The sequence below is a fragment of the Malania oleifera genome, chromosome 8 (genome assembly GCF_029873635.1).
Source record: "Malania oleifera isolate guangnan ecotype guangnan chromosome 8, ASM2987363v1, whole genome shotgun sequence".
Taxonomy (NCBI): domain Eukaryota; kingdom Viridiplantae; phylum Streptophyta; class Magnoliopsida; order Santalales; family Ximeniaceae; genus Malania; species Malania oleifera.
The window spans coordinates 108,619,221-108,691,309 of record NC_080424.1 but is presented as its reverse complement, the minus strand read 5'-3'; the positions used below and the strand labels follow the sequence as shown (position 1 = coordinate 108,691,309).

At 36.4% G+C, this 72,089-nt stretch overlaps 2 protein-coding genes across 2 annotated transcripts; one reads left to right on the top strand and one right to left on the bottom strand.

Moving 5' to 3' along the window:
• The first annotated feature begins 23,875 nt into the window (after positions 1–23,875).
• Positions 23,876–52,601, top strand: LOC131162966 (AT-rich interactive domain-containing protein 6). The gene is made up of 14 exons (XM_058119610.1): positions 23,876–24,188; positions 24,590–24,976; positions 25,058–25,191; positions 25,306–25,345; positions 28,732–28,784; positions 29,016–29,061; positions 29,722–29,814; positions 49,369–49,491; positions 49,658–49,709; positions 49,794–49,860; positions 50,408–50,474; positions 50,596–50,646; positions 51,273–51,365; positions 52,083–52,601. Exons 2-14 carry the CDS (start codon positions 24,605–24,607, stop codon positions 52,185–52,187), a joined length of 1,296 nt encoding a protein of 431 aa, XP_057975593.1. The 5' UTR covers positions 23,876–24,188; positions 24,590–24,604; the 3' UTR covers positions 52,188–52,601.
• Positions 52,602–57,846: 5,245 nt separating this feature from the next.
• Positions 57,847–59,735, bottom strand: LOC131162965 (AT-hook motif nuclear-localized protein 25-like). Its single transcript, XM_058119609.1, has one exon. The coding sequence runs from the start codon at positions 59,231–59,233 to the stop codon at positions 58,328–58,330; it is 906 nt and encodes a 301-aa protein (XP_057975592.1). The 5' UTR covers positions 59,234–59,735; the 3' UTR covers positions 57,847–58,327.
• Between the last annotated feature and the right edge of the window lie 12,354 nt (positions 59,736–72,089).

Below are 72,089 nucleotides of genomic sequence, written 5' to 3'. Positions count from 1 at the left end.
AGTCATGGCATATAGCCATGCAGAGGGAAGTTTATAGATATATGGTTATGTATAGTACACACAAAAAGCAAAGATTACGTATTATAGATAGAAGTACTTTTGAATAGATAACTCGAAAATTTTCATATTCTATATGACATAAGCATGTGTTATTATACAAATGTTTTTCTCAATGTATATTGTATACAGTATTGATTAAATGATATGTTGCCAACTAACTTATATGCCACACATTGGTAATAACATGTTTCTCCTTACTGAGAGGTGTCTCACCCCAACATTATTAAACATTTCAAGTAATCCAAAGAGGTGAGTAGGGTCGGCTTAGAGATAGAAGTGGTGTAGAGTCGGCATAGTTTTTGGGGTCAGTTTTGGGCTAGTCTGTGGAGCCCACAATATTTTTGGGACTTTTTAGGAAGTGTTATGTATAAATGTGTGTATGTGTATAGTTAGGTATATAGTACTTTGGTATTGTATTTTGGAATATGTTGGATATGTATGTACTTCTGCTGCCTAAGTTTTATATGAAATGTACAGGATACTACAGTCCCACTAGGGTCGTGATGATGCCAGCTATGCTCATGCAAGGTATCAGAAATTATATATTAATATAGAGAGAAAAAAATGGATAAAAATTTCAGGTCGTTACACAAACACTCTCAAACTATAGTAGTCTATTGCACTGCCTATCCACGCCTCCTTTGCTACTTTCCCATCTAATTCTGCCCTTGGTGACCTATTGATCAAGAAACATACCATACTCATTGATTTGGCCCAGAAATTATTTCCAAGCCCTGCATTCAACGTGAGACACCGAGCTATTTCAGCTATTGTTCTGTTTATCCTTTCCACCACACCATTATGTTGTGGTATCATGCGTACTATGAAGTGTCTCTTAATCCCATGTTGCTCGCACAACTCCATGAACTTTAAATATGTGTACTCAAGACCATTGTCGGACTTGATGCATTTGATATTCCTCCTTGTTTGGTTTTCCACTTCAGTTTCCCACAACTTGAACTTGGAAAATATTTCTGACTTGTGCTGCATAAAGTATACCTAGACCTTTAGTGAGTAATTACCAATAAAACTCATGAAAGACATATATCCTCCTCGTGATGCTACCCTTACCGACTCCCAAACATTTGTATGAACATAGTCAATAATTCCTTCCATCTTGTATGTGGCTGTTCCGCATTCTATTCTATTTTCCAAGAACACAATACCTGTAGAAATTTAGCTTGCATTTTTTGACACCCTTTAATAGATTTCTCTTATGAAGCTCCATCATCCCACGCTCACCCATATGACCCAACTGCATATGCCACAAGACTGTACTATCTGACTTAGACTCTACAACTACAGCTTCACCTACAACTGCGATACCTAGTAGTGTATAGATATTTCCTGCTAATTTCTACCCCTTCATCACTATTAAGACACCTTTACTCACCTTCATTACTCTACTTGCATACTGGCAATTAAACTCATTACATTCTAAAGTGCCTAATGAAATCAGATTCTTCCTTAAATCCGGTATATGCCTAACATTACACAATGTTCTAACAACACCATCAAATATTTTAATTGTGATATTCCCTATTCCAATAACTTTGCATGATGCATCATTACCCATTAGAATAAAACCATAATTTACTAACTTGTAGGTGTTAAACCAATCTTTATTGGGTGTCATATGATAGGAGCATGTCGAATCCAGAATCCAAGAATTTGTGAGACGTTCTAAACCAGATGAAACAGAAAGCATATCTCCGTCACCGCACTTTGAGCCTTCTTCTTCCACTACATTCACAAACTTTGATGAACGCTCTTTATTCTATGTATTCCCCTTCTTTCTCTCTAAACAATTTTGGTTTATGTGCTCCTTTTTCCCACGCTTAAAACATGATGTATCTAGTATTAGGCCGAGATTGATGTACCTAGTAAAATTGTAGACATTTTTTCTTTAGACCAGCTTCCTTATCTTTTTCAGCCTGCTTTCTCTGCACATATGTTTCACTCAATATAAGTCACATACTACAAAATAATTTATAGGGAAAACTTCCTAAACCTTGTGGCATTTTACTAGTACCTTCTTTAACTTTTAAAAGTGACACTAAAACTCCTTTCACTATCTATTTTAGTTACAAAAGGCCTCTTTTGTTAATGAAATTCATTAAACATCTGTGCATGACTCATGTATAATTAATAATTTTTTTTGGATAAAATTACCTAAGAAACATATACTTATCTACAAATTAATTCGATTAAAAGAATGTATAGGATACATGGAACTGTTTTGAAATTTGTGAGAATTGGTCTTATTTTTTAATCTCATATGTTTTGATGCTTTTTATGAATCCAGCTGATGAGGAAATTATTGCTTGTTAAATTTTTTTATTTTATTTTTAATACTAATTGAATTTAATGTACTTTATTTACTTCTATTATATGTTGAAAATTAAGGGAATTGATTTTTCTCTTTTGTATTTAAATTTTTATATAACAAGTTGATAAGTAATTTTTTAATTGCTTTAATTTGTTTTTTTTTTATGGATGAATAGTTTTATAAATTTCATAGAAAAGAAAAATAAAGAACAAACAGTTGCAAGAGATTTTACAAATAGACCTTTCTACCATGCTCATCAAATAAAATTTATTAATGATATTATTCCTTCAGCTGTTAAGACAATTTTGCCTCAGAAAATTATTATTCATCATAAACATGGTGTTAATGCCTTATTGTTAATATTTTTTTTTTGGTTAATAGGGACATCGCATGCATGTCTAGCCATGTCATCAAGAAAATCAATGTGTCTGTTACTTGGATTCGATTTAAAATGAATATTTATTTATATAAATTGCCTTTAACATAAAAAATATTTTTTAAAATTTTATGAACTGCCTCTTACCAAATACACACACACACACACACACATATATATATATATATATATATATATATATATTATCTATATATCCTCAGTTAATGTCATTATCACAAAACTCATTTATATTAAGGATGACAATAAGTTAATACGGCATTGTCATTATCTTAATCATCAAAGCAAATTGTATTTAACTTGAAATGAAATTTTTATTTGTTAAATTAATTTTGCGAGTGAGTTGAAATTAATATAGGATAGACGTTGGACACATTAGAGGTAAGACCCATTTTCATGAAGTGCTTAATTGTCTTATTACTAATAACATTTGGTAGTGTTTTGAATTGATGCATTGTCTCAAGCACAAGAAAAAGGAAAATTGATTCATGTAATGCAACGTGGACATGATTTAAAAATAGTTGTGTTCCACTAGTTTATTTTGCAATATGTTTTACTTATGTACTACACGTGATAGATTATGTTATTCTTTAGTAAGAACTAAGTCGAGTAACTACCCAATCACCTTATTTGTTTATATCAGGCATAAAGGAAATGCCTCAAGTAATATGCTATGAGGAGATATGTATTTATAGACATAGTATCAATTACAAATATGGAACAAATATACAAAGAAGGTAAATATCTACAATTATGGAGAATTACTACAATTATGAAGATCACTACAACTATGGAGAAACACTAAGACCTTCGTCATAATCTGAGGAATCAGATTGTTCTCTAATATCCCCCCTCAAAGCTGGCATGGTGGAAAGAGGAAAAATGCACAACTTACCACAATCCAATAAAAATTGTAATTTGGCCACCCCTTTCGTGAAAACATCAGCCAGCTAAAGGTGTGAGGGGACAAAACCGAGACTAATAACCTTTTGAGCAACAAGTTCACGATCAAAATGATTGTCAATATCAATATGTTTGGAGCAAGATTGGTGACCAGGTTGGAAGCAATGAAAATAGCACTGTTGTTATCATATAGGAGTATCGGAGGGGAGGGGAGGATGATTTTGAGTTCTCAAAGAAGTTGAAGTGTCCAAGAGAGTTCCGCAGCAACAGAGGCAAAAGCATGATACTCGACCTTCGTACTAGAGCCGGCAACAGTAGTTTGCTTTTTAGAGCACCATGAAATTAAGTTGCCAAGATAAACAACAAATTCGGTTATTGAACGACGAGTGTTGGGACAACCTGCTTAATCGGCATCATAGTAGCTGAGCAAAGTCTAAGAGGAATCCTATAAGAGTTGAAGGCCATAAAGATAGGTTTTTTCGACATAACGTAAAATACACTTCAAGGCCCTAAAATGATCAACGGTGGGAGCATGCATATATTGACATATCGAGTTAACACTGTAGGATAAATCCGGTCTCATAAAAGTCAAATATTACAAGGCACCTACTAGAGAACAAAACTGTGTAGCATCTGAATAGAAAGTACCAGAATCAATGAGATAAGATCCTACCAAAAAAGGAGTTGAGATTGGCTTGTAATCCACCATACCTAATCGAGTCAACAAATCAAGCGCATATTTAGCTTGGTTGAGAAAAAATCCTTGTCATTTTTAACATCCTCAATCCCCCAACAAATAATGTAAATCACCAAGGTCCTTCATGGAAAATTCTCTGGCCAGTCGATCGGTGAGAGAACTCAACATAGAAGAATTGCTTCCTGTTATAACCATATTATCGACATATATTAGAAGATAAATAGCGCCATGAGGACTATGATAAACAAAGAGAGAGAAATTTGCATGACTAGCAATAAACCCAATACTAATTAAATATTAGTTGAAACACTGAAACTATGCACGAAGAGCCTGTGTAAGGCCATAAAGAGCACGTTGTAAGCGACAGACATGAGTTGGGAATTGCGGATCAATGTAGCCCGGGGGTTGCTCCATATAAACTTCCTCAGAGAGAAACCCATGAAGGAAGGCATTTTTTACGTCAAGTTGATGTAATGGCCAATTATTCATAGTAGCGAAAGACAAAATAGTTCAAATAGAAGCAAGTCGAACAATGGGACTAAAGGTTTTGTCAAAATCAATGCCATGCTTTTGAGAAAATCCTTGCGCCACTAGACGAGCTTTGTGACGCTCAATGGAACCATTGACATGTAGCTTGGTCTTAAAAATCCATCTACAACCTACAACATTATGATTAGTTGAACAAGGAACTAATCGCCATGTGTTATTGTGCTTGAGCTGCAATTTCTTCATCCATTGTCGAAAGCTATGCTGGATGCTTTACAGCTAACTTAAAGCCACAAGGCTCTTTAACTGCAAGATGATCCTAAACCCATGCAGGAGTAGTGAAAGCACATAATGAATGAATATTGCGAGTTTTAACAATATCATCTCGAGCATGAGTGATCATTGGGTGAGTGGAGGTAGACGGTTGGACAACAAAAGAAGATGCAGGTGGAGGAACTTCCAAGGCTAGTTCAGGCTAAGAAAGCTGAGACGGTATAATAGGAGGCATGAGAAGGGGACTTTAATCAGCACAAAGATGATCAAAACAAGATACACAAGATAGATTGATTCCAACAATGCTTTCAAGATTCAGCACTTTAATAACTCAAAGTAAAGATTGAGAATGTATGCTTACTGATAAAATGCCCTGAATTTATAGATTTGATTTCTCAATATGATGTGTAATATGAAATCCAACACTTTTTCCAAAAACTAGACTTTAAATAAACTTTTAGTTAATGAGTCTTGGGTGTTAACCAATCAACATACTTCTTACGGTTTTCGCAATTTGTATTGATCAACCAACGTACTTCCTTTCGGTTTCCACAAATCCCATAATCAAATTAATCTTTAGTTTATTTAATATCCAATCCAAGTAGTGTCTATGATCAAAAAATTAAATTCAACCACGCAGTTAATATATGTTGGAATTTAAAGAGAGTAAGGAAAGAGAGTGACACCACGTTTTTTACGAGGTTCAGTTTATTCCTAGCCTACGTCCTCGCCTTAGGCCAATACCACCTAAGGATTCCACTATAGTACTCCTTTTCGAGCAGAGCAAACCGGTATAATCCCTCCTTTAGTTAGGCTAGAGTGTGTTTCTCTAAACGATACCCCATGCTTAGTCCAACAATGATTCAAGAACCTGAACCATTTACAAAAACAAAGAACAAGATTTTGTGTACAAAGACACTCTTGAACAGAGCTAATTAATACAACAATTCATAACCAACAATATACTTCAATTCAAAGTAATAATTGAAAGAATTTGAAGCTTTAAGAAGTATATCACCATAAGCCTTCTTTCTAGGTTGAAAGAATTAGGAGTAGGCTTAGAATTGTTCAAGAAATTCGTAGCAAAACCTCAGTAGAAAATTTCAGAACTTGTTCGCACAAGAGAGCTTTAGAGAGTATTGAAAACTTTGAGAGCAAGAGAGCTAGATTGTTGTAATTGCTTGGTGTGTTTAATCCTTAGACTTGAGGGGTTATTTATAGATTGAAAATCAAGTCTATTTCATATTCCTCAAGTGACTTTGAGTGTTTCCCAAGTTTTCATAACGGTTGGAATTTAAAAAATAAAATTTGGAAAGTGCCCATTATGATTAATTTTCAAAAACTCGAAAAGTCAGTCGATTGGAAATTTAAAGTTAGTTGCCTAGATCCATTTAAAATAGAGATTTTCAAAGGTAGAACCGAGTCAGTTGACTAGAAAGTCAGGAGTCAGTCGCCTGGGTCCTCTTGGGTTAGTTCAAAAATAGTTCAAAAAATGATTCAGTCGCCTAGGAAAACCTTCCCAATCGCCTGGAAAGACCAGAAAACTGTTTTTTGAGTTTTTGCTTCCAAATTCATTTTGATATTTGCTTTCCCCAAAATAAGTTAAGGCTTTTGAAAAATATTTTATGGGGTTTCTCAAAACATGGTCCCTAAGTCTTTTTGATTCCTAATGAGCTTCAAATCCAAACAATTTGTCATTTTGAATGAAGCACTTATGTTGACTCTTTTATGACATAAAGACATTCTAAGCTTTGGAGTCTTCAAGATTGTTCATTGTTGAGTCATTTTTGTCTTTGAGCTTCAAATCTCTACGCTTTCATCAATTCTTCTTCTTTAAGCTTTCACATTCCTTTCACTTTGAAATCTTGCAATGAACTTTAAATGCCTGTTACCTGAAGATTATTACTCAAAACAAAAACATGTTAAATAACCTTTTATTTGTTATCATCAAAATAAGATTGGTAAGTCATGCTATGCCAACATATTGGTTGAAGTTCATATCTACAAAAAGAGAGAGGAAAAGGTAAGGAAACCAAGTACAACAAAAATATGCGGACATACACCATAAAATCATGAAAGGTAGAGGCTTGGAGAGACGAGACTAAGTCGGTACTGCACAATGACTCGTTCCTTGAGCAGCTTTGTAACACCATGACCCTTAATACGGCCCTAGAGTGCTACTATACATACATATCCTGTACAAATCTTGATAGCATACATAACTACCCGCCCTAAACAGGGACATACAGGTATTTCATAATGATCCGTACTCACATATATTGCGAAAAACATAAATATTCATATGAATTCTAATAGACATACCAGAGTATCTAAATGTTCCCTACATATATTTAACCGTACGTAAAACATAAACTGTATTACATTCCCAAAACAAACCAGGCTAACAATCCAATACTCATACAAAAACTTACACTAACTAACAAGTCCCTATGCTCCACAGCCTCTCTAGACGACTAGGACCGATTTCCTGTAGCTCATGAAAACAAGGTTGTAAGATTAGGGTGAGACACTTCTCAGTAAGGAGGAAGATATTACATCAATGTGTGACTGTACAGTTATATCCTTGTTTGAAAACAGTTATATAGATTGCACAATCCCTCCGCCCGGTACTCAGACTTGTGACTCTGCCCAGTAAAGCTTTTAAATCATGTATATGCATATTTAGAATACCTTCCAACTCGAAACTATCATAATTATGCCAATAACTCCCCCTAGCAAGGGTTGTGCAATAAGAAAGCATTAATCGAACCCTGTTCGTGCAGGCACTGTCAAGCATCATAACATATTACAGTCCGACTTGGCCATCACCACCCTAATCCCTTTTGACCAGTGGCCTTTCTTACCAAGCCTACTACTAGGTACCCACACTCAATAATAACTACATATGGTTGCACTGTACCTCTATTTTGGCAACGTTACCGAGCCTACATAATATTAGCTTTTTAAGGCTTCATATACTATTGAGACAAGTTGCGGTCCCAATATCATATATATAATTTACATTAAAGCATAATAACCTATGCAATTTCAGTATTTTCACAATCTCATTCATGCATACTTTCATTCATACTGTGGTAAAAATCAGCTCGTAATTTCTCGGTTTTACTCTTTTCTCATACTTGGCACGATATCTAACCGGCACCTGTTTTTCTGCATTTTCTAATAATCACTTGGAACCTTAGTCCCCATAGTTCATATACATACATCTCAAATCAGTATAAATTCAATTCATATCATACGTCACACTTATTTGATCATATATATACATTTCATATAAACTGGTTCGTAAAATATCATTTCTGCTGCTATTAAGAGTTTGAAGCATCTCCTACTTTAGTTTTAGTGCAAATAAAGTAGTTAAAGAAATTTGGAGATCATATGCCAAAAACCTCATTTTTGCCAAAATCGTAAAATCGTGAAAACCGGAAGAATCGACATTTATACTCAGTAAAACTTTGCAAATAAGCAATTAATAAGTACATATAAACATAAGCTATATATTTTGTGGTTTTTTTTTTCTAAAAATACTGATGTAAACAAATCCCTTTACCTTTATCCCGAAAACTACGACACGAGCTTATTGATCCAAAACTATGACACGGGATCCTCAAAACCTAAAAACCAAAGAACAATACTTCAGTATTATTCAATCTATTACAAATCTACCGAAACAAAAACAAATTCAGATCCTTACCTCAATTTTAGGGAAAAGCCCAAAAATCTTCAAAATGATGATCTAATCCACTAAAACTGAAGAGATTCTCTTTCTGATCCACGCAGAAACTTCCGATCGTCGAAACGAAAGATGAACGATGAAGAATCATAAAGAGAGAGAAAGAGAGAGAGAGAGAGAGAGAGAGAAAGAACTCGCCGGTTTTAGAGAGAAAGAGAGAGCTTTTGGGTTTTCTTACACCTTAAGCAACCAAAAACGATATTTATAGAGCCTTTGACCGAGTAAAATTCGTCGACGAAGCAGTGCCTTCGTCGACGAACCATATCCGGATATTTTCTGTGTTTGCTCAGTATTTCTTTGTCGATGACTCTTTGAATTTCGGCAACAAAGATCTGAAGGAACTTCGTCGACGAATATACTAGCTTCATTGACGAACCCTACTAAAATTCCCTTTTTACCTTTTTCTTATTTATTTTCCTTCTTTATGGGTTTGGGTCTCTACAATCTCCCCTCCTTATAAAAACTTCGTCCTTGAAATTTACTAATTGATACTACGCATATTCTACACTTACGGCTTAGTCCTACCGAAGAGTCGGCAGCCACCCACATAGTAGCTCTGGCCCAAGTTTATTACATACCCTCGCTTATGGCGGAAGAATACCGTGGTTACAACATGATGGTTCGGAAAATTACATACATATACAAAACTCTCCCAAAGACCATACTATTTAATTTGAACCACCTACACTACTATACATACTTACATACCATAAAATAACTGCGGGTACTTCTGGCGTGTTTCTGACTCTAGTTCCCATGAAACTTCCTCCACTGCATGGTTACGCCATAATACCTTCACTAGCGGTATGTCCTTAGTTCGTAACTACTGAACTTTCTGATCTATTATCTGTACTGGTAACTCCTCATACGATAAAGCATCACTGATCTCTAGAGGTTCATAACTCAACACGTGTGATGGATCTGACACGTACTTCCTCAACACTGACATGTGGAATATGTCATGGACTATGGATAGTGTTGGGGGTAAAGTCACTCAATAAGCAACCAAACCTATTCTTTCCAGGATCTTGAAAGGCCTAATATACCGACAATTTAGCTTCCCCTTATTCTCGAACCTCATCACCCCTTTCATCGAAGCGATCCTCAAGAATACCATACTTCCTACCTTGAGTTCCAGCTTTCGTTGGCGAGTATCAGCATAACTCTTCTGCCGACTCTGAGCTGCCTTAATTCTCTCTCTGATCAACTCGACCTTTACAGAGGCCTGCTGAATCAGTTCTGGACCCTGTATCTGCCGCTCACCAACCTAATACCAATACAACAGAGATCGACACCGATGACCATACAATGCCTTGTAAGGCGCCATCTCTATGCTAGCCAGGTAATTGTTGTTTTATGCAAACTCAACAAGCGGTAAATATCGTATCCAACTATCATCAAAGTCCAGTACACAAGCCCACAACATATCCTCTAACGTCTGAATAGTCCTCTCAGATTGCCCATCTGTTTGCGAGTGAAAAGACGTACTGAACGTCAGTTGTGATCCCGAGGCATCCTGTAGACTCTTCTAGAAACGAGACGAAAAACGTGGATCTCGATTTGAAACAATAGAAATATGGACACTATGGAATCGTACAATCTCCTACACATATAACTTAACTAGCCGATTCAGAGAATAACTGACTCTGATTGGAATGAAATGTGCAGTCTTTGTCAGCCGATCAACTCCAACCCATATGGCATTCTGCCCATGCACCGCCGCAGGTAACCCCATCACAAAATCCATCGAGATGTGCTCTCACTTCCACTTGGGGATGTCAAGCGACTGAAGTGGTCCCGCTGGCCTCTAGTGCTTTGCCTTAACTTGTTGACATGTCAACCACTGCTCTATGAATCGGGTGATCTCTTTTTTCATGTTCGACAACCAAAAAAATTCCCTCAGATTTTGGTACATCTTCGTATTGTCAGGATGTACGGTGTAGAGCAAATGGTGTGCCTTTTCTAGAATGACCCGTTTAATCCCAGTGTCATCTGGTACACATACCTTGCTATGGAATCTCAAAATCCCATCACCGGAAATACTGAAATTCAGCTTTAACCCACTCTGGACTCCTTCCATAACTTCAACTAGCTCTGGATCTTCCTTCTGAGCTGTTCAGATCTTCTTCTGTAAGGTCGGTTGTACCACCAAGCTAGCAAGAACAACCTGATGATTTCCTTCCACTACCTCCAAGCCTAACCTTTCCAGGTCCATACAGATATGATGCTAAACTCCCACTGTAGAGACTGACGCATCAACTAACTTCCGACTCAGAGCATTAGCTATCACATTTGCTTTGTGGTAGCTAATAGTACAGTTGTAGTCCTTTATCAATTCAAGCCACCTACGCTACCTCATGTTCAACTCCTTCTGAGTGAAAATGTACTTAAGACTTTTGTGATCAGTAAAAATCTCTCACCTTTCACCATACTGGTAGTGCCTCAAAATTTTTAATGCAAACACTACAGCTGTCAATTCCATGTCATTTGTCAGGTTGTTCTTATCGTACTCTTTGAGTTGACGAGAAGCGTAAGCAACCACCCTGCCCTGCTGCATTAGCACACAACCAAGACCTTTCTTAAAGGCGTCACTATAGATAAAAAATCCATCATCCCAAGATGGAATGGTCAAAACTGGAGCAGTAACCAGTTATCATTTTAGCTCCTGAAAACTCAATTCGCACTCATTAGTCCAATCATACCTCACGTTCTTCCTTGTGAGTCGCGTCAATGGACTTGCTAAACTGGAGAACCCTTCTACAAAACGACAATAGTAACCTGCAAGACCTAGAAAACTTTTGACCTCCTAAACATTCTTCGGTCTCGCCCAGTTCACTACTGCTTCTATCTTACTCGGATCCACTGATACTCCTTCTTTGGACACTACATACCCTAGAAATGAAATCTGTTCTAGCTAGAACTCGCATTTCTTCAGTTTAGCAAATAACTTCTTCTCCCTAAGCATTTGCAGTACCAGTCTCAGATGAATTTCATGTTCAGCAGCACTCTTAGAATACACTAGGATGTCATCAATAAATACCACAACGAACTGGTCTAAGCATTCATGAAAGACCCTATTCATTAGATATATAAATGCTGCAAGTGCATTAGTCAAGCCGGATGGAATAACCATAAATTCGTAATGGTCGTACCGAGTTCGGAAAGCTATTTTCAGAACATCCTCCATTTTCACCTTCAACTGGTAAAACCTAGACCGTAAATCAATCTTAGAGAAAATTTGTGTGCCCTATAGCTGGTCATCGATCCTGGGTAATGGGTATTTATTCTTTATAATTATCTTATTAAGTGCTCTGTAGTTGATGCACATCCTCATCGACCCGTACTTCTTCTTTACAAATAGCACAGGTGCTCCCCAAGGAGAAACATTTGGTCGAATGTACCCCTTATCTAGCAGCTCCTAAAGTTGTTCTTTCAACTCTCTCAGTTCAGCTGGAGTCATACGATATGGAGCTTTTGATATCGGCACCATACCTGGAGCTAACTCTATACCAAACTCCACCTCACGATCTGAAGGTAATCCCGGCAAGTCCTCTGGGCATCTGGAAACTTGCACACAACAGGAATCTCCTCTAGTTCACGTTCCTCTGCCGGCGTGTCTTTCACAAATACCAGATACCCTTGGCATCCTTCTAAAAGAAATCTCCTAACCTGCAAAGCTGATAGGATCCATAGCGCAGAGCGCACACACGACCCTAAGAATTTGAATTCCTGCTTCCCCGAAGGTCTAAACACCATTTCTCTCTTATGGCAATCGATACTGGCATAACTGGTAGACAACCAGTCCATACCTAGAATGATATCGAAGTCATGCATATCAAACATAATAAGACTAACTGGTAGTACTCTCTCCTGAATTTCTACTGGAAAGTCACGGATTACCCTACTATAGACGACTACCGACCCTGAAGGCATAGTCACTACCAATTCATAATCTAATTATTGAGTCTCAATTCCACACATTTTAACAAATCCCTTGGAGATAAAGGAATGTGTTGCTCTTGAGTCAAATAATATAATAGTTTTATTGGAAAGCACGTATATGGTACCTATGATGACATCTCCTGCATTCTCTACGTCACCAGAAGTTAGGGAGTACACCCTAGCCTGGGTAGTAAAGACCTCAAATTCCTTAACATAAAATGAAATATAATCAATGGAAAAGTCGACCCGAACCCGTGGGTAATGGGGACACCTGTCAATTACAACGGAAACCTAAGTAGCAGCAAGCATAAAATCTAAATCATCCATCCACAAAGCATAATAGCAGAGTTTGCTACAACATCATAAAATTGTATTTATATACATCCTCATAAACATCAAAATAACTCTAGGATCAAACACAAAATAATTATGACCCTCGTACAAAATCTTACCCTCCTAACGGGGTAATATCTCTAACTCAACGGCGACTACGACCCGCCGGTCACTCAGGGTCTCTTGAAAAATTAATTAATGTTGGAGGTGAGACACACCTTAGTAAGGGAAAATAAACTAAATACAGTTGTGTGGAAACATGAACATTTAATGCAATTATACATATACAGTAAATTTCATATATCGGTAAACATTCATCATAACATACTAAATTCTCATGTACTTTCATATTTATTAATAAATTATAACGTACATAAAAAAAATCTGTTATAACTGATAATACTGAAAACATACCCAGGATGAATAGCTAACTAATGTCATGTATTACTCCCCACGACAGGTTGTGCAGCCCGAAGGCGGGACCCGACAATGGTTGGCCGACCACTGCCGAGTCAAAAATGTCGATAAGTACGATGGGCCCACCACACCCTGGTCCGGACTGGCAGGTGGACATCCACACTCTACTAAAAGCCACATCGACCATCCATCTCCCACCCCCTCTTGGGGTGGTTAGCACTAATCTAAACATAGATATCTGATCTATATAGCTACGGTACCGAGTTCCTGAACTAAACTGAACTAAACTAACATCTTGGTTCTGATAACATATAGTACATGATAATATATAACATCTTTCATAATTTCATAAATACGGCTTCGTGCCAAACATTTCATAATTACGGCCTCGTGCCAAACATTACATAATTACAGTCTCGTGCCAAACATTTCATACTCACGGCCTCGTGCCGAACATATCATAATTACGGCCTTGTGCCGAACATATCATACATATCATTCTGAAAATAAATCATTTATCATGTAATTCAACATTGTAATGTACTATACTCTTTCATAATTTCTCAAAACATATTTCATTCATATCATCATCGTATCATGATATTCTTTCATGGAAAATAACATTCATGCCACACATTTGTTGTATAAAACGATATATTATATTCTAAAAATCTTAATTTCTGGCATCTCATACATATATATACATTTCATCACATTAGCAGTACTTTTCTCAAACGTACATTTATTCCATAATATTCAAATACCATAAATACTTTCAGGAAATCAAGTCACTTATAAATAATAATAGTTTGTGTGAAAAGTAATTGTTTTAGTTTATTCCTTTACCAAGCTACTGAGAAAAGCCCCTATAAACTCTAGTCTCACACCCGTAGGACTTCCTGATCAATACCCAGAAAATGAAAACTCACGGTACTAAACTTCAGTATTTCTACGTGTACATCATTTCCTATAACTACCGTAAGATCAAATTTGGCTTAAAAAGCCTTACCTCAACTTAGGGATGATTTCCAACTTGCTTTCACCAGCGATCTACTCCGGCAGATTTGGAGAGAACTTCCCTAGGAGTGTCGTGGTGACTTCGGATTGTCGATCCGACGTAAATCTGGTCGAAAATCGATGAAAGAGAGAAAGAGGACCGAAGGGGAGAGAGAGAAAATGAAGGATAGCTTAACTGTGAAGTAAAATCCGAATTTTTCTATATTTATAGAACTAGATTCATCGACGAATTTGTCGACGAGTCACGTCATTTGTTGACGAATCCTTTAATAATTTCGTCGATGAAATTCAGTCCTCGTTGATGAAATTCAGTCGGTTCAAAACCTCTTTCGGTATTTTCTCATCTATGAATCCATTCTTCGTCGACGAATTCTCTTATATCCTCGTCGACGAATCCCCTGTATTCGTCGACGAAGCCCTGAGGATTCCCCCTTGGTTATTCCTTCCAAAGTGCAATGTCGCATTCGTCGACGAAGTTGACCTCCTCCTTTTGTTACTGTTTCCATTTCCCCTCCTCTCTATTATTTAAATTCCATTTTTATTCGGGTTGTCACATGGGCTGTCCCCCCTTGCTAACCACCCTGCGGCGCCTGAGCACCTCCTCCATATGGCTATTATGGAGCTCCACTGTTCATCGGCATGCAACAATATTTCTTGTGATGTCACATCCTACTACAACGAAAACAAACTCCAGAACTTGACAAACACTTCCTTGAGGTCTCCCGCACTTGGAACAAGCCGGAGTAGTTACGGCACTTTGAGAAGCACCACCACTGTTCTTCTTCTAATGGCCCTGCTTTGCCCCTCCATAAGAACTGAAAGGTGCATGTCTCTTCTTCAGAACTTGAACCTCAAGGTCCTCCTGCAGACTCTCTTCTACTACAGTGGTTTTGTCAACCAAAGTAACAAAGTCCTGCATCTGCCAGATCGTTGTCTGCTTCCTGATCTCCTTCTTCAGGCCCCTGAAACTTCCAGGCCTTCATTGCCTCGTTCGGAATCATGAATGGAGCAAAGCGAGATTGCTCCTAAAATTTGGCAGCATATTGCTGAACTGACAACTACCCTTGCTCTTAACTCATGAATTCCTCCATCTTGGAATTTCTGATTGTGGCTGGAAAATACAGTTCAAAGAATAAATCTTTGAACCAGGCCCATGTCATAACTACAGGAATAGGTTGATGCTTTTCAGGCATCTTAACTAACTTCCACCACCTCTCTGCTTTGCTCGTCAGCTTGAACGTCGCAAAGGCTACCTTCTGCTTCTTAGTGCAACTAAGAACGTTCAGGATTTTCTCAATCTCCCCAATCCAATTCTCAGCTCAAATCAGATCTGCACTCCCTATGAAGATGGGAGGTTTAAATTGTGTGAACTAGTCAATGGAGCATCCCAACTCAGCAGGGGGACGATCTTGACCCTTATTTGTTCGGATAACCTCAACCATAAGCTGCTGAGCGAAATCCCATAGAACACTCGTGGAGTCGTTGCTAGCCTCATGGCCAACTCCTTCACTAGTACTACCTCCAACGTTAGTGGTAATATCCCTGGATTCCATCCTAAAGAAGCAATTGAGGAAACCAATTAGAAGTTTAATCAACTAATACTGCAATACTATAAACTCATTTCCCATAATAACATTCATAGTACTAACGTACTCTAATGACTCACATTATCATTCTAACTCGAGTTCCACCCTTCCACTTGGAAACAAAATAACCAATAGATTGCCATGATTTTCTGAATCTTTCAAATGATCCAGAAAAGCATAGAAGTTTGTCAATGAATTTTTGTCTCTAGGTATACAAAGCTACACTCAATAATCATATTCACATCTTAAACTCTGGTATAGTCTAATCTACAGAACCTAGCAACCTAAGTTCTGAGCATATCCATAACCAGGTAGTGTAATTCACATCACACTTCCGGTTGGCTGCGGGCTTTGATACCAAATTGTAACACCCTGACCCTTAATACGACCCCAGAGTGCTACTATACATACATATCCTGTACAAATCCTGATAACATACATAACTACTCACCCTAAATAAAGACATACAGGTATTTCATAATGATTTGTACTCACATATATTGCAGAAAACATAAACATTCATATGGATTCTAATAGACATACCAGAGTATCTAAATGTTCCTTACATATATTCAACCGTATGTAAAACATAAGTTGTATTACATTCCCAAAACCAACCAGGCTAGCAATCCAGTACTCATACAAAAAGTTAAGCTAACTAACAGGACCCTATGCTCCACAACCTCTTTAGACAACGAGGACCAATTTCCTGTAGCTTCTGAAAACAAGGTTGTAAGATTGGGGTGAAACACTTCTCAGTAAGGAGGAAGATATTACATCAGTGTGCGACTATACAGTTATATCCTTATTTGAAAACAATTAGATAGATTGCACATTCTCAATATATATATATATATATATATATATATATATATTCTTGATAATAGATAACTCAACATCATTACAAGTGAGAGTTCCCGAGGTTAGGGTAGGGTATAGGCCCATACACTGTACAATCCCTCCGCCCGGTACTCAGACCTGTGACTCTGCCCAGTAAAGCTTTTAAATCATGTATATGCATATTTAGAACACCGTCCAGCTCGAAACTATCATAAATATGCCAGTAACTCCCCTTGGTAAGGGTTGTGCGATAAGAAAGCACTGATCGAGCCCTATTCATGCAGGAACTGTCAAGCATCATAACATGCTACAGTCCGACTTGGCCATCACCACCCTGATCCCTTGACCAACGACCCTTCTTACCAAACCTACGACTAGGTACCCACACTGAACAATAACTATGTGTGATTGCAATGCACCTCTGTTTTGGCAATTGTACCGAGCCTACATAAGCTTTTTAAGGCTTCATATACTATTGAGACAAGTTGCGGTCCCAATATCATATATACAATTTACATTAAAACATAATAACCTGTGCAATTCCAATATTTTCATAATCTCATTCATGCATACTTTCATTCATACTGTGGTAAAAATCGGCTCGTGACCTCTTGGTTTTACCCTTTTCTCATACTTGGCACAGTATATAACTGATACCTGTTTTTCTGCATTTTATGATAATCACTTGGAACCTTAGTCCCCATAGTTCATATACATACATCTCAAATCAGTTTAAATTCAATTCATATCATACGTCACACTTATTTGATCATATATATACATTTCATATAAACTGGTTCGTAAAATATCATTTATGCTGCTATTAAGAGTTTCAAGCAACTCCTACTTTAGTTTTAGTGCAAATAAAGTAGTTAAAGAAATTTGGAGATCATATGCCAAAAACTCCATTTTTGCCAAAATCGTAAAATCGTGAAAACTGTAAAAATCAACATTTATATCTGGCAAAACTTCACAAATAAGCAGTTAATAAGTACATATAAACATAAGCTATATATTTTGAGGTTTCTTTTTTTTTTTTTTCTAAAAATACCGATGTAAACTAATCCCTTTACCTTTATCTCGAAAACTGGAACACGAGCTTATTGATCCAAAACTACGACATAGGATCCTCAAAACCTAAAAATCGAAGAATAATACTTCATTATTATGCAATCTACTGCAGATCTACCGAAACGAAAACAAATTAAGATCCTTACCTTGATTTTAGTGAAAAACCCAAAAATCTTCAAAATGATGATCTGATCCGCTAAAACTGAAGAGATTCTCTTTCTGATCCATGCAGAAACTTCCGATCGTCGAAATGGATGATGAACGATGAAGAATCGTAGAGAGAAAGAGAGAGAGAGAGAGAGAGAGAGAGAGAGAGAGAGAGAGAGAGAGAGAGATTTTGGATTTTCTTACCCCTTAAGCAACTGAAAACGATATTTATAGAGCCTTTGACCGAGTCAAATTCATCGATGAAGCGGTGCCTTCGTCGATGAACCAGCCACTCAGTTCGTGGAAGAAGCTCTACCTTCGTCGACAAACCCCATCCGGATATTTTCTTAGTTTGCTCGGTATTTTTTTGTCGACAACTCTTTGAAATTCGGTGACGAAGATCTGAAGGGACTTCGTTGACAAATATACTGGCTTCGTCGATGAACCCTACTAAAATTCCCTTTTTACCCTTTTCTTATTTATTTTCCTTCTTTACAGGTTCGGGTCTCTACAAGCTCGTCATGTGGGACAATCCCCTGCTGATTACTAGCTCACAGGTCTTTAAGAATGGCCTGCTCTGATGGGGATAGAGTAGGAGCCAAGTGCCACAACTGGGCTAAAGCAAAGATAAAGGATTAGATAAAAATATATATACATACACATAACCCATGCACATGTTGAGAAAGTAAAAGATGAAGGAAGGAACATTACCATCAAGAGGAGTATACCAGATGCGGGGCTCGTGATAGTTTAGTTGTAGTAACCCGAACCAATAAAATAAGAGAAATAAAGAAAAAGAAAGAAAAAAGGGAAAGAAAAAAGGAAATGGGTTTGGCGCAGGACCAAACCGTCGACGGTTTGAGGGAGGCTCAGGAAAACCGTCAACGGTTACAACTTCAGAAAGCGGTTTTAGTGCCAAACCATCGACGATTTTGTCAAACTCAGAAAAATCGTCGACGATTTTCCTGCGGGTTGAGTTACTTAAGTGTGAAGTAACATGAAATTTTTATAAAAAAAAAATCATAACTCTCTCTCTTTCTCTCTTTAAAAATTAGGGTTTTGGTTCCCTCTCTCTCTAGCCCCGGGAACTCTCCGCAAGTGCTCTTCGATCCTCTCTCCCTCCTCCTGGCACGTAGATCGTCATTTATCGGTAGATTCAAGCGGCTAGGCCTTCGTGGTTTTGAAAGTTTTAGGTAGTTTCTTCAGGAACCGGTACGGGGAATACATTATATCAGTTTTCTAAAAATTTTAAATCAATTAAAATTAAGTATATTATACGTATATGCCATATTTGAATTTCTATATGATTTGGGCATAAGGATTGGCCATTTTGAGTGTTTTACATGTTTGGGGATAACTAGGAGAGTGGTTTGCGTGCCTCTATGTTAGGAAGATGGCATGACTAATCAAATAAAATTTTGGGGAGGAAACAAATAGATTAGACCTAAATGAACATTTGGATAAAAATAATCGTGTGGCACGAGATCAATTAACAGATAACCTTATATGAGATTACTATAAATTTTATGGTATGTTATTGTGAGTAAATGGTGAGTATTAACTGTGGATATTTGTGGAATATTGAAATATTGCAATATAGGTGAGAAACTATAATCATGGTGATAAATGTGAAATACTGGAATTGTGGGGTAATTGTGCAATGGCAGGTGGGATCTATTTATATTGGGTGCTCTGTATAGAAACGCTATGTGAAGTCTATACAAATGCAGACTAGCCTGTGTGGCCTATATGTATGTATATTAGGTTCTCTATATAGAAACACTGTGTGAGGTCTATATAGATGCGGAGTAGCCTATGTGGCCAATATGTATTTATATTGGGTGCTCTGTATAGAAACACTGTGTGAATTCTATGCATATGCGGACTAGCCTGTGTGGCCTATATGTATTTATATGGGGGTGCTCTATATGGAAATGCTATGTGAAGTCTATACAAATGCGGACTAGCTTGTGTGGTCTAACTATTATTGGGGTGTGTGTGCCTATATTGATGCTGAGGCAGATGGAATGACTATAAATAGTGGCTTTGTGGTACTCACTTTATCAACTGTTTGTAATTAGTGCCTTATCAATTGTCTTAATTTGCTATTTTATATACTGTTTATATTTCCTATTCTACCAACTACTTATTATTATCTGTTTATGTCATAAAACTTACGTTAATAGAATATTTGGAGCTGCGCCATATTGTAAAAAAAAATGGATAACATAACTCCCCTGCCACACCCTGACAATAATGTTTTCCGTCTTACTGAGAGGTGTCTCACCCCATTACAAATGCGAACTTTTCAGGACCCTCAGGGAGTCAAGCCTAGGAGCTCCAGTGCAAGAAAGTAGACGATCTCGCTAAGGGTGAGTGCGAGTGGGATGTTATTTCATTATTTGTTTTTTTTTTTTTTTTTTTTGTGTTGGTCGGGTTTTGTTGGGGTGGATATATGTATATATTCTGGAAACTCTAGTTCCCACACTGGGATAGTACTCTGGTAGTGTTAGTGCTGAAAATGTTTTTGCTTTTGCTGTGAATTTGTTCATTTATGAACATTGATGTATAGACCGCATGGGGTTTTGATGTTATGCATGTGTGGTATTTCTTTTGGAAATATGGTATTAGAGATGTACAGTTAATAGGTAATGGTGATGTGTGATGTCATTATTTATTTCTGTTTTATTTATATTCAGCAGCACTTCGAGCCCACCAGGTCTGGGGTGTTACATTAGCTCCTAGAGGCAAAAAAGAAATGGAACTTTCACTCGTGAATGGAAGAGCTACCAAGAGTAAATAACTTATACTTGGGAAGATAATTGAAATAGTATAGTTTCTTTTCTACGAAGTGCATCCTCATCTAAAATTAGCTCCGAAACAGAGGCTCTGTGGGTTGATGGCCTCGTTTTAGGAGGAGGACAGCAAAGGACACCAACGACCAGTAAGAATTGGGGACAAGCTGCGAGGGAGCTACGTTATAAAAATGGAACACATTGGAGAAGAAAGGATGAAAGGGCAACATGAGACCTAGATCAAGGAAGTCGATGTACAAGCAGATCTCATTGGGCCTAGGTTATAGAGCAGACTCGAAACTGGTAGGCAACCTAATGTAAATGTTATTAGGAATAGCAAATAAGCGATTTCCATTACGCATATCTTCCGGGGAAAGGTAATATCGGGCAGTCCGTACGGTAACCAGAGACGTCGATTAAACCTCTGAGGGCTTCATAAGAATCAAGCTTAAAAGGCAAAGCAAGAAAAACAACTTACACCACTCAACGATTTGGATCAACAATGCCTATTTTCTACAGCTTTTCTATAAACACAATCGAAAGAAATGAAGAACACGAAGAACAATGCGAAGAACATCAAGAACAAGCGAAGAACAAAGTAAAAATTAACATACAAATGCCAAACAAAAGCAACAAAAAGACACAAAGAGAAAAGCATACCTAGCAGAGAACCTCTTGATCGGGACAAGGAACAAAGGGGCAAATGAACGCCTTTTATAGAGGAAAGCTTGCTCAAATCCCAAGAAAACGTGCATCTAGAGAAGGCGGGAAAATATTAATTAGTTAGCATCTCAAATGAAAAACACAAGTCCCCATACAAGCACACTGCCCAAGAAAGATACATATCCTACCAGACACAGAAGTTGACCAAACACACACCAACAAAGCCCCGCGTGAGCACGCATCCCAACTAGAGGGGACACCCAATAGATGTGACCACGAGTCACAAGAAATATCAAAATCCCCAGGTATGACACAAGTAACAAGAAATTTTGATTCTCTGCAGGTGCAATCAATATATAATGGGAGGACCTCGAAACTCTACAACAACAACCCAACTGACGAGCAAAGCTTGTGAGGCCAGAAGGGTGCCCAAAAAGTGAGTAGGGCTCATTAGGCAAAATCGGCCCAACTGATGAGCAAAACTCGTGAGGCCAAAAGGCTGCCCAACAAATGAGCACAACTCATTAGGCAAAATCGACCCAACTGACGAGCAAAGCTCGTGAGGCCAGAAGAATGCCCATGAAGAGCAGCTCGACAAGAGTGCCTATGAAGAGCAGCTTAGTAGAATTCCCACGTAAAGCAGTTTGGCAGCTCGGCAAGAATGCCCATGAAGAGCAACTCGACAACTTAGCTGAATTCCCACAAAGAGCAGTTCGGTAGGTCGAAAAGAATGCCCCATGAAAAGCAGCTTGGCAGCTTGGCAAAATGCCAATGAAAAGCAGTTCAGTAGCTTAGCAAAATTCCCACAAAGAGCAGCTCGGCATCTCGGCAAAAATGCCCCATGAAGAGTAGCTCGGTAACTCGGCAGAATTCCCACAAAAAGTAGCTCCACAGCTCGGTAAGAATGCTTAGGAAGAGCAGCTCGGCAAGAATTCCAAATGAAGAGCAACTCGGCAGCTCAGCAAGAATGCCTCATAAAGAGCAGCTCGATAGCTCGGCAAGAATTCCAAATGAAGAGCAGCTCGACAACTCGACAAGAATTCTCGTGATAAGCAGCTTGGTCACTCGGCAAGAATGCCCTTATGAAAAGGGTAGCTCGACACACTAATATTGCAAAGAGCTGCTCGGCATTATCGGCTTGGGCCAGCCGACCCCCATGACGTCGGCTTGGCAAAGTTGAACTAGCCCCTAGACTGGCTCAGCAAAGCCAAACGGGCTCCCTTATTGGCTTAGACCAGCTGTCTCCCATGACATCGGCTCGGTAAAGCCGAATGGCTCCTGAACCGGCTCGGCAAAGCCGATCAAGCTCCCTTATTGGCTCAAAATAGCCGTCTCCTGTGACATCGGCTTGGCAAAACTGAATTGGCCCTTAAACCAGCTCGGCAAAGCCGAACGGGCTCCCTTATCGGCTCGAATCAGCCGACCCCCCTACATAGTGCTAAAAAAAGAAAGGGGAGAAGAAGAAGAAGAAAAAGAAGAAGAGATAGGGCAACTTTTGAAATTTCAATAACAAGTTCTGAAAATTCGAAACTAGGGGGGCAACTAATATGCCGTAAATATATTAGCACCAAAGTAAAAGGAGACAAAAACTCAGCATTGATGAGGGCAATCATTGCCCAAGTCAAATGCTCTGGCAGGAGCATTTAATTCCAATCCAATAATGATTGGAGAGATCCACGCTGGTGCAATAATAGCTAGAGTGATCCACGCCGGACATCATAATGACGGGTCGCCCCAAGAGTCAAACCTCGCCACTATAAAAGGAGATAACGTAGAGAAACAAATGTATCCCATTCTAAACCATACTTTTCATACCTTGCAAAGCCAATCCCCGACTTAGACACCGGAGAGATCTTTTGGAGTACACCTCGGGTCCTTCAAACCAATCTTCTCTTCATCCTTTTCAGGTGATCGAGATCGGAAAGTTCGTCGGAGGTCGTCGACATTTTTATTCAGTAACAACAATTAAATGAGTGTAAATGATTTTCTTTTTTGTGTTCAATTATGAAGGAAATAAAAAAATATTATATAATAAATAACAAAAATTTAATTTTATACATAATTAATATTTAAATTTCGATAATTGAAAAATATTTTTTTAGTAATATTTAATACAAAAAATATATTAAAAAAATCTTATTAGGGTTTGAATTTCTTCAATATTTATGATTCTAAAAATGGGACCTCCCAAGTAGAAGCCGCGCCAGGGTGGGTTTGATATGGTTAGGCTTCATCAGCGTCAAGGGCGCCTCTCCGCTCCCGGCGTTTCATTTAAGCCCCCATTTGTGCTTCTTCGTAAACGTTAAAATTCTCTTTCAAGCCATTACTCCTCTCTCTCTCTGGCTCTCACTCTCTCACTTTTTCTCTCTACTGTCGTCTGAACTCTCAGACTAAAAACCCTAGGCTGGTGCCATTGGAGTTCCTTCGAAGCCGCTGATCCTGAAGGTCTTTTCAGTATTGTTCTTCAAGTCCGCCACACAGGCAAGCTTAATCGTTTTATAAAGTCTTATTTCTTTGAATTTTGTTCGGGCGGGAATAATCATTTTTCTCTAGCTAGAGCGGTTTTCCACATTTTTCTTTGATGATTTTGAAAAGGTAGTGCTGGAGACTGATTGTCTCTGAGCCTGTAAATGCATGTCGTTCTCGAGGAAACTAGGGTTAGGTTTCTCAGGAGAAGTTGTGATCTATGACTAAATATATATATGTTTCTAAAGAGGACATAAGACATGAGCCGCCTCTGGTGAATGTCGTTTTCATAGATTACAAGGTTCTTATTTTTTATTTTTTTTCCCTTTTCACATGTGATTTAAAAGTTTGTAGAGGAACCGTATAACATGTACGATATGAAATAATATAATACAATGTCGCAAGTATGACTTTAGGATCATTGCTACGAAATGGGGGATAGCGAGAGAAGGGGGCAGGACCTGCAGGATGGTTCTGAGATTGACCCAGTTGACGCTGGAGTTGGACACCGTGAAGAAGAGTTGCCTCCCGCAGTGGAGGACCAAAATCCAAGTGAAAATGGACAACCGCTTCGTGAATCGCATACTTCTAATGCACATTTGAGTAAGGATCAAGATATGATTGATAATAAGGAGTCTGGGGACAAGGCTGCACCTGATGATGCGGTTGTTAAAAGTGATGATATCCCCCTTGAAAATCAGCTTGGAGCTGCCACACCACCCTCTCTTGCAAAATCTTCAACTATTCTAAAAGTGAAAAATAAGGACCGGCCAAGAATGAAGAGTGGACCAAATGATACCGAGGTGATCTGTTTTCCAAAATTGAATAAACGGGTTTTAGTGTGTTATAGTTTTGTTGATGAATATTAATTGTTTGATTCATAGATGGCAGAGGCTGATGACTCAGGTTCTGAAGAGGAGCGAGTGGAATTTGTGAAGGAAGTGGAAAATTTTTACAGGGAGAAGTCCCTGGAATTCAAGGCTCCTAAGTTTTATGGAGAGCCCCTAAATTTGTTGAAGTAGGGCCTTTTTTTCCCTTTTTTTTTTTTTTTGTGAAAGTTGTTTCACATGTGCAAATTATGTATTATATTTAAGATGTTTGCTAATTTTTGTGTGCTTCCCATGGGAGATAGGTTATGGAAAGCTGTAACTGGATTGGGTGGCTATGATACGGTATGAATGCACTTTCTTATGTTATGCTTTTATCATTATTATTTAGTTTTTATGGTATGTTATTACTAACTAAAGTCATTTATTATATAAGAGAGCATAACGCAAGAACACCATAATGGTATTGAGGGCCCTTTAATGGGTCAACAGTGTATGGTTAAAGCTATTCTGTATTGAACCTGCATGGCTTAACATTTTTATTTACTTGTCAAAATATTGATTCCCAGGCATTCAGAGTCTTTAAAATTTTCAAATAGTTGACATTTTAACTTATCATAGGATAGGCAGCATTCTAATTGAAAGAAAGGCTGATCGTTGTTATAATCTAATGAATCGCAATTTGGTTCATATGATTCATATCAATTCCGCAACAAATCGATTCAAATATTAATAGTGAATGTAAAAACAATTGAATTGTTGCTGAATCTATTGGTTCGCCTTGTGAATCTAACGAATCGATTCGAATCCGTCTATTCACATGATTGTAGACCTATCATATCCTAAGGGACTCAATTGGTTTAAAACCTCAAAAGCATCATTTTTTTTTTTGCTTCTATTTTTACATGATTATCTTGCATTCCCTGTCTACTCCAGTTTTGTGGTAAAAAAAGGAGAAAATAGAACTTGAGGTCTTGTGTTGCCTTAAAAAAACCATTCTTCACTCTTTGGGGAGGGGGTATCTGGGTATATTGTTCTGCCATTGAGGAGAAGTGGCAGAACACTCATTGGCTAAGGCTGTACTTGTGTTTCATTTTGTTGTTTATATGCAAAAGTTTGTATCTTTAGTTGTTTGTTCAATTATTATTATTATTTTGTTTAATTATATTGTTTCTATTTAATCGAGAAAGAATATGCATGAAATATTGTTTTTTTAAAATTGTTGATGAACACCAAAAGTTCACTTTTTTATATAATTTTTTCTTGATTCTTTTCCCTAAATAGCATAAATTTTGTTTTTTGTTAATATTTCTTGAATCATTCCCTTGCCTTTCATTTGTTTAGGGAAAGCATATACATGAAATATGATTTTGTTATCGTCGCATTTAAACGTATTTTACTATTTTGCTTATTGTTTGTATATCAATATATGCATGTCATTTAAAATTTATTTTGGAAGATTTTATCAAATCTTATGATCCAATTTGTGCTTGATTCCCAAAATTGGAATTTCAATTCACAGTTTGAATGTTGATTCGACAACTATGTAAAGGCGTGCCTCAAGTTAGTGAAAAAATGATTATACAAACCAATGATTGCCCTTAGTTTTGAGTTAATTGATAGTATATTTTATTATTCGTTCTTTGGAGGCATCTAAATGTGCTAGAAATTTCAAATCAAATGCCAATGACATCAAGCATTTTAGTCATTCCACTCTCTTTTCAAATTGAGCCCAAGTTGCTTGAAAGTTGAGAACCAAGCATATGAGCTCAAATGATGCTGGTGAAGCTTGAGCAAATATCTAGTTTTGAAGACACTTAACAATTTTTAACACCCCTGGAGAATAAGCTATAAGCTTTGCAGGCTTTTGAGTTCCTTACTGGGGAAAGGCTTGGGCTTGAAAGTATTTAGAACTTGATGCCCTTTCTATAGGTTTAGGAGGATGTCTTGTTCTCCAAAGTTTGTACTTATTTCTTTCTCTCTTCAATGAATTTTTTTTTTTGGTAAAAATTTATTGTCTATAGATGATTTGGTCTATATTTGTTTTCACTTTTTTTTTAAAATATGAATTAGATGGAAAATTAGAGTCAATGAATTGAAGAAAATGAATTGTATTGAAGAGGAAAAATGGAAAAATGGGACTGGATGACATACTTATTCAAAACTTTGGAGATTTGCAAGATTTTGAGTTCCTCACTAGGGAAATGCTTGGGCTTGAAAGTATTTAGAACTTGATGCCGTGTCTATAGCTTTTGGAGGATGTCTTGTTCTCTAATGTTTGTAATTATTTCTTGCTCTCTTCAATTAATTTCTTTTTCGATAAAAAGTCCTTGTCTATAGATGATTTGGTCTATATTTGTTTCACTTTCTTTTTTGATAAAAAAATGAACTAGATGGAAAAAGTCAATGAAGTGAAGAAGATGAATTGTATTGAAGAGGAAAAATGGAAAAATGGGACTGGATGACATATTCAAGTTTGGAGATGCATATGACATAACAAATTAACATGGTTAACTAGTTTATTTAATGGAAGTGCAAGGACTGTGAAAATGTTAGATGAATGGAGAAAAAGCACTCATACCTATATGCCAAGACAAAACAGATATTCAAATTCAATGTTACCTAGAATGTGGAACATTTCTATTTGTGGAATGGGAACAGGATTGCAGTACGGGTGTACATCGCATGCTCTAAAATGCAGAACGCTAGGGATATACTTCTATAGATGTATTGATGAAAATGTGTGAAAGCACTTGCATACTTTGGAGAGGATGTTGACATGTTTCTCAATCTGAAGGAGATCTTTTGTCAAATAGATTGATAATGACCAAAATAGAATTAATATGTGATGGTTCCCCATTTTAATTAATAAAAAATATGTTATGGGAAAATTATTGTACTAAAATTTTGGATTGTTAGATTAACTTTGGGAAAAATGTGTTCCAGAATTAAAATGTATCACATTTTGGAATGTTTGCACCAATTCATGGTTAGCTAGGGTATTAGCATTTCTAGTAACTTTGTTCACAACTGTAATAACCATTGTGGAATTACACTTATGAATCATGAAATTTTGGGAAAGATTAATTGAATAACAATGAAGGTGATGAGAAAGTTGAAATGCTGTAGAATTGAATGAGATCCCTATTGGAGTTTGTTAACGCCTAGGAAACAAAAATGTAATATAGTTAATTAGTTAAAATATTTGATGAATGGAGGAAAGCCACTTTGAGGTACATATAATAAATAAAGGAGATATTCGTAATTTTAATAGCTATTGTGGATCTAAACTTATTAGTCTTGCGATGAAGCTTTGGATTGGGGTATTTGAACAAATACTAAGGCCTGACTTTATTGTTGTTGTTATTGTGTGGAATGCGTTATGCAACACATGTTTTGGTACCCCATATGGTAAGGCATGTCTCTGGTCTAAATGTGAAAACATATTTCAGCTTATTTGAAATGAAAACAGGCTAAACACTGTAAACTATGACATGGGAACAAAAATTAAACTGGGCAAATATTCTCAAATGCACTAGTGATGTGCACTAGCCACCTGATAATGTTAAAATCTTGCATTGCTCTACATATTTGTCCTGATGTGCTTTTTATTGTTGCTTCTGTGCTGAGCATGGTTCTTTCATTGCTTAAAATGTTTTTGAATTATGGATCCTGGGGGAGTCAGCTCTTCGAAAGTATAACTGGCTTGCCTTTGCTCCATGGTTCTATAGGTGACTGCGTCCAAGTTGTGGCGGCAAGTAGGAGACTCTTTTCACCCTCCAAAGTAAGAAATGGAATGTTTAATGGTTAAATATTAGTTATTTTCTGGCTATTGTGGATAACCTCATGGAGCAGTATGTTTTTCAGTCTGACTCACTAGAGTTTCCAAATTAATTTCCAGTCATTCTTTTGCATCATATGGTGATGCCTAGATAATTATGTTGATTTCATACAATTTAATGGATTCTCTCTCTCTCTCTCTCTCTCTCTCTCTCTCTCTCTCTCTCTCTCGCAGAACCTGCACGACAGTTTCTTGGACATTCCGCATATTTTATGAGAAGGTAGTACTTGTTTGCTAAAAATTACTGCCCTTTTAGAATATTACCATTTCAATCATTTCCCCCCCTTGTATTCAGCCTCAATTAGTTGCCGTGCAGAGTCCATAAAACATAACCTTCCTTTAACCTTTTTATGCTTCTGTTTTCTGTTGAATTTTTACAAGTTTTTGTTATCTATGATGAAGTTAGATAATATGTATTTTTTGTATTTATATCAGTAAGTCCATCTGTTGGGGCACTTGGTTGTTGTTATTGTGTGTACTAAAGGTTATTCCAGGTTTTAGCTCATGGTTCCATTTCTTTTCATTTTGGCACTGCTTCTGACCAGTTTCCAACCCAATCATTATCCTGAGAGACGTTTTTCTTTCCACGAATCAGTGGTGTTATGGTTATGCTACCATATGGTCCTGGTACAAAATGGCATTAATGTGTCCTTCAGACTTCAGGGTATTTTGGCTGTGGTGGCTGGTCAAGGGGAAAGCAGCCAGATGTTTACTTGCATCCAGAAATGCATTTCCACATCACATTATAGTTAACATCATGCTATTGATTGGCAGCTGTTCTTCATCCAGCTGTAACTATACTAAGCTATTACCTTTTGTCATTAGTTTGCACTAATTTCTCCATTTTGTCTTCTTTCCCCTTTGTTATGGGGTTTTGCAGGCACTTCTAGAATATGAAAAGCATAAGAGGCAAATTGGTGACCTCCAGCTTCCTGATGCATCCCTCCCAGAGCCTGCAAGTGTTGAAAATGAGGCAAAAATACTTCTTTTGTTTATATTTAATTTTTCCTCCATTTGTTTTTACTCGGCATGTATTACAAAGTGTTGAAAATAAGGTAAATTCTTTTTTTTCTACTAGTAAATGTGTCATGTGCATTGCACGGGATTGCATGTGGATAATATTATTTAAAATGTTTTTATAATTCTTGATGAAGTTTAGATATATTTTTAAATAAATTAATAATACATCATCATAATTTAGTTTGTTTAAAACTATAAAATATAGTTTACAAATTTTAAAGTATGAATATTAAAACTTATCAATAGGAAATTATGTTTGTTTAAAACTGTAAAATATATACAAAGAGATACTATTATGACACTGCACAGATACAAGGATAAGAAAAATCTTTGAAATGTAGGATATGATATGATAGGATTATTCTAATTAAAATTACTTGAATTATTAAAATTTAATATTTATATATCATCATAGAAAAATAATAAATCTAAATACATGTCTTCTAATGAAAATATTATGAAATTTATTGCATTTTATGAATTGTGATTTGCTTCCTAAAATCTTTGTAATTATTATTTTTTGGTCAATTAATGATTAATTAATGAATTTTTAAAATTTCAAATAAATTAAAATTTATTATTTGGGGGTTCATTCTATAATTTAATTTATAAAACTTTGTTTTTTCGTAGGTTATATTATCATTTATCTAAATGATCTTGGATGCTTCACAATAATTTTAGAAGAGATCAAGGAATTTAAATATTTTTTTTATTCAGTATGTATAATAATACTATATTTATTTTATTTTTTGATTAAATATATTTTTAAGTTTCATATATTAATATATTTGAATGAAAATTTTAAAAATAAAATTATCTAACTTTTCTTGAATTCAATTTTTTATAGAAATGCTTTGTCTTACTTTTGAAAGGTAACAATATTTTTTTCCTGCAAAACGATACACTATTTGCACTATTATATATGATATGTATACATTCTGTTAGTTTATTTTATTTCTTACACTATTTGCACTATTATATATGATATGTATACGTTCTTTTAGTTTATTTTATTTCTACATTTTGTTAGTTTATTTTATTTCTTAGTCAAATGAAGTTTTTTTTAGGTCAAGTATTTAACTTATCCAAAATAGATTTTATAAATATACTTTTATCCAATTTTGGCTAAATTTACTTGTATTTAAGAATATTTTAATTACATTTAATTTTGGTTGAATTACAATATGATCTAGAAATTTACTTCTTTTAGAAATATTTGGTCTTACTTTCGAAAAAAGATTAGGATATTTTTATGCGCAAAATGATTTACACTATTTACACTTTTATATATGATATAAAAATTTATTTCTTGAGGAATGTTTGAGTCCTACTTCTAAAAGATTAGGATACTCTTGTACACAAATTGGTTGCACTATTCATACTATATAACTTTATTTCTACTAGGAATTTTTTTTATCCTTCTTTCAAAAGACAAAAATATTTTTTTCCACAAAATGATTTACACTATTTGTACTTTTACATATAGCATAGATATATTTTAGTATTTTGATTGCATTTGTTATATATATATATATATATATATATACATACATATACATATATATATATACATACATACATACATATACATACATATATCATGTGTGCAGAGTAATATTGTTGTTAAGTGAAGAATAATATTCTTGTTAAGCTCGCATGGATGATCCATGATGTGGGACGGTGTTGTGTAACTTGGAGTTCTTACATCCTGTCAATATGCATGTGCTACATTGCCTCATAGAACTAGAGAATGTGTAATTTTTTTAAAACAGTGAAGAAGGAAAGAGAGTAGGGTTTGTAATGTTCATATTCTAGAACTTTACAGCCAGTCAATATTTGTTCGCTACTTGGAAGTGGAGAATGTGTGTATGATAGGATATATCCCATATTCATTTGAAGACAGTTTTAAAATAGGTTTCAAGTTTCTTTCAAGTAGAATAATGTTGGAGGTAATGAGGATTTGAGTGACAGTTATGGGTACTGGGGCACGGCTGCACAGGTGGCGAATGAGTATTGGATAGAGAAATAGATATTATGATGTTTAGGGATGAAACTAGAACTCAATAGCGAATTTCCAATTCTTGAAAAGAAAGAAACAAAGAAGAAATCGTTAAGACATGCAGTATGCAGTGGATTAGTAATTTCCTATTATGTCCTCGCACCATCGGAAATGAGATAAACCATGCCACTTTTAGATCACCTTAGCTTAGCATATAGGTACAATAATTAGCCATTTGTGTAGGGAGGCTTCAATTGTGCAAAATTACGATCATGATGCAGATATATTTTTGCAAGCTTTTTATTGAACTATTTGATGTGGCACACAATTCTTATGCATGATCAGACATCTAGTAGTTCATCAGTTCTCAAATTTAAGATGCGGAGTTAAATGCTATTATTTCTTGAACTGACTAGTTGAAAATGGTTTGGTGGGGATCCTTTTGCAAATGTTCTTTTCAAGTATAGATTAGCTTTTGGAATGGTATTCGAAATTCAAGCTTCTCACTTAGGATTGATGAGCATCTGTGTGTATGTTTATGCTATTGATCTCATCATGAACTTGATTGGAATGTTGTAATTCTCGATTCTAGAATGCATTCTTAGTCCAGTGCCTGTGACTGGAGGGAATAAGACATTTAACAAGGAGTTTTGCTCACCAAACAGGAATTATTATTATTATTATTATTATTATTATTATTATTATTATTATTATTATTAGTTTTTTACAGAAATGGATACTATTGATAATATGGGCCACATCCTCATAACGAAAATGTGAAGGGCTTTTTTATTGGGGGTATGGTTTGGCCATTTGAGTAGTATGACCTCCACTTTGCTGCTTCAATCTTGATTTTGAGTTGATGGAATTTTATGAGCATTTGTGCAGTGGTTATGTTTTGGAGATAATAAATGAGAGGCTGATGAATGGGGAAAAATTGAGAGTTCATACCAGCAGTAGATTCTTCTGGTTTAACCTCTTCATCATTAGAAAATAAATTTGTAGGTAGTCTTTACCATCTTTTTATGCATGAGTGGCAGGATTATGAAAGGTACATGAGCCACTTGATTAATGAAAATTTTCTCAGATAATAATTTAGAATATGAAACTCTTTTTTGTCCCAATTTGTTTAACTCTTTACAGAATAAAAGTGTAGAACCATTGACTGAGGTCAAATGTTCGCATGTCTAGGCACTAGTGTGACGCTTAGTTTTCATTTTCTTGCCTATATTTATTTGCTTATTTTTAATTTTTAATTTTATTTTGAATAAATTAGTTGATGAGCAATGCCAGCAGTATGCTTGAAGGATCTGTTTGTTATTACTTGTTAGCTAACTGGAACATTGGTAGGCTATATAGTTAAAAGAGTAGCATTTATAGTGATGGAACCCCTATTGTCTTTACAATCACCATTCTAGGTGCATATGAAATTTGAATAATGGTGAATGTAGTTTGGTGCATCAATACAACTTTTTTGGTGGCTTTTGTATGTGTACCATTAGGGATGTGAGCAGGATGGCCATCACCATCATTGCCCCGAATAATTATCCCATCAATCCCCATCCTTGAATCATTTGGAGGCTTGCCTTTTTATGGGACTCCGAATGCTGCTCCAAATGTTGTCTGATACCTTGAATTGGCCCCAATTATAGAATTAAATTTTAGTTTTTACTTTCTAGTTGGATTTCCCATTTTGTATTTTTACTTGTTATCTTTGCTTTAACTTTTGTTTGGGATTTAGTTATTAAATTTATTGTGTTTCTATATAAATAAATATGTTTTTGTGCGTGTGTGTGATCGTGTGGTTGGGAACTCCCTTTTTTTTGGTAGAAGAAGATAATTTATTAAAAGTGGAAAAAATGAGTACAAAACATGAAGGATGAGGAATCCTCTCTAACCAGCTTAAAAAGCTGTAAAAGACTATAAACAAGAAGGAAAGAACAAGCATATGAACAGAAAAATACAATACAAACAAAAAACCATTACAAATGTGCTGCCTTCCAGTCTCTAACAAGGTTAGACAGTGGAAGACTCCTTAACAAACCTGTGGAGTGCACCCACAAAGAAAGGGGCAAGTAAAGTTCCTCTTTCCCACAAATGTTGTGAGGAGGTTGATCGACTTCTGAAAATTTTTGCCTTTCTTTCTATTACAAAGTCCAAAGCCCCTGAAGTTAACCTGAAGTAAGTCCCTTACCTTTCACGGAGCCTCCCACTCTTTCCCAGCCATAAAGAAAAGGCCATTCCGGAGCTGTCAAGCCACCTTGCAGTGCAGAAAGAGATGGGCATTGGGCTGACTCCCTTCACAACTCATGAAACACATATTAGGGCTGAGAGCGATATGGGGTCTTCTCTTATGAAGTAGATCATGCGTATTAATCCTTTCTAGAATCATGGTCCAGACAAAACTCGAATCTTCCTTGACACCTTAATCCTCCAAATATTGCAATGCAAGGAAAAGGATTTGTGGTATGGGTTTTTAGTAGGTAGGAGGGAAAAGATTTAGAAGTAAATATAAAGAATCTCTCTCTCACACTCTCTCATCCTCACTATTAGAAGGAATGTGTTGGTCCAACAAGGAAATAAGGGTTGTGAGCTCATCAACCTCTTTTTTATTGAGATTCCTAAAGAAGTGGAAATCCCAAGAAGACAAATATCCTCAGAAGAAATAAAGGAACTGATAGGAGCATTATGAAGAGAATAGAGCTTAAAAGGACAAGGAACCTTCAGTTCCAATGAAATATCCCCCACCCACACATCTTCATAGAAGCGGACTTTATTGCCGAATCGAGTGAGAGGAGAGAATTGACTGGCTACTTGAGAGAAATTACACCCCCTAACTATCTACCATTTTACAAATTCCTCCCTTGTCTTTTAAAAGTGACTTAAAACCCCTTAAACTATCTATTTAGTTACCAAAAGACCCCCTTTGTTAACCAAATCTGTTGAACAGATAACAATGGTGCATGTATAATAAATATATATTTTTTTGGATAAATTGCCCTTATTTGTGCAAGAAGATTATGATTAGTAAATTTTATTTTATGAGCAGGGTAGATAAGCCTATTTTTTACATTTCTTGTGCCTACTTTTTTTATTTTTTGGTTGGGATAAAACTACTTATCCATTAGAAAACAAATTAAAGCAAATTAAAAGCTACTTATTAGCTTGTCACACAAAAATCTACTACAAAAAAAAGAAAAACTAAGGTTACATTTGTTTTGTAGAATAGTTATTTCTTGAAATAAGGTGAAATATAATTAGCAATTTGGGAATAGAGGTAATGGCTATCCCTTGTGTGTTCCTTATTATTTTATCCAATATGTAATAAGAAAGAAATAGACATTTCCATAGTGAAATTTGGGGATAGTTTATTCATTTTCTATTCTTTGTTATGGATTCATAAGGTTTCACTTTGTTATTTGCTTTATTATTGTTGATAGGTATCTCCCTCTATTTATAATATATGTTAAGTACAATTCCAATGACCATAATACCCTTACTAACTCACACTTAACTCTAGCACATAATAATAATGCTAAATGGCTAAATAATCATTAACACTTCCCCTCAAACTGGAGCATATATATCATATGCTTCTAGCTTGTTACAAATGAATTTCACACGAGCACCTCCCAAGACTTTAGGGAACAAATTAGCAAGCTGAAGCTCAGGCGTCACATGAATGGTTGCAATGAGCTTCTGTACAAATTTCTCCAGAATAAAGTCGCAATCAACTTCAATATGCCTTGTTGGATCATGGAAGACTGGGCTGAAGACAATATGAATAGTAGCTTGATTATCACACATCAACTCCATAGGATGAGAATGTGGAACCTAGTTCTTCCAACATGTTCTTCAACCAAACAAGTTGACATGTAGTGTGCACCATAGCCCTATACTCTTGATTCAACACTTGATCTGACCACCAAAGTTTGTTTCTTACTCTTTGAAGACACCAAATTACCACTAACACAGATGTAGTACACAGTTGTTGATCTTTGGTCAGAAGGCGACCTGACCCAATATGCATATGTATATCCCTGAATTTGAGTGTGACCTTGATTTTGATACAAGAGACCTCTTATTGGTGCACCTTTGAGATATCTCAAGATGCGAATTACATGCCAGTGACTTGTTCTTGGGCAATCGAGAAGCCGACTCACAACACTTGTTGCGAAGGATATATTTGGTTTAATGACTATGAGATAATTCAATTTTCTGGCAAGTCTTCAGTATCGTCTTGGGTTAGGCGACAAATTATCCATATTAGGCACTAACTTACTATTGGGATCCATGGGTGTATTAATAGGTTTGAATCCCAACTACCCAGCCTCTACGGGTGTAACAAAACTGACCGAAACCAGTGAACCCAACTGTATCGGACCAAAATTATTCAGTTTTTTATGTTGGTCGGTTCAATTTGGTTTGAAGATTCAAAAAATTAAGAGTTCGGCTTGGTTTTGGTACTATGTTTAAAAAATATAGAAGAGCTGAAGTGAACTGATAAGGGAATATAAGGCACTTAAAAATATAGGTGGTATGTTCTTATTATGAACTGCAAAGCATGGGATTATTTCCTAATTTCTGATAGTCCATTGCCTATTGGATTCACGCTTAAGCTTTAGCTTGCCTCCAACCCTCTAGGCTCCTTCTGTCCTCCCTCTCTCCAAAACCCTAACCGAGCAATAGAGTACTGAGCAATTAAGCAGTTGGGTTCCTCATCCCACGACCTCATCTCCCCTAGTCAACCCCTTGCCACCCTGCGGTAGTGCAGCTACTCAGCTAGCACTATTATCAACAATGGCTTCTCACCCTCTCAGCCCTACAACCATTATGAGGCTACTTGTTGGCAGATTGGCCTTAACAATTGCAGGTAATTTGTTTTTTTTTTTTTTCCCTGTTTAATCTCCTAATTTTTCAGTTTTCTTACTTTGTTACTATAGATCTTCAAATCTCCTGAATTCTCAGCTATACTTTTGTTCTTATCTTTGGAATATTTCTTTTCTTTTTTACTGTTAGATCATTTGGGCATTGGTGGGTAAATTTCTTATACTTTTCAGATCATATATTCATTTTGTTCATGAAATTTCATGGAAGGGTGAGGCTTTCCCTTTTGTTGTTCTGGAAGCAAAAAACCAACAAGAAAAACTAGATCAAACAGGAAATTCTCTATTTGGTTCTACTTTAGATGGTCATTCGGTTCGGTTTGGTTTGGTTCGTGCAGTTCAAGAATCGAATAATTCAGTTGAGGTGTAGGATTTTGTCAAAAATTAACCGGAACGAACCAATTACACCCCTTACTAATCTTATCTAAAAAATCAAGAACATACTAACTTTGTGACAAGATTGTTTTGATACGAGATCTCGACACTTTTATACCCAAAAAGTACTTTAATGGCCCCAAATCCTTGGTCTGAAACTTACTCTGTAGGAAAAGCTTTAGGTCGTGGATGCCTTGATCATCGTCACAAGTGATCACAATGTCAATTACATACAAAATAAGCAAAATCTGTTGGATGGAGAATGACGATAAAAAACAGAGTGGTCTACTACACATCGTTGGAGGCCAAACTCAAGTACTACAACACTAAGTTGGCCAAACCATGCTTTGGGAGGTTGTTTTGATCTATATAATGATTTCTTAAGGCGACACACTGAGCTTGACTCCCATTGAGCAACAAACCTAGGTGGTTGCTCCATATGAACCTCTTCCTGAAGATCATCATATAAGAAAGCATTATTCACATCTAACTGTTGTAGAAGCCAATGACAAGTAGTGGCTAAAGAGATGAACAAACATATCAAGTCAAGTTTGGCGATTGGAGAGAATGTGTCTGAATAATCCAAACCGTGTACCTGAGTATATCCTTTAGCAACAAAGTGGGCCTTCAGATGAGCCACAAAATCATCATAATTGAATTTCACATTGTACACTCGATGACAACCAACCACTGACTTTTAGGAGAAAGAGGTAAGAAATCCCAAGTATCATTATTATGTAGTGCATGCATCTCTTCAATCATTGCAATCCTCCAACCAGAATGGGATAGGCCTTCAGAATAGATTTTTAAATAGCAACAAAGGACAGTGCACTAATGGAACAGTAATACAAGGGTGACAAGACATCATAACAAACAAAGTTAGAGATTGGATGTTGGGTACAAGTGCATTTACCTTTCTGAACAACTATAGGAGGATCAACATCGTGGGAAATAAGATCATGCCACACGGGGTTTCTAGAGGCATAGTATTAGAAGCTGGAGGAGGTTCTCCTGTCTTGAGTTGCCGTGTGTATACCTACAAATTGGGATGATCCAAGCGACTAGCAGGACTCAAAGTGGATGACGATGTAGGAGGATTGGGCACAAATAATGGGTCAGGATTTGGAAGGCAAGGCAGAGGAAGGGACTCGCCAATGTCAACATAACTCAAGGAATTAGACTAGTATGGTATAGACCCGAAAAAGGTGACATCAGCACAGACTAAGAATCGATGTAAAGTAGGGCTGTAATATCGATATCCCTTTGAGTATAGGAATGCCCAGAAAAATACATTTGATAGCCCGAGGATCCAACTTATCCATTCATGAAGTTAACTAATAGACAAAGGACACAACCAAATATATGAGGAGGAAGGGAGAACAAAGGAGCCTTGGGAAGGTAATTGAAAATGGGATTTTACCCCCAAGGATGGAGGATGCCATTTTATTGATGTGGGAGCAAGCTTAAGCACAACATCACTCCAAAATAACTTTTGGAACATTTATTTGATACAATAGTGTACGAGTGACTTCAAAGAATATGTCTGTTTTTCTGCTTTGCTACTCCATTTTGTTGTGGAGTGTGAGCACAAGAGGATTGATGGGTTATGCATGAATTAGTCTTATAGGTAGTGAATTAGGTATTGAAATACTCCTTAGCATTATCACTATGAAGTATTTTGGCTGACATATAAAATTGAGTCTTTATTTGAGAACAAAAAGCGTAGAAATTATTAAACAGCTCAGAACAATCTTTCAATTAATACAACCAAATCATCTTAGAGTGAGTAGTCATCAACAAATGTAACAAAGTACCAAAACTCCAACTTCGACATGACACGACTAGGACCACAAACATCAGAATGGACTAGTATGAAAGGACTAACCACCTGTTTGTTGACCTGGGAAGCAAAGGGAACACAATGATGTTTTCCCAATTGGCAAGACTCACACTCAAGATTAGACATAACTCAATGAAAGAACTAGCTGTTTCAACTTGTCCAAGGATGGGTGACTGAGGCAGCAATCGATTTGAAGTGGTGTAGCAGTGGCTGTGTAGGCAATAGGAGGAGAAAGCGACTCAAGGTAGTAAAGCCCACGAGCCTGTTGTCCTGTGCCAATTGTCTTCTTTGTCTTTAGATCCTGAATAACCACAAAATTAGGAAAGAAGGTGATAGAGCAATTTAGTGACTTTGTAAGCTTACTAACTGACATAAGATTGAAAGGAGATTTAGGAATGTATAGAACAGAAGAAGGACATATGGAGGGAGTAGGATTTACTATTTCTATCTCCTTAACTGCAATAGTGGACTCATCAGCAGGGTAATTTGAGGTAGATTTCTAGGATATTGGAAGGCAGAAAAGAAGTTGGTTGCATCAGTATTAGATGGTTGCTGGCTGCAGAATCGATAACTCAAGGACTAGTGGGGAAGATACTAGATGACATATAAATAGTGGATTACCTTTCTGGGCAAAAGATGCAATGTGATAAGATGCTTGTTGAGACAATTGACATTGTAGAAACCTTGAGTACTCCTCTGATATAGTCACAATATGCGGTTAACTCAAACAAGTTACTACTGAGGGAACCATACTTTTGGGATTTGCAAACTCCATCCCAACACTCACAAACTTAGACCAATGATAACAAGATTAATAGCTGGAACAATCGGAATAACCACGAACAAGGTGACCCACCATGAACGAGTCACAAATCAGTACAAGGTTGCCACAGCACCAAGCAACTTAGACACATTCTCAAGAAAGCAACACATGACATTGGAACAAGTGGAGCAACAACAAATATGGTGAACCACTGAAACTACCAAGGACAAGTCACCAACAAGCTTATATAACACTGCCACAGCCTCACAAAAAACAGCTTATGAACACTGCCAATGCTCCAAGAGACTTACCAATGACATTACAAACTCCGAACAACAACAAACAGATTACCACAAGTGCATGGTTGAAAAAGATTGGATCTTTGAGCAAAACACATGCCCAAAAATTTGATAATATGGTCTATGGAAGTAATTACAAAATCGAATAAAAAACACTGCAAATACCTTTTTTCAGACCCAATGAACTCAATAACCATTGACAAACAGATTTGGGAAGCATCCAACAACCATTCTTTGTATGCTGCACATGAGCAATTAAAAAAGCTGAGATCTTTGGACAAAGAGCATCATGAAAAACTTCATTAATATGTTTATAGAGGGATTCAAGCACTGCTGGATGAATTTAAGCCAAAAACATGCCTGAAGGTGGCTTCATGCGCTGGTGGGTGAGGTCAGCCCTGGCGGCTTTTGACTGAGTGAGGGCGTGTGGGGCACTGTTTGGAGATGGGATTTCAGTTGGGGGGGGGGGGGGAGATCAGCAGTGTCTGTGGGTGACTGGTGTTGTTTTTGCACAATCTACATTAGATTTTGTGTTCCTGAGCTGGCAGTGTTGCCCAGGAAATTTCCAGCAACTGATCTGACTTTTGCAGCTGCTGGCTGTTTTCTAGGGCTATAGTGTTGCTGGAAATTCTTCCATCATGATAGACATGCAGCGGATTTAGGATTTTAGGCTTTGGTTTTGATGATGGTTGTAACAATTAGGTTTAGGTCTCAGAATCATGCTATGATACCATGTTGAGTAATTGGGTAAAATGGAAGACTAGCCTAAATGATAGGTATCTCCCTCTATTTATAATTTATGACATGTGCAATACCAATGATCATAATATCCTTACTAACTCACACTTACTAACATAACTCTAACGCATAATAATAATGCTAAATGACTAAACAACCATTAACCATTATAACAACGTATTTTTTTTATGTAACTAATTATAATTAAAATATTTAACTAATCTATATCTAGGAATAAACATTCCATGAACCAAATGTAACCTAAAGAATTACCAGACCCCCAGATTATCAATCAAGTAAAGAAAGTTGTGCAAATACTGAAGGTTCATAGTTCTATAACAATAAATGCAGTTAGTGTAAATATTAAAATAAAATTAACTACTAATAATTGTAAACTCAAATACTTTTACCCATCAACTCAACTTGTAAAAAATAAATAAAAAATGTATATTACATCCAAAAATAGAACCAAATGCCCTAAATTTCAATTAGGAAGTATCCATGTAGACCTGGCAAAGCGGATCGGGTCGGATAATCCGTGGCGGATAAGGCGGATTATCGGGTGGAGAAATCATAATCTATATTCGACTCATTTAAGTGGCGGATTAGGCGGTTTCGGGTCGGATAATTCATGGCGGATGGGCGGATAATCCGCCATTCTCAAATATAATTTTTTTAATAGTTTATTTTGTGTCATAATAATTTAAATTGTGTACGACAACTTGCGATTAGTTTGTGTATTAACTTTTCTAGTAATTATTTTAATCATTCAATCGTTTATACTAACTAACAATTCCTTATTCATGTAAGTAAAATTGTAAGCATTAAAACATAATAAATTAGTCTCAATCCAACTCAAAATTGAAACTCAAACTGTGTGATTTGTGAGTCTCTCTAAAATCTAAATTGAATTGCTAGTCAAATTGGATGATTGTTCCTATCATTTTAAGTGCCTAGGTTTAATCCACTAGTACAAAAAGTTTTATCCAGATCCTTAGCAACTCATAAAACTTTTTGACATCCTCATTCGGCCCTGTGTAGGTTCTCGGCTAGTAGTCTCTTCTCTAGGTGAGCCTTCAAATTCATTCTAATTGTGCCTATGCAATTGAAAGATCTCATATAGCATCTCATGCATATCACCAACAATATTTAGGACTTATTGCACTTAACTTTCGTTATTTCTAGTTAAATAGCTACTAAGAATGGTTTTCCAATAAAAATAATTAATTATTATCATTTATATTAATCCCAGTGAGGTTATCACGCACTTTCTTTTTGACTCCACCACCATGCATTTGTGCACTTCGCACAAAAACTTGTCCTTTTATAAATTAGAAATATAGAGTAGATGATTACCGCCAGTTGAAATAAAATTAAGTCATAAAAGGCAAACCCTATGGTGTTTAAACATCAAGATAAGTTTGAAGATTTAATTAAATTAATCAGCCAAATGAAGATAGACCACAAGTTTGAAAGATTTATTTAAATCATTCAAATGAAAATATATCGTATTAGACATAAGAAGAAGTAAAAGAGAATTAATAATGAAAATTACCTACAATTTGCAATGCTTTTAAGGAGGGATTAGGTAAGAAAAATGGAAAGGATAAATAGGTGTTTGGTGAGGGTTTTGCTGGGTGTATACTCTGCAATGAGTATCCAATCCAAATTCTACAACCTTCCATATGTTGCAGCTTATCAATAGCTCGCCCACACCTCATCCTAAGAAAAAATCAAAATCAAAACAGAGACATTCATTAAACTCTACAAACTGAAGGAGGAGGAGAGTAAGAGGAGAAAATACCTACAGAGGGCTTGAAAGCAACGGCCTGGAGATCGAACAAAAGTTTGGAAAGAAGCACCGCTGCTGCAGATATTTGGATTTTCACTTGGAGAAAGGAGATTGGAAATTATTTTGGAGGGACGGCAAGAACTGAGAAGGTAAGAGGGTAGCGGGCAGACTAAATAAACCACTACTGTGTAGAGGAAAATACCAGCAATTTCATGATAGCTGGCGAGGGCCGAATGGGCGAGTAACTGGACGAGGCCGCGAGGGAAGACTGGGCGAGGGAATCGTGGCTCGTGGCCATGGGTGGCAGTCGGCTATAGCAGTGGCAGTGGGAATCGTCATCGTCGTGGGATGCGGCTACGCAGCTGGATTTGAAAGTTTGAACTTTGAATCAATGAAACCCTAATAGGATTTGAGATTTGGGACTGGGCAGACCTGGGAGTGGAAGGGAGGGACTGACGGACTGTGGGCAATGGGCTTGTGGCCGTGTGGGCTACTGGGCTGTCTGTGTAGCGTGGGCCATGTGTGCACTGCCGCACTGGGCTCTCCATACCCGGACAGTGGGCTGTGGGTAGTTGGACTATTATAGGTTAATTAGTAATGGACTTTTAAGCGGTTTGGTGGATCTCCGCCGGATAAACCCGACCCGACCCGCTAAGAAGGCGGATATGAAAATGGAAAACCATATTCGACTCATTTAGAAAGCGGTTGATTATAAGTCGGTTAAAACGGGTCGGATGCGGATCGGATTAACAGATTTTTATCCATTTTTCCAGGTCTATATCCATGTCTTGGACACTTGCTTTGTTAGGTAGACTTGCTTCTTCATTCATTATGAGAAGGGATAAAGGAGTTTGGGTCATATTAGTGATAATCTATGAAGCTTCTCTTTTGAAATGTTCAGGGTTTAGGGAGTTCTAGGAATGGTTAGAGATTTAACTAACATAGTTTTCTTGTTCTAGTAGGAATCTAAGGTAGAGGTGGTGGATACTTTCTTGTGAGAAGTTTTTGGGAATTAAGGCGTTGAGATTGTTGAATCCTTCCTCGAAGCATTTGGGGACAAATTATTGTGCAGGAGGTTAGGATATCAACGAGACTATGTGATTGGGACATTTTTCTATTTTTGTGTTGTTAAAAGCAAGGGGTTTTGGGGAATGGTGGTTCAATCGGTTTCAGACCCCATTGTATTCCTTGTTGGCTTCCCATTTTTTAAGTTTCCGATCTCTTTGGCTCTGTAGTCCACAATGGATGGTTGGAGGTTATTTTAATGCCATCCCCACTCACTAGCAATTGGTTAGGGGGTCCTAGGGCGACTAGCAGTATGAGGTTGTTTGACTTTTTCATTCAAGATTATGGGCTTAGGGATGTGCTTTGAATAATGGTCATTTTACTTGGGTGGCTTTGGGAGGTTGGTTGTTTGCACATTGATCGTTTCCTGTTTACTAATGATTAAGAATGTTTTTTTCTCAATGTTGCTCATGTGGTTCTTGTTAGCCTGGTTCATATCATTGCTCAATGTTGTTGGATGCCTACCCCATGCAATGGGGCCCTACCCCATTTAGATATGAAAATGTTGTTGACACATCCTTCATTTAGGGAGTCCATTAAAACTTGGTAGAGCTAGGGTAGCGTCCAAGGGTGATTGGAGTTTAAATTGATGAACAAGTTGAAGTTTGTAAAAAACAAATTAAAATTTTAGAATAGAGATGTTTTTGGTGATTGAAAAGAGTAAAAGAATGTGATTCTTGATGAAATTGAGTGTTGGATAGGTGGGAGGGATGAAGCTTGATTGGTGATGAGGATAGGGTAGGAGGGGCCACCTTAGCCATGACTTTTATTTGATCCTTTTTCTAGAAGGCAATTTGTTGGGGACATAACTCTAAGATTAGGTGGGTGAAGAAGGGAGAATTGTAATACCAATTTGTTTCATAAGCATTGTAATAGCTCTTAAGCTAACTGAGGAAGACACACTTGACTGTGTGAATTTGTGTAGAAGGATTTATATAGCCGACCCCACCTAGTGGGACTTGAGGCTTTTTGTTGTTGTAGGTGTGGTGCGTGACTGCCACCGACTCTAGATATATTTTGGAGGAGATTACAAGCTTCCATGGGAATTTGTATATGAAGAGCTAAGAGTAGAGATTGGTTTTTGAGGGCTTTGATTGGTGTCCTACAGGTGAGGACCTTGCTGTTTGGTTGGAGGGGACCTTTTGATATAGAGGAGGTGAGGGAGGCTATGTTCGAGATATATGGAGAGATAAGGCTCAGGCTTCAATTGGTGTCCTCCAAGTGAGGACCTTGCTGTTTGGTTGGAGAGGCCTTTTGATATTGAGGAGGTGAGGGAGGCTATGTTCAAGGTATGGAGAGAAGGCTCAGGCCCTCATGGTTTTATTATGGCTTTCATCCAGGATAATTAGGAGGTGATTTGGGAGGATGTTATGGGGTTTTTGCATGAGTTTTGTTAGAACAGGGTGGTGGAGAAGAGTGTTTATTGTACCTTTTTTGCCCTTGTTCCTAGGAAGGAGCATTTTAAGAAAGTGAGTGACTTTTGGCCCATCAACTTAGTTACTAGCCTTTATAAAATCCTGATTAAGGTTCCGTAAGAGGTGTTAGGAGATACAGTTAACTTCATTAAGGATATACAGATTTTAGATGTTTGGTTGCTAATGAAGTGATGGAGGAATATTAGATGAGGGGAGAGGGGTGTTTTATTTAAGTTGGATTTTGAAAACGCCTATGACATGGTGATTTGCGGTTTTTTGGATCATGTGGTGGCTAATAAGGGCTTTGAAGGAGATGGATTAAAGGGTGCTAATCTTTGGAGACTATGTCTATCATAGTGAAAAATCAACCAAGGGTTTAAGGCTACGTAGGGGTTGTGAGGCAAAGGGATAGGGATCATGTATCCTATTTTCTTTTTCATTCTTAAGAGGACTTTTTTATTAGAGGGTCGCACTATCCTCTTCAGGGCAATTGTTTATAATACTCTCATCTACCATTTCTCTTTTTAGAATTTTGACATGTGTGGCTGCCGCTCTGGAGAGGATTATAGAGATTTTTTCGTGGTCTGGTATTTAGGAAGAGAAGAGATATCATCTTCTTAGTTAGGAGCAGGTTATAAGACCTAAATTTGAACAGGGTTTGGGTCTAAGGAATTTGGTGTTTAAAGTAAAAACATTTTACTAGTTTGAAAATGGTTGTGGAGGTTCTGTTTGGAGGTTGATCCCTTATGATGACGCATGGTTATTAAAAGCAAGTATGGTTTGCATCAGAATGACTGGGATACTAGAGGTAGTGGCATTGTTTCTCATGCAAGTCCTTGGAATTTTATTTCTCAGGTTATCCTCTTACTTGCTTTTGGATTGGGAATGGGAGTCTTATTTAGTTTTGGGAGAACGTTGGGCGGGTGAGGTTTCATTGGATTCTTTGGTCCACCATCTTTAAGAACATCTTCTATGCATAATGCTCTGATTAATGCTTTTTATTCCCCTTTTTTGGGGTTTTTTTTTTTTTTTGGGGGGGGGGGGGTCACCATTTTGTTGAGAGTGATGAAGTGCTTTGTTCCTCGATTGGGGAGTGGTTTGAGGATTTGGATTGGAGATTCTTATGGTTCTTTTTCCGCATAATCTTCTCTCAGTTGTTGAAAATATCGAGCCTTCTTATTTTCCCTTGAACCATTTTATTTGGAAGGCTAAGATTTCTCTCAAGATCAAGGCTTTTATGTGGACTATGGCGCTTAATGGGCCTAATACCAAATATTTGTTGCACGCAAGGAGGCCTTACAAGACTATTTTTCTGGATATTTGTATTGTGTGTATGGAGGTGAGAAATGAGCACTTGTTTCTTTGTTATTGAATGGCTAAGCATACTTAGGCTTATCCATTCTTAATTTTTTAGGAGACATTGGTTTTACTGTGGACTATTTATGCTTTCTTGTTGGTGCAGCACAGAGGCTTTTGGAGGAGTAAGAAAGGACTAGTCTTATGGAGTTTTGCAGCTTTTTCCCTTTTTCTGGACTATGTGGATTCAAGGGAGAGCAAGGAGGATGCAAACACATCCTTTACTTATTTTTTGGGATAGAATTATTTCCTGGTTTCTTTTGGGCTCAATTCTTTGTGTTTCTTTCAAGGAATTTTATAATTAGATCTAAAGCGGGATTGAAAAGAGGCTCTAAGGTAACTGCTTTTGTTTGTTTTTAGAAGGATATCTTATCTTCCACTCCCTGTAATCTTCTCTCTTTTCTATTATTGAATTTCTTTTTCTATTTTAAAAATTTTAAAAATATCCTGCTCATTATTTTAAGTCGATTAGTTCATAGGATGTTTCTAAGTTCCTTGGGCTTATAAGGGCAATAAAAGTTATGAATTATGTGTCATGCACATGGTGTTAATTTGCTAAATTGAGCTGTTTTTGTTAATAGGAAGGGGAGTTTTGTAACTAAACAGATAGCTAAAGGGGTTTAGTTGTGACTTATAAAAGCTAGGTTGGGCATTTTTGGTGTGGTGGATAGTTTAGGGGGTGTAAGTTTATTTTTCCCTATATTTTTTAATATAATAATTGTATTTGGGATGGGTTGGATTACAAGCAGGGGATGATAATTGGGGTGGGGGGCAGGGAACTAGAACTCCCCATCTATTGCCTCAAATCCACTCGAATCGTAAAAATATCTCCTATTGTTTCCCAAATATGTTTATGAATCCCTAGATCTACCCCCCACAGGTGCGCGAGTCAGGGCAGGATCTCCACCAATCTGGATCCATTTAAATTCCTATCTATCATTCTAAATAGTTGTGTATGCCTGCATTGTGAATTTGGTATTTTCAGTGTTTCAAATTTGGTAACGTGATTTTCTGTGTTCATTCCCAGTGGCACAAAAGGTGAGGTATGGAGAAGCTTCACGAGTCTTTTCTGTGACTTCTTGAAGGAGTTGCGAAAAGATTTGGATTTATGGTTGCAGATGGCCATCCACGTTTTATATTGTGGAGGCAGGTCATGCTGAAATGTAATATAGATGGAGGTGAGGGTCTCTGTCCTCGGACTCTCTCTGGAGATCGAGTTCTGGCATCCATTAAGGAAGATAGTTGTTATAGGTGTGGCAGTGTAGCTCAGATGAACACGGCTGAGCTTACGAAGTCAGCAGCAGTCGTAGTTAATCTTCCGGAGCCAACCATAGCCAACCAGTCATCAAACAGTTGGCAACCTCCGAAGGCTGCAATCTTCATCAACTGGTGGGATTTACTTGAGATGGTAGCTAGGGTTCTGATGGAGGAGTTGTTTGTTTCAGAGTTTGCTAGGACTGCATTCAGGGGGGAGGAAGCGAAGAGATATGGGCTGGAATTCTTGTTTTGAATCTGGCCCAACTAATTGATAAGATGGGTATTCCTTTTTTATATAAACTAGGCCATTTACTTGAGCAAGCCCAAGACTTGGTTTATCCAAGTTGGGCTCTAGTGAGAAGTCTAGGGGAGGCCGTCATTCCTTGGGTTCTATTCAGAAGGTAGGCAAAGGTCAGGATGCTGGACAGGGAAACGGGGAATCAGACAAAGTCGGATTTCAAGAACTGGAAGGACCAGATTTCAGTCCTTAGAGCTCAGGAAAAGAACAGTGGGAAGGAGGAGGTTAAACTTCATGTTCAGAGTGCAACACTCCAAACTTCAAGGGCTGATCAAACTCTGGTACATACACATATTATTAATAATTTGGAGCTAGAATTAGATTGTGGTACTAAAAATGTAACTAGGTTAGAAGAGTGTTCACAAAATGGGGAGGTAAGATGTAAAAATCCAGGAGCAATTGTGGGGGATATTGATGATATCTTGTGTCAGAATTTTGATAGTCACTGGAAGTTGGTTCGAATGGGCGCTGAGATGAGGAAGGTGTTTGATGAGAAGAGAGAAAATTCTGGTGTGATAGGGACAAAGCTTTTAAGGAGAGACTCTAGAGGAGAACTTAGCATAGTGGAAGACTCTCTTTAGAAACATGGACATTTCAGATTCAGAAATTGATGCTTTGAGTGAATTTGACTGCAGTGGGGGTTTATTGTTGGATGAGATTTGGATACAATATGGGTACGCTTCTGATTCTCGCGACGAAGTAGGGGATTTATCTTATGTTCATCGTCTGCCCCATTGGAAGGTTTCTAGTGTCATTTTTTGAAAATGATGGTTTAGTCAACAATTCACATCGTAGGGATGGAATATTGCCTACTCCTGTGGAGGAATTCCCAAGGAAGATTTAGAAGGTCAAGGTCTTTTGGATAAATTGGATTGAAAGTCGAGTGATATTGGAGGAAATGAGGTTCGCTTGGATGGTGGCAGAAGTTGTAGATTGAAGGTTCAAAGAGAATTAGCAAATTTGAAGAGTTCAGTAAATTATGATGGAAAGGGTCTGAACAGGGGTTTTCTTGGTTAATTTTATCTAGTTTCATGGTGTGATCTTCTGTTTTTTGTTTTTTATTTTCTTTCTTTTCTGTTTTTTGGCAGACTCCTTGTCCCCGTACGCTGTACCTTCTTTTTCCCCTACCTAATATACTTTGTTTAATTATAAAAAAAAAATTGTAACACGATTTGTTCTCGAAATTACACTTCAAACGTTGATTAATGGTGGTCCAACAGTTTGAAATCCATGCCACGTAGGCAGTTGTATGTGTGATCTGACTAGGGCAAACCTGAAAACTGGGATGAGGAGTGGTTTGAGAGAGTTGATTGTCTGTTTCTGGTTTAAGTTTCTATATTGTTGGGTGTGTGTGCATGTTGAGTTTTGGCTGCGAAGATTTTATTAATCTTTCAATTGACTGGAAATTTTGAATTCCTATACAGGCAGGTGGGTACCAAACTTCAGGATCAGGTAGGGCACGAAGAGATGCTGCTGCTCGTGCCATGCAAGGTTGGCATGTTCAGCGCCTTTTTGGTTATGGCGAGGTTGGTGAACCGATTATCAAGGTCTGTTATGACTAAACTTACTACTATTACTGTTATTACTACGAGTCTACTAGTACTGCTACTAATGCTGCTAATTATTGTTATTATAATGGCAATATGGTTGAGTTTTCCCTTGATTTGTGTTGTACAATGAAGTTTTTTCCTTCTGGTTTTTTTTGGGTGATAGGACAAGAACTTTAATTCTACAACTAAGCGTGAAAAAAATCTCAAAAGCATTGGTATGCTACTTTCCCAATCAATGCATTGAATATTTTATCCTGCCAATATGAATTCTCATTGCCGCTTTTGGTATATTGATGTAGGTTTACTAAAGCAAAAGAAACCGACCAACCCAGAACATGCCATGAAAGATGCAGATGGAGCTAAGCAGTTGATACTCTGACCATTTTTTTAATGATTTAATTATTTTATGAATCAATACTGTTCTTACTCTTTAATTGTTTGTTATTTGGTTTTTCTATGCATGTGTACATGGTTGGTAAATTGGGAATTTAGTATATTTGATGTTGATAACTGTTTATTGAACCATTTTATAGTTTATTTGTGCTGTATCATGCTCTTTCTTTATTATAATGTCAATCTGTTAATTCTCATCACCTTTCCTGATCCTTCATCACATAATAATCTCTGTTGATTGAAGTGGTTACTAGATTTCTTTGATGGAATCTTTTTTCTTCCTCTATTCTTTTTGTTAAACACATCACACATGTATAAATGATTGGAATATAATTATTAGATCTTGTTTTAGTGATTGGACTGATCCAGATTCTCTGTTATGCTTCTTGATTAAAAGAGATGGCAGACATAGTTTTCCTACTGAGATGGCAGATATAGTTTTCCTACTATCAAAATAATCTTATTTGCACTTGTCTTTTCCCAACTTCTGAACCTGGCTATGTTGATTTTCATTTGCTAGACTGGTTACTACAGTTGTTGATGTCGGACCACCTGCTGATTGGGTGAAGATCAATGTGCGCGAAACCGTAAGTTAATTGTTTTTAGATTATTTTATTTATTTGTCTAGGAACCGCACTGTATGTAGTTATTCTTCAGCTGCTGAATTTATTTAATTAGTGTTCTAAGTAGAGCTGTACCAATGCGCAGAAAGATTGCTTTGAGGTTTATGCTCTAGTCCCTGGGCTTCTGCGTGAGGAGGTAAGTACTTTTGTCCTCTTTTAGTCTCTTTTATAGATCCTGTTATGGTGCAATGTTTATAGATTTTCCCTGTGGTAATAGTGTACTCAAAAAAGGTTATTATTAAAAACATCGAATAAAAAAAACAACAATCACAAAGCCTGTTGCAGTGGTTGATGATGCTGTCAATTGTTCAATGGGATTTTATTGATATTATGATCATCACGAATGGCCTTTGAAACTGTTTGTTCCCCTATTAAAATATGTTTATTTTGTGACCCAGAAAAGAATACAGAATTACATTGTTGCAGCTGAAAATCAAGTTCATATTTTATTCAAAGTGGCACTACTTTCAGCCTCTCTTTCCTCTTTCTCCCTCGTTGTTCTCTCATTTCTTTTGTCATGTTCATTTGCTTTATTAAAGCAATAGACTAAAAATACAATCTTTAAATCCTATTGAATTTTAACCACAAATAGCTATGGAAACCTGCTGTACTATACTGGTCTTATTTGTTGTTATTTTCATCTACATATTTCTAAACTACTAAACTTTTTCCTTATTTTTGGTCCTCTCTACTCTTGTCTTATGAGATTAAATGTACAGGGCAGCTTGTGGTATTTATGTTTATTGTTTTTGGTGGATGCAGGTACGTGTTCAATCGGATCCAGCTGGACGTCTAGTTATAACCGGTCAGCCTGAGCAGCTTGATAATCCATGGGGTATCACACCATTTAAAAAGGTGCAATTTTGACTTCTTTCCGGTCAAGTGAATGTAATGCCATCTTGCCGTGCATCCATTTATTTTATGCCAACTGTAATGTATTGGCCCAGATTGGGCTCATTTTCATCTGGTGGGATGCCCAATAATATGAGCATTATGAGCTTATCCCTAGTGGGACTAAGACTTGGTTTTGTTGTTGTTTTTATTAAGGATTTTATGAAAGAAGGAAAGGAAAGGAAACTAAAATGAGAATCGATTTTCTATTATATTTTATTTCCAATATAAAATATTATGAAGAATGAAAATTTTTTGGTAAGTAGGATCTATTAAACCAAATAGGGCTTACAACAGTAAGAACTCAGCCTTCACAAAACAAAGCAAGGCTGGTTTTATCTCATTTTTTATTGCATTTACATTAGAAGACAAGGCATTTTTTCTGCATAAACCAGAGAATTTCTTAAATTCCATAAATGGTAAACTGTGACAGACTAGGTCAGCTTAGGCATTTTTCCTGCAGAAACCAGAGAGTAGCTATCTGACTTTATTAAGAATGAAAATTTACTCAAAATACAATTAAAAATGGTATATATCAAGGTTAATGAAACGTGCGAAGTAAAACATCTGTCTGTTGATATATATATATATATATATATATATATATATATATATATATATATATATATATATATATGTTGTTAATCATCTTTGACTGGTGTGGCATGGTTTAATTTTCAGGTCGTAAGCTTACCTGCGAGAATCGATCCACTCCAGACATCAGCTGTTGTTAGCTTGCACGGCCGACTCTTTGTGCGTGTTCCTTTTGAGCAGTCAAATTTCTGAGATAACTCAAGCCCACTTTAGTCCTCAGGGATCAGGTGAATCAAATTTATTTTCAAAGAATGGCACAAGTTTTGAGAGAGTTTGAGACACAAAGTCCTAGTTCTCAAGAGTAGGCTTGATGAATCAAAGCACAATTGACCCAATTTGATTTAGTTTTAGAGGCCTCGTGGACTGTTGATACTAAACAATGCTTTAGTTGGGTTGTGGACAGTGGAGGTTTAGACATTAGGCTTTCATCTTTCAACTATGTTGGTGTTGGTGGTACTTGTCCTTCGGTGCTTAGGCCCTTTGATCATATTGTTTTTCCTTTTGATGCTTTTTCTGTGTATGGATCCGTCAAGAGCAGATGTATATAGTTTTGGACTCTGCAAGAATGTCAAAGGTTTTAGGGTTTGCCTGCCCTCGATTTAGTCAGTTGTGTTTGAGGCCAGCTCTTTGTTATTTCATGATTTATGTGGCGTAGTATGAGGGCTGTATGGCTGTAAAAATATATTTTGAAAAAAAGGTGCATTTATCATTTATTAAATAAGAAATTAGAGTAAAAAAAAAAAAAAAAATGCTACTTTGTTTTCTGATTTTATACGATTGTCAAAAAGTTTGTTACGTTCATGATAAGACTCAGAAGTATGGAGTCAAAGGAAAATAAAATAGTTTTATATTAAAGTAGCTTAAGGTAGTGTTTGGGAGTATAGATTTTAGGCCTGACATTTGAATTTGTATTGAGTTTCTATTACATTTGGACAAATTTAAATCTGAACCTGGAAATTTATGTTTTCAAACATCACCTTGATGCAGTTTTGTACCGTTTCATTTAAATCTCAATAAATTTATAAAATAGTAATTTTCTCTGTATTTGAAAGCTTTGATTTTATGTATTAGATTTGAATCCGTGAAGATTTAAATAAAATTGGGTATAAAATTAGATTAAATTTTATCTCAATTTGTAGACTAAAATATATGAACCATAATGTATTTATGAAAAATAAATCGTCCATGAGGGGAATGAATCTTCTCAAAAGTGAATAGTGCAATAATTCGCAGCCCATCAAGTTTGCTTTTTCCAAGTTCATGTGTTTACCCCATGCGTGCTTATTTCTAATATAGAATTAGGTCATTTCTCGGAGCGTGGTTCATGGATGTTTAAAAATTTGTATCTATTTTTAAAGAGCCTGAGGTACTCGCACTTTGATTGCCAAGAACCATACTCCCTATTTATTAAATCTACCTACTGGTGACGGTGATGTGCATTATCAAAAAAACATAATGTTATGGATCATGTGCTTTTAATCATCACGGTTTATATAATAACATACAAGACGAGGGGCATAAGCGGTCGAGGTCATAAATTCCCTTTTTCCTTTCTTGTGCTGCTACATTAGTTTTTATTATATCATAATTTGATGGCTCAAATTGCGCTTGGAAGCATGACTTCGGGATCTTGATTTTAAAATTTGGGTGAATTTGAATGAAGCATGATGTATAAAAAGCATAATGATATGGATCATGCGCTCATAATCATCACGTTTTACGTTATAGCATTAAAGACAGGGACATGAAGCTCGTAATTCTTTTTTTCCTCTCTTGTGTCGCGTTGTTGTTGTATAATTTTGTACTGTCATAATTTGATAGCTCAGTCATAGCAGTACTGAGCATTCTTCAACTATCATACTTTGCTGACTCAAACTTATTAAAGTTATATACCTTAGTAGCACAATTGACATGGAATGGAGAATTTGGGCACGATTACACGGACAAATAACCTGTTTGGGCGCTTATTTATGTGGTTATAAGTCCAATAAATAATGAAGTCAAATAACATCGCCCAAAAGAAATTGAACACTTGCACATATGGTAATCATGCTCACCTAGCCTCTAGGTGTCACCATGTTTGGAGGCAGTGTTTCTTGCGGGCTCCATATGCCGTTGAATTAAATATATGTTTTATTTTATCTCGAGCTTGTGGATAATTAATAGACACGTCTCAATTAGTGCTGTTTAATTTTAATCATATTTTGAAATTCTTAATGCTTTTAGAATACTTTAAAGTTTGACCCTATCAATGGAACTTTATCGATCAAATACAAGATGAATTTTTAATGGATTCGGCCGTGCGCGCGTGTGTGTATTATGATAATAACAATAGTTCTCCACACATAATCTATTCAATGCATTTTTTGATTAAAAAAAAAGGTAGTAATCCCAAACAATGCTGCAATAGAATACATAAATAAATTGCATATTATTATTTTATAATTTTATGTCGATCCTACAAAAAAAAGGTCTTACCCTTGTTGGTGATATTTAGGTATTAGTATAATACACAAACCCAAACGCATATGTTGTGTGTGCCTGTATGTATATATATATATATATATATATATATATATATATATATATATATATATGATGGTGATGATAATGATGATGATGAAGATAATGATAATGATGATGATGATGATAAACTTAATAGCTTATGCATTGATGGAATTAGAATTTTTGACTAGTACTAGGGGACAACTTATATCATAAGGTTTCTATTGTTGAATAGTTTCATTAGTCTCATATGATCAATGTTGAAACATCTCAAACATTATTATTACAAAATTTTTAAACAATTAGATATGTCACAAAAATTATTCTTGCCACATGAGTTTGGGTACTTTAAAATCATTACATCTTTTTAATATATATATATATATATATATATGTATATATATAATCATTCAAGTAATTACCTTTTCATTTGATTACTTGTCACAAGCAAATAAACGTAAGAAGGCAAGATCTATTCTTATCTTAGTTCTTTTTAAGTTCAAAAATTTACTACATGTGCATAGAGCATGAGTTAGTCGATTAAGGAAATTTAAAAAAAAAAAAAAAAACTTAGCTCAACAATTGAACTTTATCTTTGTTAAAGTTGAGAAATCTAGAAAAATTTATATATTTAAAATTTGGTGCTTATAGTACCAATCTAATTAAGGAAAGTTTTACGTTCTAGATGCCCCCACCCCGATTTTATATGTCGTTCAATCCATGGCCTCGCACAATTTTTTATATTAAAAAAAAATAATGTCAAAAAATTGGATCTTAACAAATATAAATAGTACTTGCGAAGTTCACTGAAATGTATTTAGTAATCCTCCCACGATCACATGCAAAAAAAAAAAAAAATTAAAGACATGAACTCAAAATATATAAATATGTACGTATTTAAAGCCAAAAGTTTAGTACTTAAATTTAAATTTGTGTAAATTTGGACAAAATGTAATAAAAAACTTTATTAAGTTTTTTTTAATATTCATACAAATCCAAATCTTTAAAGCACAAATCTATGCTTCCAATCAATCACAACCTTAATCCTAAAATGTTTTCCTTAGTAAATTTCAAAGGGTGAACCGGGTGATGATTTTTATATATGCTCAATGTGAAGTTGTGTAAAGAGAGCTAGCAAAGGCATTCAATTGTATTTGTTTTCATATTGGGTTAGAAAAAAGGAAAAGAAATGTCTTGAAAATGTTATAATATTGGCATTGAGGAAGTTAAAAAATAAATTTATTACTCGTTTTGAGTGTAAAACCTATTCAAGCTTTAGAAAATTATGTAAATAATTAAGTACAGTCAGTGTTTTGTCTCATACAGAAGTTTAATAAGTGAAACTCCAATATCATACGGCAGACAGCACTACTGAATTAACTAAAAGTCAAAATTGTTAGGTGAGAGCGCTTCGCCCTCTTTAGGTATAGTGAAACTCTAATACCATATTAAAGACATTCAAATTACGTTAGGATTGATAGGTGCAAGGATTCCAACAAATTAAAAATTTTACTGTTATTTCAAAACCTATATAATTGGAGAGGTCTTCGATTTAGATTTGTATTGAATTTAAATAAGATGTAACATAAAATTATTTTAAAATTTGTCAAAAACCACACAAATCTATACTTGAGGTCCGAAAATCATGCTCCCAAACACAGTTTAAGAGAAATAGTAGAGAGTGTTTGCTATTGCACGTAACGCCTCTTGATACATGGCACGACAAACGCTTTCTATAATTTCCTAAATCTATAAACTTATGAATTAAATAGATTGATGTGTAATATCATTAATGAACATTATTATGGGGTTGTGGGGTTTGTTGAATTTTAAAAGCATATAAGAATGAATGAATGAATAAAAAAGAAATTACTAACCATATATCCTCTTATTTCCTTTTTTAATTTTCCCAAAAAGGAGTTGTTCAATGCTTTGCCATGGAAAATGGCAAAGAACAAGCAATGCCTTATTTGTATAAACCATTGGTCCACATCCCCTCTTTAAAATATGCACCAACTTCTTTCACTTTCTTTTCCCCTCTTTGCCCTATTCAAAGTATCAAGAGATCCATTCAAAGAAGCATACATATATATAGAAGCCCAACACTGCAATTCATAAATAATAAACATTTCAGTTCATAACAACAAACCCTTTCACGCATCATTAATGGAACAATCAAGCTTATAAACTTTCTGCGTAGCATGCACGTGTTCAAGAAATCTGTGGTTCTTTAATTTGCAGAAGTTCAAGATTCAGTCACACCCGCAACACATGCAGTGGGTATTCTCCTTTTAGAGCTTAGATTGAGTTCGAATATTGATGACAAGCCGAAAGCTAGTGAGAGACAGATCACAGATCTGTACATACATAGGTTTAATCGCTGGCATGTTTTTACTCTACAAGTAACGTACGTTCTTTTCTTTTGTTTAATATAAATTTAACGATGATTTGGTGGCATGCCTCTTCTGATTGACCATGGATCTGTGTCGTCCACCTGTGACCTGTTTCTTGTTTAGTAACCGACGAGAGCTTTGCCTTTTTCTAGAATTCCTACAATGCTATATAGCTGCAATATCATTTGTTTGGTTGGAGAGAAAATAAGAGAGAGTGGTTCTGATGAGAGCATTAATTAGCTGAAGTTCATGACAAGGAAGGTGAACTAGCTAGGGTTTTTCTTTTTTGGCTTTTCTCAGAAACTAGGCCTTTAAGGTTCTTCACTCAGCTCACTTTTTCCCTTCCAGGAATTAAAGCAAGCAAAGAGCCCAAAAGGATGCCAAACCCCATTTCATATCTCAAGGCTAGCTTTTAAGGTTCTTCATGATTTCACTACTGGTCTATTTAATTTCTATATATGCATATGCATTTATCCAACTAATAATCAGATATTGATCATTATATTTAATTAGAGCGCAGAGTCACCACACACACATATGGGTAGTGAAGAAACTTACGAATTACATACTTTTCATTGATTATACAATGCAATGGTCGAAAACAAACAAGATACGAGTCAAAATTAATCATCAATGTAATTCCAACAGATTGACTAATTTTTGTATAATATTTGTGCAAAGAAGATTGGAAGAGCTGAATTTAAATATGGTGTTCTAATATCAATTCAAGCAACTTGAAACTTATGAGAAAGTGGGTTCACAAAGAGATTGAAACAATGCAATTAACAATGAGAAATAAGAAAAAAAAAAAACTCTATGAATGTGCATTGATTGATGAAGTGTGCGCGCGCGCGCGCGCAAATATGTATATATGGCTTTATTTAATTTCTAACTAATGATCAGTCCATGTCTGCAAATTATCAAACTAGCTATAGCTATATAGGCAAAACAGATTAAAGAAGATCAACCAAGTCAATTAAGGAGTGCTGCATGGGAAAATCTAAAACTTTTTAGAAGAAGAAGAAGAAAACGAAATGAAGTATCCAAATGGTTTATACATCAATTGAACCGATCACTGACCTTAAGATATGGAAGTCACCATTCAGTTTCAGTCCCAATTAAGTTTCCACCCACTGGGTTACATTTTATCATCATGCTTTCCTTCAAGCACCACCTTCCCCAAAATCATGCACTGTTGATCAGCTTCAACAAAAGCTCACATCTATCGTTTAGTTCCGTAAACACATATATAGAGCCATATTGACAGAAGCTTCAATCCAAAACTGATCATCGATCATGGGAGTGAAGCACACGGTCAGAAATATCATATAGAAATGAAGTAGCCCATTAATTAATCATCACTCAAAATTGACCATACTAATGTAACCCCCAACTTCTTCACACTGATATAAACATAATGAAGCACATTAACTATTAGAATGGAGGCCTGGCTGCATTCCCTCCTCCCCATCCGAACAAATCTCCTGAAAATGGATAATTCCCCACATTGAAAAAACCAGCCCCACTCCCACCGCCACCGCCTCCGCCTCCTCCTCCTCCTTCGCCAAGTTGCCCTCCGCCACCGCCCGTGACACTCGAAGACTGCGACGCGGCTGGCTGCGACGACGGCACCGCCGCAGCCTCCTCCTCCTCTAGCGGCAACCTCTCGAACACCGCATTCGCAAACGACGCCGCCATCAGAACCACCGGGCCGGCTGCCATGAGCGGCCCCACCACGCTCCCTCCCACTACCTGCCCTTGCCCGCCAGCCAGAAATATCGACAGCCCGCCCGCTCCAGGCGGGGCAGGGGGCGGGAGCACCGTCCCCGAGATGGAAAGTATCTCGAACCGGCCGTGCAGCGTCAGCACATTCCCAGCTGGGGCCGCCGGCTGGCGCAGCGTGACGTTCATGACGGTGCCGGTCCCGCTGAGGATGCAGACTCCCCGCCCGCGGCGGCGGGCGTAGGTGGAGACGCACTCGACGATGTCGGCGTTGGCGGAGACCTCAAGCACGTGGGAACGGAGCGCGTTGGGGCTGTCCCGGGTGACGATAATGGGGGGCTTGGGCTTATTTTTGGAGCCGGGAGGACGGCCGCGGGGGCGGCGGGTGGGGGTGGAGCCACCGCCGCCGGAGCTGGTGGAGGGCGCGTCGGGATCAGGTTTGCTGTCGTCATCGGCGGCGGTGGGGGAGTCCTTGGAGTCGGAGGAGCGTTGGGGTTGCGGGATTAGGTGGAGGTCGGTGGGGACCCCGGCGGCGAGTAGGTGGTGGTGGGGGTGGACGTAGTGGTGAGAGGGTTGGGCTCCATGATTAAGATCATGATCGTGATACCCAGAAGCCATAGCCGCATGATCTATTCTCTCCCACCACTTATTTGCCAGCTTCAGCTTTCTCTTCTCTTCTCCAAACCTCTCACTCTTCTCTCTCTCTCTGGATTTGAAGATCACTTATGTTGATTTCGTCAGACACAGATCGATCTTGATCATCTATGAGAAGGCAACGAAGGATCAAGCAGATGCAGCGAAGAAACGGAAAGCTAGGTCCATTAGGTTAGCTTGAAGATGAAGAACAGCCAACACCCACTATAGCCCAAATGAGTTCACAGTACTGTTGACGAGCTAATCTGATGATGAAGAGAAGAGGAAAAAAAAAAAAAAAAAAGAATAGAAAAGAAAAGAAGAGAATATATATGAGAGTGATGAAGGTGAGAAATGAATCCACGCGCGCAGGAATGTGTAAATCTGAGGGTGCTAGCCCTTACTGGACGAGAGAAAGATTTGATTTCTGTTCTGATGAGAGAAAATGGTGGGAGAGAAAAAAAAAAAGAAAAGTAGACGGTAAGATGAGCAGAATGAAGCAATTACCAAAGAAGGAGACGACAAAGGCGGCCTTGCCCTTTGGGCTTTTTGACAATTGACAAATTCTTGAATTTATGTGAGGAAAAATTAATGATAATTGTTACATTTTCCTAATAATTAATTAAAAAACTTAGACACTGTTTTTGTCTGGCTATCGGACGCTGGATGCGTCTTGTTTCATTATTCTTATAGTCAAAATTAGCTGTCACAAAAGCAAATTTGAACCCTTACAACATCACATTTTAAACTACCGATTTTTAAAATAACGCCTTTCAAAGTATAGTTAAAGATAAAATAATATAAAGTGTTCTGTGTATTTACAAGAAAGAAAGAGCATAGGAAGATCCCAGACATATTTTCAACTTAAATCTAACAAAAACTCCACAAAAGATTAACTCAAGAGGATCTTCATCTCAATCCCACATCATTCATTTTCAAAATCTAACATAACTTAGTGAGCATGATTTAACAACTTCTCCAATTAAATACCTATACAATCATCATCTGTGGCATTTTATTCTAGTGAGTTTAATGTTGCGCACTATGTTTTTATAGTATACTTTTTATGCTGAGTTAATTTGATTTGATATGTTGTATCTCACATAACAAGAATAAAAAAAACTCATTAACATAATACTTTTTTAATATTAAATTAGGCAAGTTCAAAGATAAAAGCCATGTATGAGAAGGTACAAATCACATTCTTCTAGGGTCATTTACATGTTCATTAGTCTAACCATGGTTAATGAACTTTGCTTAAAGTAAAATTCTATACTATCAGGTCATGTTAGAGTGGGGGCAAGATATCCTTGATTGGCTATAATTTGTTTTTAGGGTGTATTGATTGACCTTCACAAGTGTAGACTTGGAGTCAGTGTAACAATCATGTGAGAGGAGGAAATTTTATTGAAGCTAGAATTTACATATGTGGATAAGCATTCTGACAAGGCATCTAAATTTTGCTATGTTGAAAATTATATTAATTTTTTTTTAAAAAAAATTATTCAAATTCAAATTTAAAACTCGAAATTCTTGCCGTGCAGCACATAAGACTTTGCATGGTCAAGTGAAAGTTAAATATTGTCGCATGCTGGTTTGGTGGAAAAGCAAAGTCTTAGATCATGGGGTTTGAAGTTATTTGATCTTATACATATTACCACTTCGATAATATGTCAATAGTCTACTTATTGATTGGAGGTAATCCTAAACTCTATTTTCAAGATTACATAGATTCGGACTATTTCTAAATATATACTAACGGTGCAATAGGAGTGTGAGTTTGAATATTCAAAACCCTAAAAGGTTGATCGCCACGAATATTTCTCGAGAGGAAATTAAAAGAGATTGATAGTGTTTGATAACTAAAGATTAATTTGTAATAAAAAAGAATGAGTTCCATGAAGTTTTTAACATTTTCAAGGCACATCATATGTTTTTAACATAAAAGATTAATAAGAAAGAATATTGAGAGCTCTACCTTCTCCAAGTCTTGCCCAATAATTAATATATAGATATACTATCAGTTGGGTGTGACAGTATTTTAAAGTGAGCTTGGTTTCGAAATTGAATTAACTTTTTTTTTAAAAATCAACCAGTTCACCTAAAAGCTTAAGCTTGTTAGGAATGATTTTTAATTAATTGATATTGGATTGGACTTTAAAGTTGACTCAAATGTTTAATTAATACTTTTAACTCTTGGATCAACCTATTTATATTAAACTTTTTTTTTAATCCTTGTCTAACATGGGATAACTCACAAACCAAAAATATTCGCATTATTTGTTAATATCTATTAATTTTCCTTAGGAGCTAGTCCAATTTTCTATCAGTTTCTAAAGTAAAAATTATTAATATTCACTTCAATTAAATGTCCCAAATTGTATTATTTATACCTTTTGAGCCAATTCTACATTCCACGCATCTTAGTTCAATTCAGATCTATTTAATTGATTGATTTTTTTAACCTTAATCACACGCTTGATCTTCCAACTATTGACAGTACATTAATTAGTATGATTATCTCTTATGAACACTAATTCTATAGTCATTGACTTTATTATCACTTCTTCTATCAAAGAGTCTACCATACACAAGCTTTTATATAGTCGCATTATCACTTGTGTTGTAAAAAAGTTGGTCATTCATGGGCTACAAATTTCAACCAAAAATATATATTTTTAAATGAACGGAGAAAGACTTATAATAAAGAATCTCTATTTAATTTGCAAATTAAACCGCAGTCATCGTCACTATTACCACTTGTCTTTTTAAAAAGTCTGTCGGGTTACGAACTTCACCCAAAAATATTTATTTTTAAATAAATAGTGAAAGACTTATTAGAAAAGGTCTCTCTTTAATATGCAAAACGAATCAAGAAACACTTGCAAGAAAATCTCTCTCTCTCTCTCTCTCTCTCTCTCTCTCTCTCTCTCTCTCTCTCTCTCTCTCTGTGATAGCTAGGGGTGTGATTGGTTTATTGCGGTTCGGTTATGAGCCAAACTGAAAATTGAACCAAACCTTGTGATTTTTAGTATTCCCAAACTGAAACCGAACCGAATTTATTATCACCTAGCAAATTGAACATTCGGTGGTTCGGTTATGATTTTTTCAGTTTTTAACCAATTTTCTAAATATTCAACAATTGCTTTTCACAAAGTGTTGTTGAGAATCTATTGGACATTTTGATTTCTAAATATTAAATGGACCAATCATGTATTAACATACTAATTAAGTAATTATATTATTTTATATATAATTTAAATTTAAATCTGTATTTTTAGTTTTTTAGTTTTTTGGTTCTTGTATATTTTGGAAACCGAGATCGACCTCGAAAATTTACATTTTCTAAGACCGAAACCAAAATCGATTATTGAAAAACCAAACGGTTTGTAATTTCAATCCGATTTTGATCCAATTTTTAATTTTTAGGGTAATTTTTGTACACCCCTAGACTGATAGCAATGCATTAGATCTTGGAAAGTGAAATGAAGATGATGAAAAATGAAAATAACAAAATCGTGAGTGGGACATCTCTTTTGATTATTAGATGACCCTTGAGCCATTATATTTTGTGGGCTACACATGCATGTCCTTTTTTTCACTTCCTAGAATACCTCCGCCAGAAATTTTTTATAGACCCAATTTCTTTACAGAACAAAAATATGTGTCAATCATTGATTTTAAAACTATCTGGAACTCATAAAGTGTTTTCATTTTATATAATTAATTAATTAATTAATTAACTACATATCATTTTGATGATATTTTGAACCTACTAATAATGAATTGACTTCAGCCATTATCGGGTCACATTGGATATTATCATGCAGTGCCAAGTCCGAGGGGGTGAAATATTTCTGTCCACTCATTGACGCACCCTTGGTATTTAATTCATCAACGTAATGTCTCAAAAGGGAATCAAACTCGTAATTTTGGGATCTTCAAAGTCACAAGTTCGTCCTTATCACTTGAGCTAGTCCGACTCTGCATATCATGCTTATTATTATATGAAAATTCCCTTTTCACTAAACCTAATTTTAAAGTACCAATATATTTATAATTGATAGTAATGACACATACTTACGTGTTACACTACAATAAAAGAAACTGCTTTATGAGCGGATGATTATTAAATTATATTAAAATATGTTTCATCATTATAAACAATGAACATTAATACAAAATCTTCTTAAAGATTTTAAATTTATAAATTATGTCGGCATACACTCAGGCTCAATTATGAATATTACCCAGCTCTCATTTTTTTCTTTTTTAAATTAAAATTTGAATTTAAAACATTTTTAGTAGGTCATGACAATATAAACACGCAGCTTTTCATTATTATTTTGCTCCCATCACATCTTCATCAATTTAAAATTTTTTTTTTTTAAATATCCACTTTTGCAATTTCCAAAAGATAAAGGAAAAAAAAGAATTACAAAAGAAATTTAAATCCTCTACATTTATTCATTTTTGGATTCTAGGCTTATGCTTGTCATCATATAAATAAGATTTGATGAAAAAATAAAGGTGGAAAATACCCTTTTAGCTAAAAGTACATGAGATTATTTTCAAACAAAGATATTGAGGTTAGAATAAAAAATATTCATGTAATTTTCAAAGCTCACGCACATATATTTTATAAATAGTATTTAATAACATACAACAAACAAAGCAATGATGTTTGGGATAATAATTTATTCTATTTTCTTATCAAATAAAAAAAAAATAGAATATTTTCCCCAAGTTTGAGACGCTAGCTGGCTGGCCGCCGGCCGGCATGGGACTCCCTTTGAAAGTGGAAAAAATTAAATAAAAGAAAACGAGGGAGGCAAGGCGGCACACGTGTGGAGCAACGACGTTGCCGTTCACAAATTACGACGACATCGGGCCCACAGAACCTCCCAGATAAACCGCCACGTGGACTCGACTTCCATAATCTCTGCCATAACTTCCGACCCTTCCAGAGAGAGAGAGAGAGAGAGAGAGGGAGAGAAGCGACCAAATTGGGAGCACGTGCGTATCATCGGGCAGAGGGAGCATAGGTCACGTGCGGTCAAAGGTCCAAGGAGGAGGAGCAGCAGCAGCGTAAGAGGTTGGGACGCTGAGCTGTCAGACCACGTGGAAGCTGTCGGGACATCGGAACTTGGTCAACCTCACCACCACCATACCTTACCTTACCCACCCATTCGAAGCTTCAAGCGTCAACTCTCTCTCTCTCTCTCTCTCTCTCTCTCTCTCTCTCTCTCTCTCTCTCGCGTCTTCAACTCCCAATTTAGGTTGTTATGAGCAGGTGTGGTTCCTTCGCGGGGGAGGTTCAACCTTCCAAGGCTTCAGCCATTTTTTTTTTTACCTATTACAGCATGCATTAAGGTTCTATTTTTAAATGTTTTGTTTAACTATTCAAATTATTTCTATTTTAATTAATTTATTTAGTGGGTACATGTTTTTAATCTTAAAAAATAATAAATAGTGGGTGTGTCACTTTGATGACACCAATGTCATGCGTTCAATTTCTGCTCACTATAAAAAACAAGGTTATTAGAACTGTTACTGATACTACAAACCTGTTACTAATACTTATTAGTGTTAAGAATTCAATAAGTAGAAAAAGAGAAGAGAAAAAGAACTGAAATTGTATTGAAATGATCTTCCAGTAGTAAAATACAACTGAGAGAAGAAATACATTTGAGGGAGAGAGAGCATTCTGAGATACAAAATATAGAGTAACCTACTTAGTATATATAATACATTGAAGGAACATAGCTAATATAACTGAAAAACTAATTGAAAGTTAATCATATCAGTTAACATTTGAAGAGTTTGTGAGTCTTCTTGAGCTCCTTGATCTGTCTTGAGTTTTTCTTCCTTGAATTTTAATTCTAAATTGTCAATGTGAGAGGTTATACTCCAACACCCCCCCTCAGGATGAGCATGGATGTTAATAATGTTCATGTAACAACTTGCTTAAATTTTTTATTTTTTATTTTTATAAAAAATATACATATAAATTGAAATTTACACTGCTCTGATACCTGCTAATTTAATTCTAACTACAGCCTAAGCAGCGAGAAACTGGATTCACATAAATCCACAACCACATATATACAATACAATAGTAGAGTGCTAGATTATTCTCAAATTACACATATACATAACTAAGCTACACAACAGTACTCCCTTCCCCAAAAGGACTCACCCTACTGACAGGTCTGCACTGTAACCCCCTCTATCTGTGAGCCTGATCTGCTCGCCCAACTGGATCACCTGAAAAATATCAATTTATTGGGATGAGACAACGCTCAGTAAGATGAAATATACTATTACTAGTATGTGGCAAGTGAGCTACATGCTAGTAAAATCTGACTTAGAAAATACCATAAATAACAAAGTTGAGTCAAACCTGTAAACATGTTATAATATAAATCATACCTATGTTGCTTAACATAAACTGATTTTCCTAAATATTTATTCATAATACTGCTAATATTTATAAGTATGACTATTTTCTGTAAATCTGATCATATATATATATAATAACTAAAAAGATTTCCTGGATGAATAACTGAAAGTCATGATTTAACTCCTCATAATAGGGTTGTGCGGCCTGAAGGCGAGACCTAACCTAGCTGGCCAACCAGAGTAAGTCAATTGAAACTCCAATAGTCAAATCGAGCCCCTCAACCCATATCTGATAGGGAACCTATCCACAACATAAGCATGATCGACTTCTAAATACCACATACTATCTGAGTAGTGGTTGCACTTTGAACTGAATATAGCTACGGTACCGTGCTCTACTGGCTAAATATGGTCCATCAGGGTCTAACACAATATATAAATAACTGATATTTCTAAAATACTATTTTTACCATGATTTTGTAACAATTGAAATAACCATAACATTATATAAACTAATTTAAATAAACTGTAATAACTGAATATCTGAGGTATCTGCATAGCTGAATAACTAAAATATCTGATTAACTGTAGTAACTGAATGTTATGGTTCTAAGGTTTGTATATCATAGTATGCTGAAAATACTGTAAAATACAAGCTTCTGTACATATAATGTAAATCATAGTATCTTGAAAATTATATAAGCCCTATGCTGATCTAATATTAAACTCATGCTACACAATTAAATATCAATATCATTAGGCTCTGAAAACTATATATATGGTCTGTATAACAATCTGGTAAAAATATATAATTTATACTAAAATCATACTAAGATTTCCTAGCATAGCATATTTCCTTTACCCGATTCTTGCTACAATCCCCTACTGTGACAGGTTCTACACCCACAGGGTTCCCCACTCAACACCCTGAAAACAACATTTACCATAACAAAATATCACTATTTTTTCGACTACTACATTTCCTACAATTGATGGAAAGCCAAATATTGCATAAAAGACCTTACCCTAAATTTGGGATGAAATTCAACTTCGTCCCACCAACGATCCGCTCCGGCAGATTTGGAAAGAACTTTCCTAGGAGGGTTATGGTGGCCTCAGATTATCAATCCGGCTACTAACAGAGCCAGAATCGAAGAGAGAAAGGAGAGAGATTGTAGAGGAGAGAGAGGGGGAAGATTTTGTTGAGAATTTCGCTAAAAATCCGAGATTAGGAATTTTTATACTCTGGCCTTTGTCGATGAGCCACGTCACCTCGTCGAAGAGGTCAAGAAAGAGGTTCGTCGACGAATACCTACTCCTCGTCGACGAAATTCAAAACTTGGAAAACAGCCTCTCGACTTCTTCTCGTTGACGAGACGTGACTTTGTCGATGGGGTCCTCATGTACCCTCATCGACGAATCCCCTGCATTCGTCGACGAGGTTTTGATTAAATTTCTTGAGTCATTACATTCTCCTCTCCTTATAAAAATTCGTCCTCGAAATTGCTATTCACATGATCTATTATGCTTTAAGATAAATAGTCTACTTATTTTATTACTTGCCCTCACTTATGATGGAGGAATATCATGGTTACATAGGTAGTTCTAAGAGATTACAACTATAAAAGAAAATTCCCCCAAAACCAAAATACTACCAATCCTATACTCTACATTACAATTACACTGTACTAAACAAAATAAAATTATTATTATGTTAACATATACATCACTGCTGTATTCCACTAAACAAGTGGGGGTGTTTCTATCTAATCTCATCTTCGAGCTCCTAAGAAGCCTCTTCTATCGCATGATTCTTCCATAGAACTTTCACTAGTGATATTTTTTATTGTTCAATTCCTGCTCTTTTCTATCTAAGATCTGTACCGAAGCTTCCTCATATGCTAAAACATCACTGAGTTCCAATTCTGCGTAGCTGATAATGTGGGAAGGATCTGGGACATATTTCCTTAACATAAAAACATGAAATACGTCATGAATCTTGAATAGAGATGGTGGTAAAGCTAGCCGATAGGCAACTGACCCAATCTTCTCAAGTATCTCAAATAGGCCAATAAACCTAGGGCTCAATTTACCCTTCTTCCCAAACCTCATGATTCCCTTCAGTGGTGCTATTTTCAGAAATACATAGTTACCTACTTCAAATTTCAATTCTCGAAGGTGAGTACTTGCATAGCTTTTCTGCCGACTCTGTGCTGCACTGATTCTATCTCGAATGAGTTAAACTTTATCATATGTCTGCTGTACTATTTTTGGCCCCAAAACTCACCTCTCACCTATCTCACTCCAGTATAAAGGAGAACGACACTTCCTACCATGGAGTGCTTTATAAGGTGCCATGCCTATGCTAGTTTGATAGCTGTTGTTGTAGGCAAACTCAACCAATGGCATATATTGGGTCCAACTACCCCCAAAATCCAACACACACGCTCGCAGCATATCCTCAAGTACCTGGATTATTCTCTCTGTTTGAGGATGGAAAGCGGTGCTGAATGCCAACTAAGTCCCCAAAGCCTTCTGCAAGCTCTTCCAAAATCGCGATGTAAAACATGGATCACGGTCTGAGACTTTATATACCGGCACTCCATGGGGTCGAACAATCTCCTATATATAAATCTCTGCTAATCTATTCATAGGGAAGCTAACTTTAATGGACAGAAAATGAGTTGTCTTTGTCAGCCTATTAACAATCACCCAAATGGCATTCTGACCATGCGACGCCAGTGGTAGCCCAGTAACAAAATCCATGGATATGTGGTCCCACTTCCACTCGAGAATGAAAAGTGGCTACAACTGTCCTGCTGGCCTCTGGTGCTCAGCTTTAACCTACTGGCACATCAAGCACTGTTGCACAAATTCTACAATCTCCCTCTTCATGCCACTCCACCAGAAATACTCTCGCAGATTCCTATACATTTTCCTACTGCCAAGGTGAACAGTGTATAGAGATTTGTGAGCCTCTTCTAGAATTGTTCTCCTAATGTTATCATCCGCAGGCACGCACAATCTAGTGCGAAATCTCAAAGCCCCATCTTCAAAAATACTGAATTCCTCTCCTTGACCATCCTGTATTCTGACTAATGCTTCTGTTAATTTTGGGTCGTCTCCTTGAGCAGCTTTAATCCTTTCATATAGTGCAGGTTGTACAGCCAGACTGACAATAAACACCTAAGGATCATCTTCCACTAACTCCAAGCCGAGCCTTTTCAAATTCATCTCAATTGGGTGCTGAATTACTGCTGCTAACCACGTTGTATCCTCTGATTTACGGCTCAGTGCATCAATCACCACATTTGCTTTACCTAGGTGGCAACTGATGGTGCAATCATAATCCTTGATGAGTAATAGTCATATCCTTTGGCGCATATTTAACTCTTTTTGCATGAAGAAGTGCTTTAGACTCTTATAATTAGAAAATATTTCATATCTCTCACCATATAAGTAATGTCTCCAGATTTTTAGTGCGTGCACCTCTACAGCCAATTCCAGATCGTGAGTAGGGTAGTTCTGTAAAAATCCGAAAAATTAAAATGATTGAAATAATTAAGAAAAAAATAATAATAAATAAAATAATAAATGAACAAATAAAAGGAATAGTATGAAAATAAAATAAAATATTAATTAATTAATTATTATTTAAACGACTTAATAAATTAATTAAACATTATTTAATTGAATTAATTAAATTAAGTATATGATATTTTTATGTTTATATATATGTATATGTAAAGATGAAGGAATATATATATATATATATATATATATATATATATATAAAATAAGATATAATATTATAATATTATAATATAATATGTTGTATAATATAATAGGATAGGAATCTGGATGCTTCTCAGCATCCAGATTGAAATTCCCTAGACAGAGGAGGCCGCCCCTGCGCTTGCTTAGCTTGCTCCGTCTTCGTCTCTCTCTCTCTCTCTCAATTTCTCGACAGAGTTGCGGCAGATCAAGAAACGGAAGATGCCGTTGAATTCCTGGTTCTGCTGCCAGCATTTCTACTGGAACATACTTGTCGTGGGAGTGGCGTAGGCACCATTCCTGGGGTAAGGTAATTTTTCTTAATTTCTCAATTTTTCTTTAAATCTGCCGTTAAATCGACGATTGGGTACCACCACGTGGTCCTAGTCGCGATTGTCGTCATTTTGACGTAGGTAAACTTCCAATTGAGATTTTCTAGGCCGCACTTCAAAGCGAGAGTGGGATTTGAAAATTTTGGCAAATTGGTTATATTTGCGGGTATTATTATTTATTTGAAAATTATGGCCCTAGGAAATATTTAAATAATCTTTTATTTAGGAATAATTTAATGGAACTAGGGTTTTTGAATCAGGGTCCGGGTGAGCGCCGCGGGCATCTGTGTGGGATTCCTGTTGATGTAGTTCGAGAATTCAGGTAAGGGAAAATTATATATTAAATCAGAATTTATGAAATTAAAGCTAACAATTTACATTATATTATATGTATGTTTTGGTGTGAATTATTAAAATGTCAACCATGTAAAATTATGATTTCTGAGGCTAAGACCACTTATTTAGTTATATATTTGTGGAAATGAACCGAAGAAAGTAGAAGGAATTTTATGGATAATTATGTAATTAAGAAATGAAAATGTATTTTCAGCATATAAATGTTAAATGTGAGTTGACCTATTTTATAGGAATATATATGAATTTTATTGTTAAATTGTGTGGCATGAGATTTTGTGCAAATATATGTTAAATGTATGAGATGCAGACTAAGTAAGTAAAACATTGAAAATAAAATATGAATTGGACTATGTTGCTTGTGTATGTTAAATGCAACCATGTAAATATAAGACAGCTGAAAGACAGCCATGTTAGCAGATCTAGCACACTTATGTGTAGACTAACTGATAACAACTAAAAGGAGCTATACACTAACTGATGATGGCTAAAGACCAGTTGTAGTACGAAGGAAATGAAATGAAAATGTTATGCAATGACTATGAAATGACCATGATATGAAATGACAAATGTGAACAATGAAATATTGAAGATCATGTAAAGTGAAATGCAATAAAATGTAGACGTTATGAACATGAATAAATGTGTATGATTGAATAATGACAAAAAGGATAATGTATTATAACACTAGAAGTACCTATGTACATAGAACATGTTATGATTGGGCGGGGCGTACTCTTTGCTCGAGGGCTTGCTGAGAAAGGCGAGTGCACTAGTAGCTTCAGATGTGGCAGTAGCTGCATAACACACTAGGGTAGATGGAACTTACTTGTATGGGCAGGTAGATTTCCCTATCCTTAGGGCCTTTGCCAGAAAGCTATCGTTGAATGGTGTGAGTACGAGATCAATTTAACACTTGAGGGTTTGCTGAGTAAGGTGAGTATTCTGGTATGCTTTAGTAATGACCTTCAGGTTACCTAAGTATCAGAGCAGAGGGGTGCTACTTGTATGAGCGGGTAATCACCCCTATCCTTGGGTAATCTCATGGGTTAAACCTTTGCATGTGATTGTTTAGATTCAGAGAATGATTTCAACGTTTATGAAAATGCTTTACAAATGTTATTAAAATGATATTTATATGCCTCATGTTAGCCACACGCTGTGTTTAATATATTGTTTCTTCCCTTACTGAGACATGTCTCACCCGAATATGATGATTTCTTTTCAAGACATCCTTGAGGTCGAGGTTAGGGAGCTCGAGGGTATTTAGAATTTTTTAGGAACATAAAGATAAAGGGTATATGTTTGTTAATACTTGGGGATGTATATATTTTATGTTTTATGTCGTTATGTTTTAAGTCTGTTGAGAACGAAATGGTTGTGAACAAACTGAAATGTTTTGGAGATTTTGTTTATGTTTTCCGCTGCATGTATGTTGACTTATGGATTATCAGGAATTTTATCAGGTATAACGCACCAGACCCGGGTTTAAGGGTTTAGGGCGTTATAAGTTCTTTTCATATTCTTTCAATTGCCTGGAAGCATACGCCACCACCCTACCATGCTGCATCAACACACAACCGAACCCTTTCAAAGACGCGTTACTGTAAATTACATAACCATCACCTCCTGATGGAATCGTCAGTACTAGTGCAGTGACAAGCCACTATTTAAATTCCTGAAAACTCTGCTCGTATTCTTCATCCCACACAAATTGGACATTTTTCCTGGTCAAATGTGTGAGAGGCCCTGATAAAGCTGAAAACCCCTCAACAAATCGACGATAATAACCTGCCAGTCCCAAGAAACTTCTGACTTCTTACACGTTCTTCGGCCTGACCCAATTCACCACCACATCAATCTTATTGGGGTCCACTGAAATACCATCTCTTGAAATCACATGGCCAAAAAACACAACCTTTTCCAATCAGATTTCACACTTGCTAAACTTGGCATAGAACTTCTTTTCCTTGAGCGTC

Excerpts from the sequence above, each read along its gene's own strand:
- LOC131162966 (XM_058119610.1), top strand. The coding sequence starts at position 24,605 with ATGGGGGATAGCGAGAGAAGGGGGCAGGACCTGCAGGATGGTTCTGAG. Across the intron at positions 28,785-29,015 it reads GACTCTTTTCACCCTCCAAA|AACCTGCACGACAGTTTCTT; the intron begins GTAAGAAATGGA and ends TCTCTCTCGCAG. Across the intron at positions 50,647-51,272 it reads CTGGGCTTCTGCGTGAGGAG|GTACGTGTTCAATCGGATCC; the intron begins GTAAGTACTTTT and ends TGGTGGATGCAG.
- LOC131162965 (XM_058119609.1), bottom strand. The coding sequence starts at position 59,233 with ATGGCTTCTGGGTATCACGATCATGATCTTAATCATGGAGCCCAACCC.